The 60594-nt window shown below is 57.5% G+C and overlaps 2 protein-coding genes across 14 annotated transcripts; one reads left to right on the top strand and one right to left on the bottom strand.

The window, feature by feature from the left end:
• Positions 1–295: 295 nt before the first annotated feature.
• On the top strand, positions 296–52309 carry TTLL10 (tubulin tyrosine ligase like 10). Of its 12 annotated transcripts, none has more exons than XM_065935984.1 (14): positions 31958–33175; positions 33689–33754; positions 35749–36176; positions 36686–36766; positions 36846–36978; positions 37084–37202; positions 37282–37411; positions 38571–38656; positions 38996–39167; positions 40102–40273; positions 40763–40903; positions 49120–49236; positions 49584–49677; positions 49942–52309. In XM_065935984.1, the coding sequence occupies exons 3-14, from the start codon at positions 35837–35839 to the stop codon at positions 50373–50375; spliced, it is 2019 nt and encodes a 672-aa protein (XP_065792056.1). In that variant the 5' UTR covers positions 31958–33175; positions 33689–33754; positions 35749–35836; the 3' UTR covers positions 50376–52309. The 12 variants fall into 12 exon arrangements, with proteins under 12 accessions (XP_065792061.1, XP_065792063.1, XP_065792065.1 ...); XM_065935985.1 differs by having other exon boundaries at positions 35725–36176; XM_065935989.1 differs by lacking the exons at positions 31958–33175; positions 33689–33754 and adding an exon at positions 296–384 and having other exon boundaries at positions 35725–36176.
• Positions 52310–55136: 2827 nt separating this feature from the next.
• TNFRSF18 (TNF receptor superfamily member 18) lies at positions 55137–58139 on the bottom strand. Of its 2 annotated transcripts, XM_065936881.1 has the most exons (5): positions 57986–58139; positions 57001–57123; positions 56021–56108; positions 55648–55850; positions 55137–55584 (listed from the first exon to the last, which is right to left on the bottom strand). In XM_065936881.1, exons 1-5 carry the CDS (start codon positions 58137–58139, stop codon positions 55460–55462), a joined length of 693 nt encoding a protein of 230 aa, XP_065792953.1. In that variant the 3' UTR covers positions 55137–55459. The 2 variants fall into 2 exon arrangements, with proteins under 2 accessions (XP_065792953.1, XP_065792952.1); XM_065936880.1 differs by having other exon boundaries at positions 55137–55850.
• Positions 58140–60594: the final 2455 nt, after the last annotated feature.

Genomic DNA, 60594 nt, shown 5'->3' with positions numbered 1-60594 from the left:
GGGGAGGTGGGGGCGGTCACCAACGCAGCTTCATGTCCAAAGAGCAGGATGGGACCGGCCTGCTGCTGCTGCTGACGGCTAGCTGGGTCCCCAGACTCTTTCCTCTTCTGTTCTGCCTCTTCTTATGACGAGGTGGGTTTTTTGTTATTACCGAGGACTCTGCTCCTGTGCGGAAGGCCCTGGCATTCCATGTAGACAGACATGCACACAACCTTGGTTTTCTCTCGAGCAGAAGTTAAAGATTATTCAAGGCAGAATTCCTGGGCTGTGCTGCAGCAGTGGGTTGTACCAGGCAAAGGCTTCCACCGCATCCCCCGGCCAGGCCGCGATAAGGCAGCGGGAGCCGCACCTCGGTGACACTGCCTGCCGCCTCCATGGGACCAGGTAGGATTGAGGCCCACAGCTGGTGCTGGGGAGAGCTTGTCTTGTGGGGGTCTGCGGTCACCCCACAGCCTCTGAACAGAGCTGACTCGAGAACTCCCCTCCCCCGACTTTGAAGCTTTTCTGCCGTCCAGTCCGCGGTCACTGGGTGCTGCCTGGGGTCAAGGGGGCCATTGCAGCTGCGAGCTCAGGGTCCGAGCACTGGGCCAGCATAGAGTCGCCTGCAGGGAAAGTGGGGGTCTTTGGAAGAGCTTGTTTTGGCTGGAGGGCTTTCTCTTTGCTGTTTGTTGGGCAAGGGGGTGGGGATCAGGTCTGTGGCACACCCTGGGGCCTGTGTGGAAACAGCGGGGCAGGCTGGGCTCTTCAGGGGCTGGAGGGGCGTACCGCCCATGTGAGGGGGTTCACGGGCCTCCCTCGGGGACATAGGTGGGTGTTTTCGAGCCTCTGGTGGGCAAGGGTGACTGTTAAGGCCCAAAACTGTTCACGGAGCCTGCCTGTGATGTGGCCACCTCTGAGGATGACAGCCAGAACACAGGCCCCATGGGACGGGCCCCATGGGACGGGAGCAGGCCTGAGACACGTGAATTTGCATGACAGCGGCCACAAGACTCTTGCAAGGAAACCAAATTCACTCCACGTATAGTCATGTGTATCTGTGAGTTCCCCCAGAGGTGTGGAATTCGGGATCGGCTAGAGCAGGACCAGCTTCCTTCACCAAAGCTGAAGTTCTATCCTGCCCAGGATGCCCCAGTAAGGAGAGGGTACAAAAGAAGTAAGACGTGGGTCTAAGACCTGGGACAGCTCTGCCGCAGCACACAATCTACGTGGCCTCGTGGGAAGATGGGCAGGTTGCAGGGAGGCCACGCCTGACCAGGGAGGTGGATGCTGGTTGGGGTGCTGGACCCCACGTGGCCTTGTGATGGGAAAACCCAGAGAAATGGGAGCTGTCCCGGCAGAATCTCAACTGTCAGAGAAGAGGCGGAAGGCATGGCAGAAGCTTTAGGCTAGGTAATCAGAGGCATATCCTGAAAGAGAGCGACAGCAGACAGGTCCTTGTCCCAGTTTGCTTACAGGTCATTCCAGGGTTGTGGACACTGTTCCCAGACCTCAGAGGGTGGGAGGGCACTGACTCAGTTTTAATTTCATTTTTATCAGAGTTACACTTGTATGTGGTTTAAGAGTCAAACATTTCTACAAGGCTCAGACAAACACGCCCCCGCCAGCCACCCATGCTGGCCCCAGAGGCAACTATTTCCCTCTCCCGCATAATTCCTAGGTCCTTTACCAGCATCTGGGTGACAACATGATTGAATAACAGCTTCTCATTGTTTCAGGTTTAGGTATTGTCTATTGAATTCACCCCAGGGAAGCCAGTGTTTATTTCTTCCGCCTTTCCCCTTCCCCCACACACTCCGGTCCCCCTGTTTTTGCAACAGAATGACGTTCTAATTATTAATTAGCTCTGAATTCAGTGGTTAGGTCTCTCTGTGTTCACACCAGGCCTGGGGCAGGCCATGGTTGCTGCTCCAATCTGAACATGTGCAGTTTTCCCCAGAGTTAATCATCGCCTTCCTTTTTTCATGCTTGCTGAGTTTTCTCTGAACTCATGACTAATTCGTCCTCAGACTCTTGCTGTGGCTTCAGTTCAAACACATGGGCATTTCTGAGGCGGCGCCTCTGGGAGCCTCCGCCCTGGCCCCTTGGGGGCTGGTCCTCCTATGTCTACAGGAGGGCTGGCACCCCGAGATCTCTCCTGGCCCTCACCTGGAAGATTTCCTTTGCTTCTCCCTTGGGTTGAAATTTCCTGGACCCCACACCCTCCTCTTTCTGGGTTCACCCAGGTCCTGGTTAAGCACATCCTTCCTGAGAAAGGGCGCCCACAAACATGGGGCTTCCAATGCCTGTCCCTCCCCAACACAGAGGCTTGTTGCTGGGGGTGGCCCTCCAGCCCAGAACCTTGTCCCCCCAAACTGGGACCCCAGCCTCTGATGCTACTGCGGGTGAATTCCATGTCACTTTAACTCCTGATCAGGAGGTCAACTGGCTTGTCAGTTCTTACTGGAAGTTTCAGGGCTCTTTTTGTCGCCATTGTTCTGACGGTTCATGAAAATGGCCTTCGTGTGGGTTCCTTCTCACCCTCTACCACCAGCTCCATGGCTCAGTGAGTCTGGAAATTCTTGCTCATTTCCAGGATATTTTCTTTAATCATTAATTTTAAATTGTTTCCCAGCTCCTGTTTTCTCTATTCCCTCTTTCATGGTAAATATCACTGGGACCTGGGAGCTCATAAATGGGAGCGAGTGACCTGATCTCTTTTTCTGCGTTGTTCAGCTTTAGTTTCCTTTGCTGAGGTTTGTACTTGGTCTCTGAATATTTATTTCTAAAGCACTCTGATCTTTTTCTGTGGTCTCTGTATTTTCTCTGCTCTCTTTGAAGAGATCAATAATAGTTGTTTATTTTTAAGTTTTTTTTCCCTTTGTACAGGCTCTGTCTGCAGAAATGCAATAAACAAATTTTTCCCATAATCACACTTACTATATCAAAGTTAAAACTTAGACATAACAAGATAATCCATAAGTAAGGTCTGCAGACAAATCATCAATTTGAGAAAATATTTTAAAGCATACAAGTGATTACAAGATAAAAATTGTATTAAGAACTTATAAATTGTCAAGAAAAAGATAAGAAACTCCATGGAAAGATGAGTGAGGGCTGTGACTGGCAACCCACTGAGAAATCTGGGAGTTGTCTAATGAGAACGCCTGATTTGCTGGCATCCAGGAAGCCAGAATCCCAGACATCGGATCAGAGTCCAAGAAGCAGAGCCTGGGACAGGGTCCTAGTGTGAGAGGGGACCCGGGAGCACCAACTGGCCCACCTCTGTGTGGGTCACCATCCCAAGGGTGACTTCTCAGGAGGCCACTGAGAGCCCTTTTTGGGCTGGGGTGCCATGCACCTGCCAGAAGGGAGCATGAGTTGGGGCACCTGGCTTCTTTGGAGGTGAGCTGTCACCCAGAATGTGTCACTTGGGAAAAAATGAAAAAGCAGAAACACAGATTGCCAGAGGGGCCAGAGGGAGGGGAGCTCACTCTCGCATGTTGTAGAGGAATTCAGGGCCAGGCCATCTGGTCATATCACATAATTAGAAGCATCTGCAAATCCTGACTCCACCAGGTTGTCTGCAAGGGTGCCAGGCAGGGGTGGTCCTGCAGCATCTCACAGCCCCTCTGGGGGTGGTGGTGCAGAGCGAGTGCGAGGTGTGCGGTTGCCCTGGGGACGCTGTAGCAAAGTGCCACAGATCCAGGGCTTAGAGAGTAAAAGTCAGTTTCCTCCACTCCTGAAGGCAGGAAGTTGGGGGGGTTCTGAGCTCAGGGCTTTTCTGAGGCCACTTCCCCAAGTCCTCCCAAGATCTGTATCTTGATTGCCTCTTTTTTTTTAAGTATGTATTTCTTAAAACAATTTTATTTATTTATTTATGGCTGTACTGGGTCTTTGTTGCTGTGAGGGCTTTCTCTAGTTGTGGCAAGCGGGGCTACTATCTAGTTTCAGTGCACAGACTTCTCACTCTGGGGGCTTCTCTTCTTGTGGAGCATGGGCTCTGCAGTGTGTGGGCTTTAGTACTTGTGGCTCCCAGGCTCTAGAGCACAGGCTCAGTAGTTGTGGCACACAGGCTTAGTTGCTCCATGGCATGTGGGATCCTCCCAAATCAGGGATTGAACCTGTGTCTCCTGCACTGGCAGGCAGATTCTTTACCACTGAGCCACCACGGAACACCCTGATTGCCTCTTCTTACAAGGACACCAGTCAGATTAGATCAGAGCTCACTGGCCCTGTTTTACCTTAATTCCCTCTATAAAGGTCCCATCTCCAAACACAGTCACATTCTGAGTCCTGGGGGCCAGAGTTTCAACATGACTCTGGGAAACCCAGTTCAGCACTTCCAAGGAGGGAAGGCATCCAGATGACTCAGGGGCATCACCACACAGGTGAGGAGTGACACGTCTTGCTTGCAAAGACTCCAGTAAAAACCCATAGTCACAGAAGTGTACCTGCAGATCACATGCGCTTGCGTTCTACGTGTGAGCATCGAGTTTTGTGCACAAGGAGAGCACATGAGAGATGATCCGGGCATGTGTGTCTGTATGAAGAACAAATATATCAAAATGCCTCCTACAGGAAGACAGAGGGCAGATGTATGAGCTCTGAGGGGTGACAAGGGGGTGGCTACATGGGGTCCCAGTGGTGGCTGGTCTATCCTGGGGTCCCATTGGGGGTGGTCTGTCCTGGGGTCCCAGTGGGGGCTGTTCTGTCCCTGGGGGTCCCACTGGGGGCCTATTTCCTGGTTTTGGCCCCTGGTGTATCCTTCCCACGTGGGGTCACTGTGAGGGCAACATTCCCACTGGATGGTGTCATTTGCACCGGGAAGCCGGTGAGGGGCTTGGGGCTGGCCAGTGAGCATGCCTTCCCCACCAGCCCAGGGCCTCAGTGGACCAAGCACCAAGCCAGCTGTCCCTGGTAGAGGAGGCCTTGTGCCAGACATGGTTTCTGTTTCCAGGCAGTGTGGGGAACAGCCGGTGGGACCATTCATGACTCCCTCCCAGCAGGATTAACCCCAGACGGGATCTTTAACAAGAAGTCGACTCCTAACAAGGAGTGGCACTTTCCCTTTGACCCATCAGGTCACTCTGGGATTATCAGGAGCTTCAGGGACTGAAGGGTCACCCAGGGTGTTTTTCCACAAAAAGGTTTAGCAAAGGGTAGATCTGTCCCCAGTCTATTTGGACAAGTGCAGAGTTTCTGGAGTGTGGGCCCTTGGGTGCTGGTCTGGGGAGGGGCCGTGTCCTAGGATGTGGAATTTGTGTTCTGTTTTCCTAAAAAGGAACAATGTGATAAACTGCCAGTCTTGGCTGCTGGCTCACCTTTGAGAAGCAAGGGGTCAGGAGGGCTGACATCTCTCCTACCTCAGACAGAAGCCTGGCGTGATCAGCATGGGGTCAATGCCTCACTGCCCACAGCCCCTTTCCCTTCCAGGCCATAGTGCTCCTCCAATCCACTCAGGCCAGCTCCCCCTCCTCCCTGCCCATTCCACTCTGCCAAAACCTTTTTTCACATTCTATTAATGCCAGTAACACTGGAGGGGCCGCTGGGCCCCCCAAGACATTACAGGTCTCCAGCAAGTGAGGTGCTTCAAGGGAGCAAAGGGTCCCTAAGCTTGGCGATCCACACAGGTGGGCAGGATCCGGGCCACAGGGTCTCACCTTGTCCTGTGGACATGCCCACAGGACCCCGGGTCCCCTGCAGGAGGGGTACCAGTGTGTTCCGCGTCCTGCTGAACAAATGTCCAGAACGTGGCCTCAGAGAGTGCCAAAGGAGGCAGCTACACCAGGGGCCCACGTCAGGACCCACGTTTGCTGGGGCAGAGATGGCCCCCAGGAAATGGCATTTGGAGTAAGGGTGGAGCCCACTGAAGTCATGGCCAGGGAAAGGACTTAAGAACAACAGGAGGGTTCAGTGGAGTAGGCCACTGTCCACCACTTCAACCTCTAGGCCTGAGGTCACTGTCCGCCGACCACTGAGCCCGGGGAAGAGGAAGCGTGGGAGCCATGCCCACCTCCTCATCTAGTTTCCTGTAGGCTGAGGAGGTAGGGGCCAGACTGCCTGCCCTTCCTGGGTTATGACTTCACTCCTGGTCCCCCTACCCCCGACTGGGGTCCCCAGGGCTGTTCCAACCTGGGACCAAACTGTCCACACCAGTGGATTCCCCAGGTTTTAACCTCCACTCCGCGAAGCCCTCCATGCCTGAGAGCCCATCCTGTGATTTCACCTCCCAGGGTCAGCAGCGTTCTCCCTGCAGCAAAGCTAGGCCCCAGGCCACCGCTCCAGCCGCCAGGCCCGGGGCCATTGTCCACTGCTCCAACCACCAGGCCTGAGGCTGCCCAGGGTCATTCAGGTTGCCCTGTCCTTTGGACCTGCAAGAGCCCCGCAGCCCCACACCTAGTCCTGGGCAGGACTGGAGGGTCTGGAATGGGATGGCCCTGGACCACAGTGGGTTGTATGTTACTAATGGCCCCAGGGGCTGGTTGTGGCATTTGCTCATTTCTATGGCGGAGACACCCACCACAGAGCTCAAGGCACTGAGGTGCAGCCAGCAGGCCCTGAGCTGGGGAGCAGTGTGGCGAGCTGAGTGGGGGCTTCCCAGACAGCCTGGGTGAGGAATCCAGGGCTTTCTGAGTCCTTCTCATGGGGGTCCTGGGTGGATCGAGAATCGTCGGAAGCATGGGTGTCCCCAGGTCTAAAAGTGGGGACCTCAGGGCCATGTGGCTGTGGTCCTTGGTCCCAGGGAGACGGAGTAGGCCCCAGTTCCCATTGCCCCCCTACCCCTGTGAACTGGGGCAGGATGGGGGTGGGGCCCATGGTGAAATGGAGGCTGCAAAAGGGATAGCACATGGCCACACACCCTGTGAAGCCGAAAGGACCTGTGTGCTACCCTGCTCTCTGGGTGCCAGTGGGTAGGGGTGGGGGCAGACCCTGTGGCCTTTGACTTGTGGGGAGGGGCCCGCATAGCTCTGAGAAACATGGGAAGGGGACAGAGGAGGTGACCCTGGAGGGCTCTCAGCTGAGTGTTTGGGGGGCAGTGAGTGGAGGACTACAGGACCCCCAGCCCTGGGGATGGGCTGAGGGGTCCACACCAGACAGTCAGGCTATGCTGGTGGGTGTTGAGCGGTTGCAGCCACCTTGTAGACAAGGGTGAGGTCAGCCATGTTCTCACCGGGAAGGCGGCAGGGAGAGGGGATGTCGCAGCCCGTGGGATGGGAGCCAGGGTGGACGGCCAACTCTGGAGCCAGGCTGTCTCCTGTGAGTCCTGAGGACAGTGAAAGCCTCACTGAGAGGAACATCTCCCTGGAGCAGATCTGATCACCCCAAGGACAGAGCACGGGGCAGGTGGTGCTCAGCTCTGGGAATGCAGCTGGACTCCAGGGCTCCTGGCAGTGTGGAGCGGGGAGTCTGCTGGGCAAGCACCCCACCCTGCCCTGAGCCTCTGATGTGAGCAGACAGATGCCTGCCTTCCACTGCAGCAGGGTGTGGGGGCTCTGGTCCTAGTAAGGTCCCCACCTGGTCAAAGCTTGTAGGAAGACAGTGTATGGAGGGGTAATTTTTCTGGTGGGACTCATGCAATCCCGCCTCCCTTTGCCCAGTAGACTTGAGCGCAGGTGCAGGTCTGCAAACAAAGGTGCGGTCGGCCAGGCACTTAACGCTTCCCTGGGGTGGGGCAGCCAGTGGGGGCTGGGGGCCGCTGGGGCCAGCAGTGCTTTGCGCTGGGCACTCAGCCACGTGCCCCTAGGTGGGGATAGTGGATCCTCGCACCTGTCCGCCACCACCCTCTTTGGTCTTGCAGCAAACAATGCAAGCGGGCAGGGGCCCTGAGGTGGCCTCATTGTGGGGGCCACTCCTCCCAGGGTGGGGAGGGCGTGGCTGGGCGAGAGCTGAGCTTTGCATAAGGAAACCTGAGCCAGCCAGGTGCCCAGGTGCAGGGGGCGGGCGCTGGGGGCTCAGGTCTGCATGCAGGAGGGGTGGGAGGGAGGGGCTGAGACTCCATACCCCACCTCCACATCCGGGACCAGGGGGACCATGGAGGACTATGGGGTACTACGGGGGGCTATGGGGGGCTACAGGGGGCTATGGGGGACTACAGGGACTGTAGGTGACCTTGGGTACTATGGGGGGCTATGGGAGACTATGGGGGACTATGGGGGGACTTGGAGCAGGATGCCAGTGTTCGCTCCTCAGGGACCATCCCTGGGCCCACTCACTAAATCAGTATCAGAGATGGTTTCCAGGAAGTCAGACCTTTAGGTTGAAGCGGCCTTGCTGGTGGGGTGTCCTGGCTTCCTTCTGCCACCTTTCATTCCTTCTTCTTCCCTCCCTGTCCCCAGGCCTCTGTGGGATCCTGAGGCCCACAGCCCTGGACTCCCCAGCCCTCTCCAGTGTCCAGAGCTATGGGTCCTCTGGGACCCCGGCCACATGCAGGGTCTTGGGGTACACCAGACACCTGAGCCTGACTGTAGGGGTACTCCCTGGGGGGCCTCGGGAGGGGGTGATTCTTGGAGAGAGGACTCCTCCCGCCCCACCTGGCCCACCCCAGGGGTGTGGCACAGCTTCTGGGTCCACGTTCTAGCCGCTGTGACCCTGGGGGAGGGTTCAGGCTCTAAAAGCTCTCAGGCACAGCCACACCCAGTGGGTCAGAGGTCAAGGGCCTGAACACCTCCACTGTCTGCTCTTCAGGCCCTGCTCCTGTCCCCTCCCCGTGGCTCTGCCTACCTCTTCCTCTGGACTCCTCATGCGCCTGCATCCACACAATCCACACACACGCTTGGTCACACACCCATAGCCCCACATTCCCCAGGCACAGCCTCATGCACACATGCACACATGCATACACACTCAATCACACACCCACAGCCCCACATTCCCCAGGCACAGAGTCGTGCACACACACACATGCAGAGAAGTGTGCACCTGGGGCTGGCGGTCAGGGGACAGCACTGCAGATGCCCCCTGCCCACATCGTGGGTACTCATCTCATTCAGCCCTTGGGATAGGGGCCTGACAGCCCCACAGCAGCCTCCCAGAGAGACAGTCTCAACAGGACAGTGCTGGTCTCACCACGTGGGGCTCTCACTCACTCTTGGCCTGGCAGCCCCTCTCACCCACAAGCTCTGCCTAATTTAAGCCACCAGTTCCTTCCCACCTCCACCTTCTCCAGGAACAGGGCAAGACCCCCATTCCCCTACCTTCTGAAAACCCTCCCCGACTTCTCCCCAAGCTTCCATCACACATTGGACATTCAGCAACCTCGTCCACTCCCAAAGTCAATGAGAAGTGACAGAGCAGAGGACTCGGTGGATGGTGGGAGAGGGAGTAAGCAGGGGAGGGTGGTGCTGGCCCCAGGCCCTCCTCTGCTGGGGATCCTGGGCTGTGCAGCACACCTGAGTTTCCAGGAAGCTGAGTTTACACTACACCCCTTAGAGGCAGCATCCTTGGTCCTGAGACTGCGTCCCCTCCACTTACTGCTGTGAACGCACTGTGTGCTCTGTAAGATATAGGCTGGTAGATGGTGGCATTTGTCAGTGTCCTTTTGGCCATATAAACACATTCCCCAAAGTCCAGGACAGTGGGGCTGGTCTGCACTTTGAGGAGAGGAGCAGAACAGCAGCCAAACCTGGGTTCCGGTGAGATGGACATATGGATGCGGTGCTCTGGAGGTCTGGAGAGTCAAGGGGCGGCCTTGCCTGGGGCCTGGAGGTTGGGAAGCCCAGGCATTGCCCAGCTGACCTCAAGGTGTCTCTGGATTTGGGACAGCACTGTCCTAAGTGTGGGTGGCCATTGGGAGGGTGGTCCTGGGGAAGTTGCATTCAGGAGCCTAGGGGCCCCTGGGTGGTGGCTGCTGGCCTGAAGTCAAGACAGCTCACGCAGCATGATCTAAGAGGGCAGGACCACCAGTTAGAATTGTGCTTTGTCTTTCAGCTGAAATGTGTTTTGCTTCTGTTCACCAACTTGTATGACAACAAAAGGCCTTTGGCCAAACCCAAAGCTCTGGGCTTTCAGGATGTGAACCCTCTTTACTAGGGCTGCTTGTTGCTTCTGGCTCCAGCCCTCTCCCGGGATCAGTTTTTGAAAAGACAAAATGGCAAAGGAAGGGGTACGAGGAGGAGTCAGGGAAGGAAGTTTCAGCAAGGGGGTGGGCAGCAGGGGCCTCAGCACCTCTGGGTCCTGCCTGAAGCAGGGCAGGGGGAGCTGACATCTGTCCTGTCTTCTACACCCCACTATTGCCCACCCCGCCCGAGCTGGCCTTGGGGTCCGTCCTGGGTCCACAGACCCTCCTCCAGGATGCCCCATCTCCACACCACCCTTCCCCACATAGCTCCCAGACCAGGGCGTTCCTGAAGCCCTCAGGGCCCACATCCCCCTAATCCCAGCAGACCCCTGCCCAAGGCCCCAGCACGTGAACTTGTCTTCTCTGGGTCCCCTGAGGAAACATGTCACTTTCCAAACAGGACAGGAATGTGGAGGCTCATACCAGGTGGACCCACCTCTGCTGGGCACCTCTGATGGGCCGAGCTCAAACCCACAACCCCAAACACCAACACCCGCTTCTCCTTTGCCATTCCAGTGCCCCGGGGACACCCCTGCATGCACCTGCCCTCATGTGCCTCACTGAGTTGATGATACACCTGTGTTGCACACGTGTGTGTGAGCCTTGGCCCCACAGCCCGCATCCCAACCCAGAGTTCTGTCAACACAGAGTCTGGGACCCAGACGAGCCCCTCACAGGAGCCCTCTGGGTCCATCCACAGGACTCAGGGCTGGAGTGCATCCTGTGCATGCCCACACCTGGCACACGAAGACCCTGGGGCAGACCAGACACAAGAAGGAGGTCAATTCCCTGAGGGTCTGGAGCAGCAGCCCGGGGTGAGAGCCTGTCCCTCGAGGCAGGACCCCAATGGGGAGGAGGGGACCCTTCCCCAGATGTATAACAACAGGGTGCGGACTGTGTTTGTGGGGCACTGTGCTCCATGGGGAGGGGGCATAGGGATGCAGCCTCCTCCCTCCTGGTGGGGCTCTCTTCTCATGGGGTGCTAGACCCCCTAAAGGCAGGACCCCCCATCTGACCATGAGGAGGGAAAGCCGGAGCAAAGGTAGGGAAAGCCGGAGCAAAGGTGGGTAAAGACCCCACTTAACAAGACAGGTGTGCTGCCCCCAGGACTCCCGCCAGGGCTTGCTCTGGGGTAAGCAGGCTGGACTACGCTTTGAGTCTCCAGTACATGAGCCCGAAGTGGGTGTGGATGTGTTAAAGCACTGAAAACAGGGCAGGTGGTCCCTGTGTTCAGGGCCAGAGCTAAACCCAGGAGGCAGGTCTGGTCCTTGGCTATAGAGACTCAGGCAGCCCTCCCCACACACCCCCACCCATCCTTGCGTCAGCATTTCACTGTGGCAATAGCACTGAGATACCTCAGTGCTTTACTCCCATGGTTCTAGATCAGGTGGGGCCACACTGGGCCCCCAGCACAGGCCAGTGGGCATCCTGCCCCACCTGGCTTTGTTCTCTGCAGCCCAGTTGCCCCTGACTGCGTTAGTTTGGCAACCAGCCCCACCCACCTGTGGCATGAGGTTCCAGGGACGGCCCCCCCACGGGCTGGTAAATAACCAGACCGGGTGAGTGGAGGGTCTTCCAGAGGTTCCTGCACCCTTGGGGCTCTGATCCAGCCCCCGCCTGAATCTGAGGGTGTTGTAACTGTGGCAGAAACGTGGGGTCGCGGATGGCATAAGGAGACACTGGCTTGGGGTGTGAAGGTCTATGTGCCTTGGTCCCTGAAGTGGTGCCAGGAAGGGCCTGCGCTGTCCCCAGACTGTGCCTAGACTGGCGGTTGGGGGGAGGGACCACTGCCAGCGAGGACGTGGGGTGCCACTCAGCCCACCTGTTCCTTCTGGCCAAGCATACAAGTTTACTGCCTTCATCAGAGCAGCCCCGGCTTCTCCCTGCAACTGTACCCCACCCTGAAGACCTCCACTTTCAGAGCTGAGTGCTGGCACGTCGCCTCTCCCAGCCCCTCCCTTCCTGGGGGCCCCACCCATAGATGCCCCCCACTTGCTTCCTCATCCCTTGTCCACATGGTTTTCCTCCCAAACATCTCTTACCTCATCCACTTGCCCTCCACCCATCCCCACCACCCTGGGTCAAGCATCCAACCCTGTCCAAAGGGGCCTTCCCACACCCTCTCACCGCTCATTATGTCCATGGGGGCCTCTCCACTGGCCCTCAGACCCTAGTCCCCCACCCATCCCCAGGCCTGCCCTCCTGGGCTGCAGCCTTTGGGGCCCCCACTGCCCCCTGCTCACTGTCCCTGAGGGTGAGTCTGTGCTGCCCTCCTCCATGGGCTCAGCCTCCAGTGCACAGGCCCCTGACTGTCCCTCAGAGGTCCCCTCCCTGTCATGGCTTCTGTCAGGTTCGCCCCTGGTCCCCGGGCCCCACCTGTGCCCGCTTCTCCAGGCACCACCTCAGCTACCATGGCTGACCAACCATGGCTGCAGGAAACACCCCCTTTGGCAGCCTCCTCTCAACAGGGTCAGTCCCAAGCTATCCCTCCAGGTGAACACCATGCTCCTGTAAGGGGAGCCCCACTGGGCTGTTCGGAGGCCTCCTGGGGACCCTACTCTCCTACCATGTCATTTTTAAACAAAACCTGCCCTGACCCCAGCGGCCCCTCTAGCTCCTGTCCTACTTCCCCCTCCTTCCCCCTCTCCATCCCTCCTCCCTCCTCCCTCCTCTCTCCTCCCTCCTCCTGTCTGGCTCCTCCCTCCTGCTGCTCAGCCCCACTCTCTTCAAGGCCACAGTGACCTCCCTCCTTCTCCTAGCCTGGCCCTGGCTTTGTCCTCCCTCTTGGTGCTGTTCTCAGACGCTGCCAGGGCCCTCTGGCTCCCCCTACTTCTCCACCTGGGCCATCTCTGCCTCCCCCATCCCCCAGTCATGTTGCTGCCTGTTCTGACCAGGTCTCTTCCTTCTGCAGCTCCCACATCCCTGACCCAGGCCCACCAGAGTGCTAGAATCCTGGGATGGATTTCCTGCGTGTCTGGTCCGGCCAGATCCAGACCTAGTGCAGCCAGGCTTCTGTCCCCCGTTGCCCTGGGACCCTGGCCACAGTTCTAAACAGAGTCGCATCCACCAGGGAGGGAGGCTAACCAGACTTGGTCCTTCTCATCAGATGTCTCAGAATCTTTCTTAAAATATCAACTAACAGATTCTTTCCCAATTGCTGTCCTCACCTTGAGGGGTCTCAACTTTCGGTGCCACCCCCGCCCCCGCCCCGTGCCCAGTGATGAGGAGGGTGGGCGCTCTTGTCCAGAGGCACAGACTCCTCAGCAATTAGCTCCGATATCCATGAATCTCATGGTAGCTGATCCTCTGGTCACTGACACCTTGGGGTCAGCCAGAGATCATTGCAGGCCACACCTGGATTCCAGGCGCACCGACCCGCTTCCTGCCCTGGATCCCAGCTGATGTGTCTCACCATCATCTTGCACGTACTTGCCCAAAGGTGGGACCTGGTTCCCCCAACCCTGCCCTCTCCCCTTTCAGTCACTCCAGTTGACCACACCCCCCCAGGGACCCCTCACTCTCCGAGCTCCCTGCTGGCCCAAACATAACCCTTGCCAGCTTATCGCTGCCTCCTTTGCTTCCCGCAGGAGTCAGGGCCCAGACCATAAATAAGCAGTAGGTGACTGGACTCCACATTGCCTGTCATCTGGCTCAAAGGGCAGGCAGGCGGAGATTTCCTGTTGGAACTTTCTGCAGCATGGGGGTGGGGGGACCAAACTGAGCTGTGGGCACGTGGGGGGCCCATTGATGCCCACAGAAAATGTGCTGATGGCGAGTCTGGGACACGGAGGCACAGAGGTGGATCCCAGGCTGGGGGCTACCTGCTGGGTTTTCCTTCAGGGGATGAAGATGTTCTGGAACTAAATACAGGTGGTGGCTGCACAGCATGGCAAATATACAGTGTCACAGAACTGTTGATTCTAAAATGGTTCATTTTACGTGAATTTCACCTCGATTAAGAAAACAAAACTCCCTCGCGAAACACACCCTCACCCAATCCCATTAGAACAGGATCCAGGGGCTGCACGGGTCCCTTCCCACCACACACCCCACAGGGCTGCCCACCACCATTTCTGTTTGGGGGAGCCCTGAGTGAGCCCTGGGCTCAGGAAGGAAACCTTTACCCTGAAATCAGGGAAGCCAGTCTTCCCTCCTGTGCAGCTGACAAACAAACATGCTCAGCGCCAGGTGGGCGGCCCCAGAGCACAATTAGACTCTAGCGAGTGGAAAAACGGGGTGTAATTTTTCTCCGGTCCCATCCCCCGAGGCAGCCCCAGGCATCTTGGTGACACTTCCCTGCCTTTGGAGACCAATTACCCAGGTGGAAGGGATGAACGGCCCAGCGGCCTCATTAACTCACCGCCTCTGAGGGAGGCAGCCCAGCGAGGGCGTCTGGTCCCGTAAGCACAGCTCTGCTGGCCCCAAGGGCCGGGAGGTGCAGAAGGAGCCTGGCTGTACCCGGCCCCCACATGGGCTAGGGGCCCTGCCAGCAGGAGTCACCCCGCCCCCCCCACCAGAGGCCAAGGGCGCCAGCAGTGCCGGGCTGCAGAGCCTCCTCCCTGCTGTGGCAACAGCCCAGCTGCTGCCCGCCTTTCCTGGAGCCTGGTTGCATCAGACAAGGCCACCGCACAAGGCCCCAGCAGCACTGAGGCCAAGATGTGCCCCACCCAGCACACCAGGCCGGAGCTGCCTGGTGTCCAGGGCGATGAGGGCCCCTGACTTGACTTGTGGGCAGGGCTCTGCCTCCTTGGGGTCCCCACAGCGGCCTTCCTGCCTGAGCTGATACATGCCGGGCTTCTGGATGGTTCCCCTTCTGTCCTCTGTGAGGCAGCCGCTCAGACTCAGTTGGGGGCAGGGCCAAGCTACAGGCTGGCTCTGGTACAACTTCCCAAATGGCCATCGGCCCCTTGGAGACCTCTCAAACTTCCTGTGGCAGGACCCAGGGTCCAGGGCCCAGAAGCAAGAAGAACCCAGGGCCTCGCTTCCCGTTACCCCCTCGGAGGCACTGCCCAGAGCCTGACTCTAATGGACCAAGACACTTCCTCTCTGTCCCCATCCAGGCAGAAGGGGCCACAGATGGGCATTTGTGGGCACAGGTGACATGGCCCCGGACCCTCCCCGGCTCAGGGCAGCTGTTCCCCACACAACGCCCAGAAGGCTCAGTTGGGGCTTACCCCACTGCATATCAAGGCTCCATGCCCCCTCTCCCTGGAGGTCACCCCGCCTGACCCCACACCCGTTCCACACTGGCCCCTAACACCCCTGCACCCACGACCACATCTGACTCTGACTCAAGGTACAGGACAAGTGTGCCCTGTTCATCCAGTCTATCCCCTCCCCATGCCCCACTACTCTATCCAGTCTGACTCCTAAGAGGAGACCCTGTAAAACAGGCCCCTGCAGGGAGAACATGGCAAAAGCAGTCAAGGGGCTCCCAGGATCCGGAGTGGGGTGTCCCCAAGGGGGGACCCAGGGACAGGATGGAGGGCGGGGGGCTTCAAAACCCAGAGTGAGCCCCAAGCTGATCCTGCCTGACCTCTTGGCTGACCCCTTCTCACCTCACTGACCTCATCTGATCTTGATGACCCCATCTGACTTTCACACTGACCTCACCTGACCTCCTTCTGACCCCTCCTGACCTCATTTGACCCCCTCTCTGACCCTCTCCTGACTTCACTGACCTCACCTGACCTCCTCCAACCTTCTTCTGACCTTCTCACTGACCTTACCTGACCCCCTCTGACCTCTTGCTGACCTTACCTGACTTCCTGGTCCCCTCCTGACCTTCATGCTGACTTCACCTGACTCCTTTCTGACCCCCTCCTGACCTAATCACTGACCTCATCTGACCTCCTCCTGACCCTGGATTTCTGAGCCCCCACTTCTCACCACGGCTAGGGGTGGGGGGGCTCACAGGGATAGAGAAGGGGACCCTCCCAGAGGAGGGGCAGTGCGTCCAATGGCCAGGAAGGTCCCTAGAAGCCGTGGCTGGGACGGAGCCAAGCCAGCGCTGAGGGTCATGCAGAGCCATATACAGCAGGAGGTGGGACCTGGGCTGTGGGCAGCCACAAGGGCTGAGCCAGGCAAGGACGAGGGCTGGAGGCCGAGGAGGCTGCAGACCCTGTGCCAGCCAGACCCCACTCAGAGCAGTGAGGGGAGCAGTGGACATCCCTGTGGAGCCCACCACCCTCCCCACATCTGGTGGGCTTGGAGCCCACCCTCTGCCCAAATCTGAGTTTCCAGGCAAATTCGATGTCAGCAGTGGCTGCAGCTGATTTGGGACGCAAATCTGAACCAGCTGCACAGACACCGCCTCGCCTGGGTTCAGCCCGCCCAGTGGCAGGTGCAGAGCAGGGTGAGAGGCAGAAGTTGGGGCAGGCTCTGCTCAGCTCAGGGTCCCCAGGAGGCAAAGTCACCGCTCTGGGTGATGGGGCCGCTGAAGTGTGGGCACCAGGAGGGGCGAGCGTCCCTGAGGATCCTGGGACTCCCCTGTGCCCACCCAGTCCCTTCCTGCCTCAGGGGGACTCTGCCTCCTGCCTGCCACCCGCCACCCACCCTGTGGGGCCAGCATCACGCAGCCCTGCCCATGGGAGAGGACGCAGGTCCACTGCCACTGTTAGTAAAGCCAGCGCCGCTGGAAGGTCACCTAGGACATTTTGCTGTTGCTTCACCTTCTCATGGGGAAGCGCCACTGCTACCTTGGCACCTGGTGCCAGCGAGAAGGACACAGAAGCCCACCCTCCCGTCTGGTGTGTTCTGGCCCAAAGCCAGGCCTAGGCAGCTTTGCGTGTCCCCTCACGGTGGTGGGAGTTCTGGTGTCACTCATGCACTCTTTCAGTCAACATCTGCATCCACAGGAGCGGCCATGCCCGGGCCTGGTTTGCCGTGAAGCAGACAAGAGCGTAACTGACAGGCACGTCTGGGTGCGGCAGCTGGGCGCGGCATGGGCGGGGCTTTAGACACAGGTGCCCAGGCTTCACTGAGCGGTCACGTGGGGTAGAGACACCCAGAGTGGGCACGAGAGGCTGTGGGGGAGGGGAGGCCGGTGGAGGACAGGGGCCAGTGGCCTGAAAGGGCAGATATGCAGGGGCGGCGGGGGCCATAGCACTGACCCTGGGCTGATGGCAGTGGTCAGAGATGATGGGTCAGCCCTCCTGGGCCTGGAGCTGCATAGTCCAGGGGGCCAGAGGGCTCCTGGTGGACACAAGGTGGGGTTGTGGCAGGCAGGTCCGGGAAGGTCAATGTTTATTAGACACACGGCGGCAGAGGGCACAGGGTCGGGAGATGGGAACTCCTGGATGCAGAGGCTGTGTGGTGCTTCTAGGGGGACCTTGTTCATAGGACAAAAACGCATGTGACAGGGTGAGGAGTATCCACCGTGAGGTGAAGAGTGTCACTCTTGAATGTCCCGAAGAAAGAAACGGTGTCTGCTATGGGCTGAGTTGTGTCCCCAGATCCTCGGTCGGAAGCCCTGACCTTTGTGGGTTGGTGTCTGCAGCTGGAGCCTCAGGGGTGCTCAGGGTGAGGCGGGGCCCATGAGAGGTGTGGTGCCCTTGTAACAAGAGGAACACAGAGGGATCACCTCCCTGCTCACACACTAAGGCGAGGCCACCTGCAGACCAGGAAGAGCCTCACCAGACTCAGACCTGCCTGGATCTTGGGCCTCCCAGACCCAGTTCTGTGGGAACAGTGTCTTATCTATGCTGCCCTCGGCTGTAGTGATTTGTTACAGCCGCCCCAGTTGACTGATTCATACTGTCCCTGCCACTCTCCTCTAAGTTTGGACTTATTTCAAAAGAAAAAGGGTGAAACTGCCATGGAGGAAAGACTCTGAACAAAACAAGGCCCCAAAGAGTGCCGGGCCCTCCCCAGGCTCAGCAGTGCCTGGGGCAGGAGACAGTGGGGGTGCAGGGGCTCCAAGGTCACTCTTGCTTAGGGAAGGCAGCAGGGCCCGTGGCACAAAGCAAGGAGTGGAGAGGAGGCACTGACACCATCTGAGAACTGAGACCGGTGGCCTTGCAGAGCGTAATGCTGAGTCTGGGCTACAGGTTCCTAGAGATTCAGGGTGGGCGTGACTCAAGGAGGCCCCCAGAAGCCCAAGGGATCGCAGTGGGGGTTGGGGGAGGCCAGGCAGGAGAGGACCTTGAGGGCTAGGGTGCCAGATTGCCCTGAGCATGGGCAGTCAGGCTGGCGGTGGCCAGGGATGTGAGGTGCCATATAAAAGAGTAAAGATGTTGATTTGGGGATGCAGAGGCCCCATGACTGTGACAAGGCATCTGGCATTCCCCCTTTCCAGGTGCAGATAAGGCCTGGGGCCTGGTCTGAGACCACAAAGGGGACCAGTGAGTGCTGGATGGCTGGCAATACAGCTGGGGCTGTGTGAGCTTCCCCTGCCCCCCTCAACCCCTACTGCACCAGCATCCTGCTCCAGGTCCCGCTGAATGGTGGCGAAATGGGGCTCGGTGGATCTGCCCTGAGTGGGGGGACTGTGGCCTTGTTTCAGAGGATTCCTGCCAGGCTGGCCTGTGGATCTGAGGTCCCTGTTGCACCCCCACAGATGGTTTTTATTTCAGTTAGACCCTGGGGAGGGGTTGAGAGGCAACAGCCACCCTCCTTTCTTGAGTGCTGGGTTTGGGGCTGATACCCCTGGAAGCAGGCTCTTGGGGAGATGGAGACCTTGCAAATCTCTAACTTTGGCCAAAGATGGAACAGAGGGGTGGTAGGGCTGAGCGCCTGGTCTCCCAGCACAGGGGTATGACCTCAAGCCAGCACCCCACCTGACAGGCCACCAGTGCAGATCCCTAGATCACTCCAGCCTCAGCACCAAAACCCCAGCTGCCCCCAGGATCTGTGTCTTCCTGAGGGGCTGCCGGGTCACTGGACCTGCTCTGCCCCATGAGTGCTGGACCCCAGGACAAGACAGGCCAAGTGTGGGCCTTATAGGCCAACAGTTCCTGCTGTCGGCCTGAACTCTGGCCTGGGGCTCATGGGGTCCCAAACTGTGGGGCTGTGAGGGAAGTGGAGTAGATGTCCCTTGCCATGTCCTCCACGGGGTTCAGATGAGGCCCCAGCTCTGTGGACAGCTCTCCCAGGACAAAGGGGCCACTGGGACCTGAGGCACTCAGACCCTGAGCCAGTCTTTGCTCAGAGCCTCTGGGCAGGGGGTGCAGGGGAGCCCAGAGGCAGCTGGCCCCATCAGGCCTCAAGTGTCCGGAGTTCCACCAGTAACGTTCAGACCAGACCAGACAAGAGGCCTCAAGGACCCCCGAGCTCTAGGCGCCCCGCCAAGCCCATGCACAGGACAGGGTGTGGGTGGAAGCCAGAGGGACCTGAGACACAGCCTCCCTCGTGGCCTCAGATGGGAGTCAGAGCCAGAGGTCCCCAGCCCTTCCCAAGCTCGCCCCGCCTTGGCTCCACCAATGCCTCTATCCTCAGGTTCCCCTGACGCCTCCACCCACAGCTACCTGCTCTGTCCCCTGCTGCCCCCGGGACATCTGCCAGGGTTATGGTGGGACTCTTGCAGATATACTTAAATGAACTTCTTGTATCTGATAGTTTCGGACTGCAGAGCCACTGCAAATTCCCGGGGGCCCACAGCCAGTTTCCTCTACTGTCTGGCCAGTGATGCCACTACAGCACGTTTCCGTGGGCTCCCGTCCCACCTCGCCCGGTTTCCTCATTTCCTACCCGGGACCCCACATGACATCAGTCGTCACGTATGCCTGGGCTCCTCTGACTGCGACTGGCAGTTGTTTCTGTGACCTTGACCTGTGCAGGAGGTCTGACCAGGTATATGTCCATCATGTGCCCCTCTGCTGGGCTTTGTCTAATGTTTTTCTCACACTTAGACTGGGGCAAGGCCTTGGCAGGAGCCACAGGGCTACTGCCCTGCTCATCACATCGAATTGAGGCACCTGTTCTCACATCACCAGTGGGACCTCTTTAATTTCAAATATTTTTAAACTCCACAGTTCTGGGTCCTCCCCAGCTACAGATCCCGACAGGGTCGACCCCTGAGCCTCCATCCCCACAGCACCAGAACCCAACCCACAGGCTCTCAGAGATGGGCAGGGCCAGGGTACCTTGGTCTCTGGTAGCCCAGTTGGGCAGAGGCTCTGCAAGCAGCGTGACCAGCTGCCAACATGCTGAGCACAGGAGCCCAGAGGGCTGACCACTGGATTTGGCTCCCTAGAGGCCAGTGGGGGCCTCAATGTGTCTAAGAATGATGGACACAGGGTTTCAGACTTCTGGCCCAGTGTTTTCTGGACACCGTGACCAGGTGTGGCCCTCAGGGAGATGGGCTTGAAGCAACACAGGTGCTTCTGGGTCTCAGGCACAGGGTCAAGGTCAAGGCTGAGTCAGGCTGCCGGAACACACTGCGGCACTGGCACAGCCTGTGGGTGTTGCCACCAGGCCCTGCCTAAACAATGGGGTCTGAGAACAACGTGGCCCAGGGCAGGAAGGCGGGGACGAAACAGTCAGGACTCATCTAGGAGGGCCAGAGAGAAGTCCCAGCGCTGGAGTAATCCCAGCCTGTCCATGGGCACCAGCAAGCCTTCAGGGCAGCATGTGGGGCTGTGAGGGACCTGGAGTGATAGTTGCTGAGCTTTCTAGATTGAACCCTTTGGCCCTGAGCTAGGGATAGCCAACAGGTCCTAGGTCCTTGGGTCAAGTGGGAGTAGCTGAGGCCAAAAGGAGTGGAAAGGTAGATCAAAAGGTGGAAGAAAGAGGGTCCCCTCTCAGTGCAGCAGTTGATTACAGCAGGGCCCAGCCTCCTGTGCTCACCTGTCAGCACGGTGGGAGGAAGCGGCCTCTACGGGGAATAACTGGCCCCACGGATCAAGGACAGGAAGCCTCCGGAGAGCAGGTCCAGGGGTGCAGGCACTGCAGTCCCACCCCTGCCCTGGAGCACAGCTCCCCAGCCTGGCCTCCCTGGGACGGGGTCTCCATGCTTCACATAGCTCCAGGTGGGAAGAGGTAGCCGAGCCATGCCCCGCGGGTAGCCCTGTTCCTGGACAGAACCTCCAAGTCCAGATCCCAGACACTAGCACCTGCCCTACTGGACCAACAACTAGACCTTTCTCCCAGTTCCTGGAGCCAAGCTTCCTGTCTTCCAAGGCAGTACCGGTTGCAGCGACTGAAAGCAAAGTTAGCCACAGCCCCTCCCCAATCCAGGTAGGTCAACACCACTGACTTGGTGGAGGGCCAGGGAGGAGTGAGTGACAGAGCTTGCCCCCTCTGTGGGGGTGCTGACCCCAGGGACAGCTGCCCAAGTGGGCCCACAAGGGGCTGCTTGGTGACCCCCAGCATCTACCCACACCTGCCCCAGGTATTTGCTCTGTTGAGGTGAGGAGGTGAGTCAGAGGAGCTTGTAGAGGAGAAACAGCCCGTCCCAACCGGAAATACAGGGACTGGTAAGGCGACTCAGTAAGGTGTCCCCTGGGGAGCCCAGAGCTGGCTAAAAACTGAGAGAGGTCCCATTCCCAAGTCCAAGGCTCAGGGGCTCCAGGTCCCTGCCCTTGCCCCAGCACAGTCGCAGTGGGAAGGCCATCCCTTGGCACCCGAGGTGGGACCCTCTTGGGCCTGGCTTCCAGGCTGAGGCTGAGCCCTGGGGGGCACAGGGAGCCTGCAGCCGTCTGTGGCTGGCCGCCATGCAGGAAGTAGCCGCAGCCACAGCACAATGGCCCTTTGTCCTGCCTGCCCCGCCCCGTGAGGCCTCAGCCCCAGAGAAAGGGCTGTGGGGCTGGGGGCCAGCTCACCACCAGCTCTACCACCAGCCCAATTGTGTCCCCAAGTTGGAAAGGGGTGCTTTTGTCACCCCTCCCAGGTCAGGCTTCCCTGTCCCTGAACAGCCTGTCTTGCTGGCCCCGCCCCCTCCCGCTGCCATGGCAACATCCGCACCCAGCAGGTAGGCTGGGCCAGAACCTTTGTCTGGTGGCCACTGGTTTCTCCAGGGATCCCAGCTGCCCAGTATAGCTGCTGCCCGAGGGCTGGGACAACGTGAGCCTGGTGTGCTATGGGGCAGCACCCCACTGACCCTTCAGGGCCTGGGCACCTGGTTCTCGCTCTCCCCTTGGAGGAGGCCAGAGGCTCTGGGCCCGCCCACCCTTACTTCCTGGATACGCATCCTGGCCGTCTGGGAAGCACTGCCCTAGAGGGATCAGGGCCTCTGCAGAGGGAGGAGCCAACTGCTGCTCCACTAGCAGTGATGACCCCAGCTCAGGCCTTGAGGTGGCCATCAGCAGAGCTCAGAGGTGCCTGGGACCTCCACCTGGGCTGGTTAGGGTTGCCTGCACTGGGAACATCTCAACTGAACTTTTGTTGAAAACCGAGGGATGAAATGCATGCAAACCTGCCAAGACCTCCTCGGTCATCTTGCCAGAACAGGGCCCAGTCTCACTCGGGTCATTTTTCCTTTTCAAGACTTAGGCAGAACAGACAAGGAGAGCACTGAGCGGTCACTGCAAGGTCAAGGGCGGGCAGTCAGCCAGACCAGAATAGCCCTCTTCAAAGTGATGCGCTGGGGGATGTTCCAAGTGGCTTTCACCGTGGGGGGTGGGGGCGGGCCTGGCTCCTGGGCCACAGGAATAGCTGAGCTGCTTTCTGACTTTTCTGACCCTGGGCTAAAAGCAGGCCTCAGTGGCACCACTGTGGCCAGCTAGGGTAGCCTCCATGGTAGGGGGACCCCTTGCCGCAAGGAAGCTGCCCAGTAGAGCAGCCTCGGGAAGCCATGTGTGTGCCCAGATGTCTTTGAGTCTGGAGGAGCCTCTGAGTTGGCAGGAAAGGGTCCCTGCCTGGTGATGACAGGATCAGAGCTGCCAGGCAGGCCAGAAACTAAGAGGAGGTTTACTTCTGCCTCTTCTCAGGCCAAGCAACCAGTCGACCCTTAGATGCTCCCTTCCAGGGGCAGGGGCTCCCCCCATAACTGTCTCCCTTCCTGCACCTAACTCTGTGCTCCTTCCTGGCAGAGCTGAGCAGGCCCTTGGTCCCCACAGCATCCTGGCCCTCAGGGCTTAATGGATAGGCCCTCCCCGCTGGCAGGCAGCACTGGGGAGGGCAGGGTGTGAGACTGAGGAGGAAGTCAGTTCGAACAGCCCTTCTTCCCACTTCTGTCCATTGACAGTGCCTCAGTCTCCTCAAAAGATGGTACTCATGGGATGCCTATGTCCTGCCTCACCCCTACACAAACGCAGACACCTGAGTGGGCATCAGGGCGGGTGGGCATCATGACAATCCCAAGGAGGGGCTGGGGCCCAAGGGTCGAGGATTAGAAGTCACTGATGCTCCCAGGACTGCCTTCCAGACACCCCACACCAGGCCCAGGGGGCCAGACCAGCTCCAGGCCGCTCCCCATCCAGAGTCAGGGAATGGAGCAGCCTGGAGTGTCCAGGTGGCAGTGAACTCAGAACCATGCTTGAGGGGCCCATGGCAGATTTCTGGATCCCCCACCGTGACCCCACGATTGATTCTGGGGGCCGTACCCTCCTCTGCATCCCCCACGTTTGGGCACAGCACCCCTTGGAGTTGTGCAGCTGCCAGGGAGCCCTCTGGGGGTGACTCAGCACTCTGGCCTCATCCATCCCTGGAGGACAGCCTCTGGGCCACAGAGCCCCTCCCGGGGTGGAGTAAGGCCAGGGCTAGCAGCCCAGGGACAGCCCTGTCACATGAGTTTCCAGCACGGTGGCTGGGTTCATTATGGAGAGTAGCTGGGCCTTTGGGATCTGTCTACTGTTGGGCTAATTACTGGAATCACTGTCCTTTCATTACAGGCCCTTCCCTGGGGGCACACAGCAAACATGAAGTCCAGCTGGACTGGAGCCCTGTCTCTCCCACCCTGTGAACCCCAACACAAAACCTTGCACCCCAGTCTAGGGGTCTAAAATGTGGGCCCCGGGGGCTGCCAAGGCCTTAGTCACCAGGCAGACCCCCCACCCTTCTCAGCAGCCTGACTCCCCTAGCATGTGGGCCGGTATGACACGCGCCTGATCCGGGCCACCTGACCATAGCGGTGGGCTGGGGGCAAACAGGAGAAGGGTTCTGAGAGACCCACACAAAGCAGACCCTCCACTTCTGCCACAACAGGGGCTGAGGGCCTGGAACCAAGAGGTCATTTCCAGTCTCTGCCCTTGGTCAGCGGGAGGCCACCGCCCCAAGGGTCAGAGGCATCACCAGAGCCATCTGAGGAAAAGCATGGGTGCGGAGCATGACGCCCCCTCCGCTCCCTCCCTGGTTCGGCAAGGCGGCCCCAGCGCCTGGACAGGAGCTGCTGCCCAGCCGCCCTGGCCACCGGCTCACACACTCCAGTGCAGTCCCTGCTGAAGCTCCTTGCCCTGGTTTTTGTTCAACCTGGCCGGCGGGTGAGTTGGGCGAGGCGGGGGCAGGAATGTGTGCAGGCCCCGCGCCCGCCCGGCCGCTGCGTCACTAGCTGCCTCCCTCCCGGCCTATGGGAGCCCGGGGGACACACCTGTCGGCCGCCGGGAGTGGAGATTGGTCGGCCTGGAGCAGGCACCTGCGTGGGGAGGGGGGGAGGCCCTACATGTAAGGCGAGCCGGGGCCTCGCCGCCTCTTCCCAGCCCTACCCGGCGCCGCCTCCATTGTTCCCAGTCGCTCTCAGAACTTCCCCCAAGGCCCAGCAAGCCATCCACTGCACACGCGTGGACCTCGGGTTCCTTTGTGCGGAGTTTCCACCGAAGGCGGTGGGCCTCGGGTCTGCCCAGGCGACAGGCAGTTCTCTCGGTCGGGCCGAAGCCAGACCTGGGCGCCGGGGCCACGGACCAGGGGCTGACAGGTACTTGGGGAGACTGGCGCCAAGGCGACCCTGGTGTCCACACAGAGGCCTGGTGGGTCCCAGAAACAGGGGCCCAGCTAGGCTCGGGCTGTGGGCAGAGGCGGGAGGGGCTCCTACCCTACTCCTCCAGGCCCAGAACTTGTTGGGGCAGGTTGGTGCGGGAGGTGGAGGAGCTGGAGGCAGCCACCCTGGGCCGAGAGCCTCCCTCGGGGCCCTCACCACCTACCTGGGGAGGATGGTGTGATGGTGGCGACAGCCGGTTGGCCACAGAGTCCAGTGGGGCAAGGACTCGGGGAAGGGTGGCCCTTCCTCTCCGAGGAGAAGGTGGGCCTCGGGGGTCGGGATAGCAGACTGGGGGGCCTGGAGCCACCCCACAGCCCAGGGCAGTCAGCGTACACAGGCCACGTCCATGGGACCAGTACTGGGTGGTGGGGGTCTTCCCTCCCAACCAGAGGGCCACGAGACCTTCAGGAAAGCCCTTTGCTGAGTCGGCCACTGAAGTGCCGATTCTGAGGTGTCTTTTCACCCAGAGCGGGTGCCAGGGAGGCCTGAGACGCCGGCAGCTCTAAGCCGTTTCTGGGTTTCTGGGCTTTTGCTCCTGGGCAGGGCTCAGTTTTGCCACTGGCCACATTGGGCTGGAGCCGGTCTGGCCCGGATTCACTGCTGTTTCCTACCCGCCCCTGTCTGAGGCGCCAGTAGAGCCAGAACCACCTCAGAGGAGGTGCAGGTCGGGTTGCCAGCGACGCATTATGGGGTCAGGTCCAAAGTCTGTCCTAAAGATTCTCTACCTAAACTCAAAGTAGTACCCTCGGCTGCACCCCCACAAACACCCTGTCCAGCAGTGAGGCTGCGGTGCCTCGGCCCCACACACTGGCCCTGAGCAAGCTGGCCTGAGAGCCTCCTTCATAGCCCAGGCATTGGCCTTCATGGGAAGGTTTGAAGTTTAGGAAATGAAACCTTGACGTGACAGAGGTTAACCATCTTCGAGACATAGTATAGAGTTTACTGTTCCTGACGAACGAAACTTCTAGGGCAGAAGCACAGGATGTTTAATTAATCCACTGGGAGAACTTTCGACCCTTTTAGGCTGAGCATCTGTAAAAATAGGTCGGGTTGGTTTCGTTTTCCTTTTTTTCTAGTAACTCAGATGAAATGCTTCAAAGTTAGAGCCATTGGCAGCAAGTTGAAATAGGCAAAAGAAGTGTTGTATTCATGAAAATAGATGCAGTCTGCTGTGCATTTTCAGGCATGTTGATCATCTGCAAATACCTTACTTACAAAATCTGGTGGATTTAGGAGTAGGTAAAATAGCCCACAGAAACTGCAGGCCTCCTGAGGAGCCTGGTCTGTCCTCTGGTGTGGGGAGGGCACCCCAAAGGGCTCGGGGGGATGGCGGCCAGGCCTCAGATGCACAGCTCCGACCATACCTGCGTGCAGATGGGCCAGCTTCGGGCCACCCCCGCCCCAGCCTCCCTGCCCAGCTGGCTGATCCGGCCGCGCAGAGGGGTTGGGTTTCTGTGCTTTGTTCTCTGCTTGGCCTCACCATTGATTAAGGCCCGTCAGGCAGGTTAACCAGCCTGCTGGTTTTTCACGCTGGGCTCGTGTTCCCCACCCCACCCTGTCCTGTGCAGGTGGGACCCGCCAGACCCGGCAGGCTGGGTGCCCCCCAGGTGGGCTATTTGCTCTGCAAACAGGAGATGCTCTGATTCCTAGATGTCCTCAGCCGAGCTGCGTTGGAATGGTGATGGTTAACCAGACCCCGCACCCAGGGACCGCACGCTGGCTTCATTCCTACCAACAACTGGCCAAGAAAGCATCACTGGGGGCACTTGGAAACAGGGAACATTTATTTTCACTTTTCATGTCAACCAGTAAGACTCACCAGCCTACCCCAAGCCAGGTGCATAGCAAGTCAGGCCCTCGGCCCATATGAGAGCCAGACTGAGGTGCAGGCCAGGGTGTCAGTCTTTTCTTGTGGAATTCAGGTTCTGAGTTTAGGAGAAGAGTGAGATTCTGTCCTGGGGCTCAGAAGGGAGCACTCTGCTGCCCACCAGCCCCAGGTCTCTGCCTCCTAGTGAAAATGTAACAGCCACTGTGCTGGTAGGGAGCAGACAATGGGAGTAGCTCATCCATCCTCTTGTAGGTGGGCCGGCCAGGGCCTGTGGGGTCTCCCAGGCCCTCACTGGCCCCCTAGCACAGTTGGCCATGAGTAGCTGAGTGCACTGGAGGTCAGACAAGGGAGGCACCTGGCCCAAGTGATGGCTTCAAGGAGGGATCCTGGGCCCAGTCTCAGCCCCCATGGCCTGACCACTGGGAGTGGAGCCGAAATTTAACTCAGCTCTGAAGGTGAAGTCTAAACAACTTCACTTAGCTCAGAAAAAAGTGAACTGACTTTACAGGTCTGAGGGATGGACAATGAAAGGCAAGGTTGGGGCCAGAAGGTTGAAGGCCTAGATCCCGGCCAAGGGCACCACTCTCTGAGCCTGGACACGGTCACCTGGAGGGTCCAGGAACCTGTGAAGCCCCATCACTGTGTGTGTCCCCCAAACGTAAAAGAAAGGCAAAGCGTTGGTCGCTCAGTTGTGTCCAGCTCTTTGTGACCCCATGGACTGTAGCCTACCAGGCTCCTCTGTCCATGGGATTCTCCAGGCAAGAATACTGGAGTGAGTAGCCATTCCCTTCTCCAGGGGATCTTCCTGACCCAGGGATCAAACTGGGTCTCCTGCATTGCAGGCGGATTCTTTACCGTCTGAGCCACCAGGAAAGCCCCATCTCCCCCAAGACCAGGCCTAAGTCTGGTCAGGCCCTCTGAGAAATGTCAGCCCTTCTGGAGCATGAAGCCAGAGAACCAGGTGAACCCAGTTGAGGCCGGGGACTAGGTGGACACAGTCTTTGTTGTGGTCAGCCCAGGGTGGGGGGATCAGCACAGGGCTCACACCCTCTCCCTGCAAACTCTATGGGTAGAAGGCGCCAGAAAACTTCAGAAGCTGTTCTGGTCAGCTCTCCAGGCCAGTATGCTGCCTGTGTGGTGACAGGAGAGAGGATAGGACCCTTCAGAGCCTCAGAGCAGTGTTCTGGGGGTCTCTCAGTTCCCTGCAGGGGCCCCACATGCAGACTCTGAGCAGGGTGGGACCCCAGAGCTGCCCACTTCCTCACCCCCCACCCTGAACAGACATCCTGGGGTGCCTTCAAAATTGGCTCAGTCCCCGCCATGTACCTGGGGGTTGTTGCCCTGTATTCTGTGTTTGGGGGCTGCTGTTTCACGTGCTCTGGGCACACAAGCCACAGTGACTGCCAGGCAGTTTGGACAGGCTGCCCCTCCTGCACCCCTCCTGCAGTCCCGGCACCATCTCACCCTGGACCTCAGAGCCAGCAGCAGCCAGAACCCCAGGGCTATGCCACAGTAGGGCGCTGGTGACAGGCTGCTCAGTGAATGGAGGGACCCCAGGCCCCGGGAACGGCTCTCGGTGATGGGGCCAGAGGAGGGCCAGGTCTTGGAAGCCACCCTCCATCCTGGCCCCAACCCTCATCTGCGCTCTTGACAAAGGCAGGGGGAGGGGCATGGGAGATTGTGTTTGGGAGCCTCAGACACATGCTCACCCAGGACCCCCAGGGGCTGGGCCTTTCCCTGGGACCACTCGGAAAGAGGGTCCTGCCCTGCTCCTGTCCCCTGAACTCCCACCACCTGTGGGCAGGACACCCTGACCCCCTAAGTTGCCCACCCCATGCCCAGAGCTGGTGGTCCCACCTGGCCTGCCAGAGTTGACTGGGCAGGGAGATCACCCTGTGGTCCTGGCCGCTGGGCGCTTCCAGGCACTGCAGGCCCGCCTTCCCTGAGTGGGGCCCCCACAGAGGGGATTACCTGGTGCTCTGGTCCCAGGGTACACACTTGCTCCAGCCCCGGCCATTCTGGCCCCTCCCCACCTCAGTGCTTTAAGAAACCCTCATACCTCAGGCTGCTGGGTGCCCTTTCATCGAGTCTCCTCTTGATCCCAGCTGGGCGGCCCCAAGACCCAATTCGGGGTGGCCATCGCCATCTTACTGGGCAGCATTGGATGGTGTCTGGTCTCTAATACTGCCTGGTAATGATGACGCTGGGGCCCTGCTCGCAGCGACGGGGCCGCCCTCCCGCAACTTGGCCCGCCCTATCCTCTCTGCCCAAGGCCCCACACTACCACAGCCCCTGACACCCACAGTCAGCTGGCCCACGCAGTCCTGCCCCAGTGGCTTCCAGATGCAGCTCCAAGGCAGAAAGTTGACCTGGGGCAGGGCCCTCCCCCAGGTCCAGACATGTCTGCGCCCCTTCTTGGCCCACAGAATCAAAGGCTTCCTGCAGCCGCACCAGGCCCGCCCCCAGTGATCAGCAGTAGGACAGGCGGGTGTCTGGGCCCTGCCCATGGCACCCAAGCAGGTGCTGCTGCCACCACACCTGACAGGTGTGGGTGGGACAGAGCACAACAAAGGCTTTGGAGGGTGAAGGCCCAGGTGAGCCCAGCTGGGTGGGCCACCTTGCAGACCAACAACATCTCCAGCCTTGGCCCCAGGTCCTCACCCCCACGCCTGGCTCTGGGAAAGTGAGGGGCAGCAGGCAGGCCTCCCTGCCTCCACTGGGCCCTGCCTGCAGGGGGTGCGGCACCCACATCCATCCCACATCCTCGGGCCGAGGCGCACCAGGGCCTCTGTGGACATCTTACCGGACAGTGCTGGATTTCTCGGCTCAACTCTAACACTGTCTGGTAACGATGTTCAAAGGTGACCCACCACCTGCCGGGAAGTGGCCCGAGGACACGTGATCCTGAGCTCCTGGACCCCAGAGCTGGGCCGAGGCCTAGTCAACTGGGGGCAGGCAAACAACCTGTCTCAACTCTGCAGGCCGGCCCAACCAGGGAGACCACTGCCAAGTCCAGGTGCAGGGCCGGTTCTGCCACATTGGGGCCCTCGGGGCTCCCCAAGAAACCCAGGACACCTGGACCTGGGAAGGGCCACCAGCCCGCAGGGGGCCCTGGGGAGTCCTGGCCTCTCGCACACTCACAGGCTGTGGCTGAGCCTAGGTTCTCCTCACAGAGCGGCCAGCAGGCACGTCAACAGCCACACAGGGAAATGGCCTTCTGGCTGGTACAGAGCTGGCAGCCCTCGCCTTCCCTTCCTGGCCTGGCCCATCTACCACACAGAGTCAGATGTTCACTACGGGTGTCCAGGGCCCCCAACACATCGCCACTGTCCAGGCCCTGCCCTCAGAGGTCCCAGGCAGCTGGGGCTGCGGGCAGTGGCCTCTTGCTCCACAAAGGAGGCCACACTCCCTCAGGCCACTGGGGCCGCAGGGAGCACAGGGTGCATCCAGGCGCCCAGTGCAGTGGACATCCCGTGCTGCTCTCCCCCCATCCCCCGCAGCCTCGTAGGTGAGACTGGGAACATTGTCCCAAATCGCTGAAGCCTGGATGGCCCTTTATTTTATCGTTCTGATCTGAAACCAGGACACCCGCCCCAGACCCACTCAGCACAGGCACTGTGGCGGCCCTTCTGCCCTGGACCCCAGTGGCTCTCGCAGGGAGGGGAGGGTCTGCCTGGCCCTGCTGTTACTCATTAACTGGCTGAGAGCCATTCAGGAAGCCGCAGGGTGCCACAGCCACCTTGACCGGGGAAACAGAGCAGGGAAGCCAGACTGCTCCCCAGCTGTGCTCTCAAACATGTGTGCCTGTAGGGCCACTCTGAAGACAGGTCTTCAGGAAAGCTCTCCTCGGGGTGATCCTGGGCTGGGCCACCGGGCCTCCTGGGGCCGCTCCACAGACTAGGAGGCTCCAGGGGTCCTGCCATCCAGCTGAACCCTCCTGCTTTCTCAAGGTGACGCAGGGCCGGTGGTGGGCGAAGCCCAACCCCTCCCGGAAGGGCCACCGGACGAGACTGCCTGCACCAAAGCCGGCCGATGGGCGTCTTACCAGACACGGTTAGATCTGGTCCTTCTGTCTAATACTGTCTGGTAATGCCGTTCATCCCCGGCCTCATCACCGCCACAGGAGGGCCCTCACCGATGCTGGGTGGAGGGGGGCCGGGGTCCGTGGGTCCCAGTAGTGCTACACTCCCGCCCAGGCCCAGGCCACACCTGACGCCCCAGCCCTGGGACTCCCAGAGGGCTTTCTGTCACAGACACAATGAACTGTTGGTGTAATAAAGCATGGGGGCTCCTGTTCAGCTCAGGTGCACTGGCGATAGGCTCGTGCTGTTGGCACTTCCACTGGGCCATGAGAGACCTGGGCTGCAGCAGCCATACCCCTGGAGACCCCAGGAGCCTCTCCAGGGAGGCACCCTAATCGCTATGCCAGGAGTGGTGGGGGATGAGCAGTACAGGATAGAAGCAACCTCAGCTCCCTGTGCCCCCAGAGACACCCCAGGCCGCCCTCTCCCCCACCCCAGGTGGCACCAGGACCCTGAGGGTGCTGGCCTTCCTCCCCTGGGTCCCCATAGACCTGACTTGGCTCTTGGGTGGTCGGGGGCCTCTCCAGGTACCAGGCCATCACACCCCACACCCAGGTACCGCTGGAAGGCCTGGCGGTCCTGCCCCCTCCCCTCTGCTCCACATCCAGACATAGTCTGTCTACAGTGGATGCCAGTCCCACTCACAGCCTCACGGCTGTGACCCCAGAGCCTCTTCCTTCCCTGAGAATTCTAAGCAGGCCCTAGGGTCTCATTCCATGGCTGATGCCTCTGACCCAGGCACTGCGGCCAAAGTCAGGGTATAAGGGCCCCTCTCTCTGTCCCTCCCTCCCTCCTCAGCGCCCACTCTTTGCTGAGTGCCCTCGGAAAGCCGGTGCAGCTCCAGACACACTGGGGATGGGGGGAGAAGTGTCCTGTGGGAAGGAGCCACAGAGAGCGAGAAGGTTGTGGGCAGGACATGTGGTCTGCAGGGCTGCCGGTGCTGCAGCAGCCGGAGAAGTAGAGGGGCTGCAGAGGTGGGTTGGGGGGCAGAAGTGGGGGTGCGGCAGAGGCAGGGGACGGGTGGAGGGGATGCAGGGGTGGGGTGGGGGGTCAGGGGTGGGGATGCAGCAGGGGTCGGGTGGGTGAGGGTGCTCAGGAAGGCCTCTCTGAGCAGAGGGGGCCAGAGGCTGCATGGGGGCCACTAAGGAGGACTTCCAGCCCCGGCAAAGGTGCCAGTTCCCCGTGGGAGGCCGGGAAGACCCTCAACTACCGCTGCAGGAGGGGCACTGGGCCTTTTCCCAGAGAGGGGCTGACTGTCCCCTGCTGTCCTCAGGGTACTCAGCCCTCAGGGTACTCAGCCCAAGCACAGCCAGGTCTGAGGAGAGGGGAGAGGCGTCTGCCCTGCGAGGCTAGCCAGTTCATGCTGGGCTGCCTTGCTCCAGACTGTAGATGTGACCAATGGCCTGTTGTGGGAAAGGCTGCCTCCAGGCTGGCTCCCTCACCAGCTTCAGGTTATAAAGCAGTTTTTGAGTCTGATTTCTCGGTGGTACCACATGGGCAGGGGGCTGCCTCCTGAGAACCCATGGGAAGCCACAAGAGGAATGGGGAGGTGGGCTGGCCCAGAAGTCAGAAGTCCAGGTATGAGCAGAGTCCCTCCTGCCTCTTCTGGCCTCTAGGGCTCCAGGTGTACCTCCACAGGGTTTGTGGCCCTTCGGCCACTGTCCCACCTTCTGCTGGCTTCTCCCCTCTGTGTCTCCTGCTCTCTGCCTCCCTCTCACAAGGACACTGGTCGCTGGATTTAGGGCCCATCAGATAATCACATCTGCCAAGACCATTTCTCCAAGTGAGGTCACATCCCCAGGTTCTGGGCCTTAGGACGTGGATACACACTGCAGGGGGCCACCGTCCACCCTACAGGAAGCAAGCGAAGGCATCCTAAGGGGAGACACCCTGCTGACCCGTGCAAGGCTCTGGAGGGTAGAGGAAGGGGCCGTGCAGGGCAGCCAGAGGCCCTCCCAACGTCCCTGGACTCCCAGACCTGGCTGTCAGCCCCATCTACCCTTGGGGAGGCATGGGTCTGCAGAGCTCCACTTTCCGTTTTGTTAAGTGAGGGCTCCACATGCTGAGGCTGTGGTGAGAGGAGGTGAAGGGTAGCAGCTGAAGCACAGTGGGTCAGGCCCGCGGTCTGGGCATGGACTTAGGGATCTTGAGAAGGCTCAGGAATGACCCTGGAGGATGGAGGATCCGGGTGGGAGTTGTGCATGTAACACCCCTCTTCCAACCTTAGTCATTCCCTGCCCCTGCTCCCAGGCCAGCCTCCAGCCCCTCCCCATCTACCTGCTCGCCTCTGGGCCACTGGGTCGTGGTTGCTGGGAAACAGTTGCCTGGTCACCACTGTTGCTTCCTGGGTAGAGAGCTCACACCACCTTATGGGGCAGGTAAGAAAGACAGGCAGGCCACAGCAGGGTCCTGGCTGGGCATGAAGGCTGGAGCCAGCTGTGCTGTGGTCCTTACCTGGCCCCCCAGCCCCCAGGAGCCTTGTGGGTCCTCTAAGACTCTGTCCAGGAGTATAAGGGAGGGGAGGGGGAGGAGGGGAGGAGGGGCCTGGCTGGGCAGAGCCCCCACTGAAGAGGGCCCAAGCACCCAGGGCCATAGGGTGAGGAGCAGAGACGCCCAGGCCAGGCTGAGCAGGGTAGGCCTCCCGGAGGTTGCAGCCCCTTAGGACCAGCTGCTTTGCTCAAGACCAGGTCTGTCTCCCTGGACTGAACCCCAAAAAGATGGCCTCCTAAAATCCACAGGGATCCACATCCCCCCAAGACAGCTTAACCCTAGCCAGAAAGCGCCACCCGGATGAGCAAAGTCAGTACTCAGCGCCCGTGTGGCCAAGCGTATATCTGGGGATGGGCCCAGTTGGACATGGTGTCATCTCGTTTCTCGGACATCTCCTTCAGCTTCACCAAGGTCTTCCACTCGCCACACCAGGGCGCTGTTTCCTGCCGGTCTTTTTATCTGACCAGGTAAACGGCTTCTTTAAAAATTCATTATAAAGTTGGGTTTCCACTGACGGTCCCTGCTCTGCTGCAGCCCTCTCGGGAGCCCTGATGCCATCCTGCATGTGGGGCCACGGTTGCCCAAGCTGCATCCGCCAGTGATTACATTCCTTGAACATTTTCCAGCAAAAGCTTTCTATTTAGAATGAGTCTGTCAGATCCTGAGAAAGGCGATTGTGGACATCCCCCAGTGGTCCAGCGGTTAAGGTTTCACCTACCAATGCAAGAGTTGTGGGTTTGATCCTTGGTCCAGGAACTAAGATCTCACACGCTGTGGGGTGAGGTCAAAAAAAAAAAAAAAGCAATTGTTCAACAAAGGCTCTGGGAGCTGGAGCTGTGACCCCCCCTGACCCCGCCCACAACCACACCAGCCATGTTCTGCAGGCCAGGGACATCACAGTCATCACACGTGTGCATGTCCAGGGTAGGGGTTCTTCTTAATCTTTGTTCATTTGAATGACAAGAAACTGTAATTCATGGCCTGTTTAATTCTTTGCAGAAGTAATAAAATATACAGGGTGAAGACAGGCCAGAGGCCCAGGCTTACAAGGCTTGTTCTGAAACCCACGCCCTCACGCCCAATTCCAGGGCTCCTGTTTCTGGCAGTGCCCACTGCTGTATCCAGATGACAGGCAGAAGTTAGCCAGTGCTGGGCCGGGAGCTCCCTCCACACCCCCATGGTCATATGATAACCCCGAACAATGCCCCTGGGGGTGGCCACTGCTGGCAGCAGCCTGGCCTTCCCATCCTCACTGTTGTCAGGCCGGCCCTCCTGGAATACGGGTGACGAGGCAAGTGTCTGCACATGTCACATGTAGGAACCGTCTTCACAGCAAACCCCTCGACTCTCTCTCAGGTGGGGAAACTGAGGCACAGAGCAACAGCCCAGAGAGCCCCAGCATCCTGTCCCCAGACCTCCGGCCACACTGGGCTGGCCGCAGAGCGTTACCTCCTGATCTGAGACTTCTCAAGGCTTTTTCCTTGTGTTCTTCTTCCCAACCCATTCCCCTGCCTTGAACTTACCACAAGGCTATACTGCGTTTTTAATTCCTACGAGCTGGTCCACCTTGTCTGTCCCCGTGTGCTAACCGTCCAGCCCTCTTCTCGGGTGAGGATGGCAGTCCTACCCTGGCATGTCTCCAGGGCCACGCCCCTGTGCCTTCTGCCCGCCCTCGCCACCCAGCCACCCTCTCCTCTCCTCTCTGAGCCTGACTGTGCAGCTGCTATCTCTATGTGTCGACCTGCTCACACCTAAGGGGGCCTCTGCCAGGTGTCCGGGAGTGCTGGGGGGTAGCACTGCCTGTCTTCCTCTCGGGGGCCTCCATCCCCAGAAGGTTTGGGTATCAGGCAACGTGGAGACATGAACGCACCCTCCCTGTCCTCAGCAGGCACCACTCCTCACTCCCCATGCTGGGCGGGGCCAGCCCCACTAAGGAGACCTCTCATTCTGGGAGGGGCAGGGCTGGGTAGGGGGCTCAAGGTCATCCACACGGCTTGGCCCACTCTTGGCAGAAGGCTGAGACCCTCCCTGCACCCAGCCACCGCCCAGCCCCCATCACTGGGTTGACAGCTATCTCCAGTTTACCCTCTTCTGTCCTAAATGGGGACAAAGGTCTTGGTCAGCATCTCTAGGGTGACCAGTTGGTTTGTTTGCAAAGCGACTGTCCTCTTTGGAGGAGCCTCTCTGTGCCTGCCCACGCTCCAGGCTGCTGGCCTTTCCACTGTTTGTGGCTCTTCAGTTTCGGAAAACCCTACCCTCCTGAGCAGCCCTCAACCTGGGAAGGACTTGTCAAGGAACAGCTAAAATTCCCTAAAATGTTCCCAACTCAGCCACTCAAGAAAGGTGCCCCAGGGAGGCATCGTTCTAGGGGAAGGGCCCACAGTCCCATTGACCCTGGGAGAGGCCCTCTGAAGGCCGTTCCCCCCCAACCCCACAGGCCTGACAGCAGCCCTCCTTACAGCCGGCCCCACGGCCGAGTACAGAGACACCGACCACCGACAAACCGTCCCTGCAGAGGAGGACTCGCCCCGGACAGAAAGGATGCAGAGATGGCCCTGCCCCCAAGGGGCACCCGGCCCCAAAGTCACCACAGAGACCGGAACCAGACCAGAGTCCAGCACTCCAGGCAGCACCCCTCCCCGCACAGGGCGGGCCCGACCGGGTGCCCAGTTCAAGGGCTAGGACCACAGGTTGCCCGCAGGGTCCGCAGAGGAGTGGGGGCCATGTCTTCCCAGAGGTACCCCTGCCCAGGTACCCCAGTGTCTGTGGCCCGCAGCCACACCCACTTTCTCCACCGCCGAGGACTACCCCCTCGGACCCAAGTCGGCACAAAGAGAGGCAAGCGATCAAGGATGGCAGGGATCCGGCGGGGCCACGCCTGGGCACCAGGTGAATGCAGCCAGGACCTTCCTGGGGACAGGCACCCCACCCCCAAGAAGGCCTTCTCACAGGGGACAACACAGCTCTGTCCTGGGAGAGCAGCTGGGAGGAGGTCAAGTGCGGGGTATGAGATCCAGGCTGGCCCAAGTAGGATAGAGGCCAGCAGAGTCAGGGTCTGAACAGGCATAAACAGGGGTCTACCCTGACTGACATGGGTCACCCATGACATCATGATGGACATTGTGACCCCCACCCTCCTGGCCATGTCTCTGCCTCATGTGTGCCCCCAGCTCCAGCCTCAACCTCAGCCTCTGCCCCCTGCCCTGTTGGTAAGGAGGGACACTGCCCACTCCAGAGCTGGCCCTTGATGATGGTGACTCTCCCCTATTTCCTGGGAGGCCCAGAGGGCCATCTGAGATGGGCAGAGATGGGCCGAGATGGCTGGGGGACGGCCCAAGGGCTCCGGCCAGATTCTGAGTGAACGCCCTCCCCTCCATTTGAACCTACCTTGTTCACAGGCTGGGCCCATGAGAGACCCATGGGGAGCCACGGACAGGAGGGGCTCCTGCATCAACTAAGCCAGCTGGACCAAGATGCAGGTGGGCTCGGGCAGGGCCCATCAGGGAGCAGGAAAGCTGCCGGGTGGGCCAGAGGCTCTGACTTCCCACCTGCCCACAGAGCTGCACGACTCTGAAGCCATCAGGCCCCAGGCCGCCCTCCTAGAGAAGCACTTTCTGGAGGGGGAGAAGCAGCCACCCAGCACAGGGCAAGGCCCCTTCTTCTACATTGGAGGGACCAACGGGGCCTCCATGTGAGTGGGACCTCAATCCGGGCCCTGCCCCACCGCCCCCAGGCCCTACCCAGCTGTGCTCCCCGGCTCCGCGGCCCCCAGGTCAGCACTGCCCTTCCCCTACAGAATCAGCTCCTATTGCAAGAGCAAGGGCTGGCGGCGCATCCAGGATAACCGGCGGGAAGACTACAAGCTCAAGTGGTGTGAGGTCAAGTGCAGAGACACCTACTGCAACTTCCGGGAAGGTAGGGGTGGGGCCGGGCTCAGCGGGCGGCCCTCAAACACAGGGTGCCACCGTGTGCTGCCCGGGCTCTGTTTTGCCAGGCAAGCAGCTGCTGTACCAGCTCCCCAACAACAAGCTCCTCACCACCAAGATTGGGCTGCTCAGCGCCCTGAGGGAGCACTCGAGAGTTCTGAGCAAGACCAGCAAACCAGCCCACTGCGCACAGACCAAGTGAGCCAGCCTGCCCCCCACCCCTGGCACCCACTCACCCAGCTGCACACCCCCAACCGATGGGTCAGTCCCTGGTCCTAACCACCCTCCACTTAGTCCATCTGCCCACCTGCTTTCCCACTGACCCAGCTAATCTGTCTCCTCCCCCAACACCTGCCACCATCCCACCCCCCACCCCACGGCCTCAGCGGTCCTCACACGCCCGCCACAGAGCCACCCACTGGCCTCCTGTACTGTCTTCACTGCCCACCACACCCCTGCTGTCCACCCCACAGCCATTCCTGCCCCTTGGCCTGCCCACGCCATGTGCCCACAACGTCACTCACCTGTCTACTCCACACCCACTCACTGCCCAGCCATTAACACATCTGCCCACTCATCCAAACAACCAGCCACCATCTGGTCGTCCACAAGGCCATCTTTACATCCTCGTGTCCAGCTGTCCACCTCCACCATTTCTGTCAGCAGCCCTGGACCATTGCCCTGTAGGCATCTGTCTATCCATCACACCACACACCATCAGACTACCGTCAAGCCTCCACCCATGCCCCACCTCTCGACATCCCCCATCCATTCTCCACACCCCGAGCAGCCACTCAAGCCAGGTCCTGTGTCCCCCTGGGGTGCAGATCTGGAAAGGACATGATACCCGCCCTGGAACAGCTCCTGTGGATCAGCTCAGGACACTTGGGGCCACAGAGGTAGACGCACTCAGCCACTATGCCCTAAACCGAAGGTCAGCCTGGAGGTCCATGAAAGGACTGAAAGGCACCCCAGGCCAGGGGATCCGTGCCAACCACTCACTGCAAGCTGGTCAGTGTCCTGGCCTGGAGACCCAGGTCTGAACTGACCACCCCTGAAGACCTAAGAGCTGGGAGGTGGGAGGGATCAGAGACAGGTGAGGCAGCCTGCAGAGAAGCCATGTGTGCCTGAGTTGGCTAGGAAACAGAAGGTGCAAAGGTTCTGCAGAGGGAAGAGCTGGGGTGGCAGATATGTGTTAGAGGACTCCAGAGGCTGCAGGGTGCCTAGAGCCCAGCCCCACTGGAAACTCTCCCTCCAACTGCCACCCCCCCACCCAGATCAGGCCCCTGGAATGGTCAGACAAGCTGGGGGGAGGGGACAACCCTCCCAGTGACTTCCCCGCCCCCTGCTTCCCCAGGGTCCTGAAAATGGAAGACTTTTTCCCAGAGACCTACCGTCTGGACATCAGGGACGAGAGAGAGGCTTTCTTCACCCTCTTTGATGGTGAGAAGTCACTGGACTCCAGGCCCACTCTGGGGAGACCAGTGCAGGACTGGACCAAGATGGAGTGTGATTAGGGCAGGGCCAAGGTCCTGGCGAGATTGAGGGAGGGGCATGGTCAGGGAGGGGAAGGGTGGAGCCAGCCTGGGTGAGGACAAGGCTGGTACTAAGGCATGCTAGGGAGGTGTCATGGCTGGACCTTAGTGGAGGTTAAAGCCTGGCAGGCTCCAGGCCATGACTAGGAGGAGTGTGAGCAGGGCTATGACTGGGAGAGCAGTCAGGGCTGGGAGGGGTGGGGCAGGGCAGAATCTAGCCCGCAGGTTCAGATGGCTCTCTCTGCAGAAACTGAAATGTGGATCTGCAAGCCCACAGCCTCCAACCAGGGCAAAGGCATCTTTCTGCTCCGGAACCAGGAGGAAGTCACCACCCTCCAAGCCAAGACCCAAAGCATCGAGGACGACCCCATCTACCGCAAGATGCCATTCCGGGCACCCCAGGCGCGGGTCGTGCAGAGGTTTTGCTCATGGGCCCCATGACGGGCATTGAATGGGTGGGGCTGACCCAAGCCCGCTGGTGCCTGTGAGGGTCCATGGGGGTCGCAGGGCCCAGAGGAGTTCTTCATAGTGGAAGGTTCAGTGCCCCAAGCTGGGCCTCTGTGTAGCTAGGAAGGGGTGGGGTTTCTCCTGCTGTCAGGGCCGGAAGGAGATGTCCTGCACACACCACCTCCCACAACACACACCACAGGCTCCTGGACAGTGTGGGGCAGGGGGCACTCAGTTAGCTGTGCCCTGACCTGGGTCCTGCACACTGACCCGCAGGCAGCCCAGCCTCTCCCCCAGCCTCTCCCCCATCCCCCTTCAGCCAGCTGCAGCCTTCAGGCCCTCAGGCAGAGCTGACCCCCGCTCCTGGGCTCCCTCTGCCTCTGGGTGAGGTCCAGACCCTCAGCCTCAAACCAGAGGCACAGTCCGGCCTCAGAGAGTTCCCTTTGGACTTCCCTCTCCACCAGCGGGACCTCATTCCTGCCACAACTGCTGTCAGTCACCGTAAACAGCTGCTCCCAGCCTCTGGGTCTCCAGACCTCAGTGCTCTCCACTGGGATATCCCTCCTTGTCTCTCCAAAGGCACCCGCCCTTTAAGGCCCAAGGTCATCCCTGCCTCCTCCTCCAGACAATCTTCCCTGACCATGGGGCCAACCAACCGCCCCAACTCCTAACAAGAACTGTGCCCTGGGGTACCCCAGTCATACACCGGCAGGCTGAGCTCTGGGGGCCAAGCCCTCCTCCCCAGTTCCCTGACCTGTTCAGGCTCAGAAATGTCCCCTGATGAGGGGACATTACACTCAACTGGAGTAGGGGACCCAGAGCTCACAGCTGAGGCAGGTGGTAGGGGTGCTGGGGAACTAAGAGGTCCAGGTGGGGGCCTGGGCCAGGCTGACCACACCTCCCCAGGTACATCAAGAACCCGCTGCTGCTGGATGGGAAGAAGTTTGATGTGCGCTCCTACCTGCTCATCGCCTGTGCCATGCCCTACATGGTCTTCTTCGGCCACGGCTATGCTCGCCTCACCCTCGGCCTTTATGATCCCCATTCCAGCGACCTCAGTGGCCATTTAACCAACCAGGTAAATGCGCTGCACAGATGCAGCCGTGGACAAAAATCGCTGTTCAAGAATGTAGACAAGAACCCAGCTGTAGACACGGCCCAGGCCTGGAGGTGGCCCTTCCTGTGGTCAGCAATGCCTCTCACCTTCAGCCACAGCAGGCACCCTATGAAAGGACTGAGAGCCATGCGCCAACCCCCACCCCAGCTTGTCTCCCTCTGGGTGTGGATCAGGCACCTCTGGATGTGGATCAGGCATCACAGGGGTGGGAGCAGAGGATGAGGGTCTTGGTGAGGACCTCAGTGCAGAGATGCTAAGGGCAGATCCCCCCAGGAGAATCTGGAGGGGCTTCTCAAGGGTAGGAGTTGCTGGGGGAGGGTCTCAGGTGGCAGGGCCAGCCCAGGGCATCTAGGAGAAGCAGGCCCCATGGGGGTGTGGCAGCATCAGGGTGATGCTCTCCATTGGGGCCTCCGTGGGGGACGGGCCTCCAGTTGCTGCACTTCCCCCCAGTTCATGCAGAAGAAGAGTCCCCTGTATGTGCTGCTCAAGGAGGACACGGTGTGGAGCATGGAGCACCTCAACCGTTACATCAACGACAAGTTCCACAAGACCAAGGGCCTCCCGCGAGACTGGGTCTTCACCACCTTCACGGTTTGTGTTTGCCCTGCCCACTCGGCGAGGGGAGGGGTTGGGGGTCAGGACTGGGGTGGGGGGTGCTGGGCCACAGGCAGGTCCCTGGGCGGGGCTGCCTCTGGGTGTGCCCCCAGCAGTTGGCTCTAAGAGTCCTCTCCTCTCCCTTTCTCAAACGGATCATTCATGCAAAACAAAGGTCACCCTGTGAAAGTGCACACTTCAGTGATTCTCAGTGGATTCATAGAGTTGAACAATGATCACCACCCTCTGATTCCAGAACACTGTTATCTCCCACTGCCCTCCCCAGCCCCTGGCAATCACTAGTCCACTCTCTGTCCCCATGCATCCCCCTGTTCTGGACATGTCACATCAATGCGATCACACAATATGTGGGATTTCCTGGCTTCTTTCAGTAAGCATAACATTTTCAAGATTCACTTCATTCCTTTTTATGACTGAATAATATTTCATTGTGTAAATGGACCATGATTTGTTTGGATAAACGTCCATCAGTTGATAGACATTTGGGTTGTTTTTACTTTTTGTCAATCATGAGTAATGCTCCTATCAGTATTCACATACACGAACAGGTATTTCAGTTCTCTTGGATACAGGTCTAGGAAAGGAACTGCACGGTCCCATGGTCCCTCTTACGTTGACCTTTTTGAGAAACTGCCAACATTTTCCACAGTGGCTGCAATCGCTCCCACTCCCACCAGGAATGTCTGATGGTTCCAGTTTCTCTGTATCCTTGCCCATACTTACTATCTTTCTGTTTAATAGTTGCCCAGTGGGTATAAAAGAGTATTATCTCATTACGGGTTGATTTGCATTCTTCTAATGATAATGATATTGAGCATCTTTTTATGTACTTAGCCATATCTGTATCTTCTTTAGAAAAATTTCTGTTATCTCCGTTGTCCACTCTTTCTTTGTTAGGTTGTGCATGCATAGCTTGCCTAGTCACTTCAGTCATATCTAACTCTTTGCAACCCTGTGGACTGAGCCCGCCAGGGTCTTCTGTCCATGGTATTCTCCAGGCAAGAATACTGGAGTAGATTGCTGTATCCTCCTCCAAGGGATCTTCCTGATTGAGGGATCAAACCCATATCTTATAGATCTTCTGCATTGGCAGGCAGATTCTTTACCACTAGCACCACCTGGGGAGTCCCTTTTAGGCTGTAGAGCTCTTTATATATTGATTGCTATACCCTTATCGGATTGTGATTTGCAAATATTTTCTCCTGTGAGTTCTCTTTTCACTTTCTTGATAATGTCCTTTTTCGTTTGTTTCACAACTTGCGGGATCTTAGTTCCCAAACCAAGGGTTGAACCTATGCCCTCTGCAATGGAAGTACAGAATCCTAACCACCAGACCACCAGGGGATTCCTGATAAGGTCCTTTTTTGCACAAAAGTTTTAAATTTTTATGACATGCAATTTATCTATTTTTCTTTGGTTATCCATGCTTTGATGTCATATTTAAGAATCCACTGCCAAATCCAAGTTGTAAAGATACATCTGAGGTTTCTTCTAAAAGTCCTATGTTTCAACTCTGAGTTAATTACTGTGCATGGTGTGAGGTAAATGTCCAGCTTCAGTCTCTTGTGTGTAGCTACCCCATTGTCCCAGGACCATCTGTCAGACTGTTCTTGGCAAATTTTTGAAAATCAATTGACCAGATATATATGTGTTTATTTCTAGACTCTTAATTCTATTTTATTGATGTGTGTGTCTGTCTTTAAGCCAGCATCACACTGTTTGAGTTGCTGTAGCTTCATTCTCTTTCTCTTTTTTTGAGGGGGTGGGAGCTGTGCTATGAGGCACATGGGAATCCTACTTCCCTGACAAAGGATCAAACCCATGCCCCCAGCATTGGAAACTTGGGAGTCTTAACCGCTGGACCTCCAGAGAAGTCCCTCATGTGTTAAATGAATCACTCTTGCATTTCTGGGATAGATCGCACTCAGACATAGCATATTGTCCTTTAAATATGCTGTTAATTGGGTTTCTGAGTACTTCGTTTAATATTTGTGTGTACCCTCATAAGCAATGTTGGTCCACAGCATTATTGTCTATTTGGTTTTGAACATGTTCCCTTCTATTCTATATTTGTAGTTTGTGAAATGTGTCGTGTTAGTTGTTCAGTTGTGTCTGACTCTTTGCAATCCCATGGACTGTAGCCCACCAAGATCCTTTGTCCATGGAGTTCTCCAGGCAAGAATACTGGAGTTAGTAGCCATGCTCTTCTCCAGGAGATATTCCTGACCCAGGGATCAAACCCAGGTCTCTTGCTTTACAGGCAGATTCTTTACCATCTGAACCACCAGGGAGCCCTTAAATATTTGGAAGAATTCACGAGTCAAGCCACCTTACTATGGTCTTATTTTGTGGGAAGGATTATTTTTATTATTATTACTAACTCAACCTTTATTTGTTAGAGGTAACTAAGATTATCTATTTCTTCTTGGGTCAAGTTTATCAGTTTGTCTTTATAGGAATTTTTCCATTTCTTCTAAGTTACCTAATTTCTTTGGAATATAGGTTGCTCGTGGTATTTTATGAACAATTATAATCCTTTTCATAATCATTTTCATCTTTATGTAAAGTCTTTCTTTAAAAAAAAATTTTTTTTTACTCTTTTGGCCACACCACCTGGCATATTGTATCTTAGTTCCCTGACATTGAAAGTGAAAGTGTTAGTCACTCACTCATGTCCAACTCTTCCCAACCCCATGGACTGAAGTCCACCAGGCTCCTCTGTCTATGGAATTTTCCAGGCAAGAATACTGGAGTGGGTTGCCATTTCCTTCTCCAGGGGATCTTTCTGAGCCAGGGATCGAACCTGGGTCTCCTGCATTGTGGGCAGACTACCGTCTGAGCCACCAGGGCCAGGTATCAAACCCATGCCCCCTGCACTGGCAGCATAGAGTCTTAACCACTGGACCACCAGGAAAGCCCCCAGGTCTTTCTTTCTGGATTTTAGTAATTTAAATCTTCTTTCCTCTTTTTCTTGGTCAGTTTAGCTAAGGGTTTGTCAGTTTTGTTGATTTTTTTCAAAGAGCCAGCTTTTGGTTTCATTGATTTTCTCTATTGCTTTCTATTCTCTAATTCCACTTGTATTCACTCTAATTTTTATTATTGCCTTCCTTCTACTTGCTTTGGGTTTAGTTTTCTCTCTTTTTTTTCCTTAGGGTTGAAGATTGGCTTATTGATTTGATTTGAGATCTTTCTTCCTGTTTAATATAGGCATTTACAGTCATATATTTCCCTTTGAGCACTGCTTTTACTGCATCCCATAAGATTTCGTGCATTCTGCTTTCATTTGTTGCTTGAGTGTGTTATCTTCCACACATTTGTGAATTTTCTAATTTTCTTTCTCCTATTGATTTCTAATTTCATTCCATTGTGGTCAGAAAACATACTTTGCATGACTTCAACCCTTAAAAAAGTATTGAAAAAAAAAAAAAAGAAAAAAAAAGTATTGAAACTTGTTTCATGTTTTTTGTTTTGGCTGCACTGGGTCTTCGTTGCTGAGTGAAGACTTTCTCTACTTGCAGCGGGTGGGGGCTACTCTTTGTTGTGATGCACAAGCTTCTCATTGTGGTGGCTTCTCTTGTTGCGGAGTACAGGCTCTAGAGCATGGACTCAGTAGCTGTGGTGTATAGATTTAGTTGCCCCTTGGCATGTGGGATCTTCCTGGTCCAGAGATCAAATCCATGTCCTCTGCCTTGGCAGATAGATTCTTAACCACTGGACCACCAGCAAAGTCCCTATTTTATGTTTCAACATACTGTCTATCCTAAAAAATGTTCCATGCACACTGGAGAAGAATGTGTAGTCTGCTGTTGAGTGGAGTGTTCTATAGATATCTTTCAGGTTAGGTGATTTATAGTGTTGTTCAAGTCTTGTATTTACTTATTGATCTTCTGTATAGCTGTTCTATCATTGAAAATGGCATAATGAAGTCCTCAACTATTATTATTGAATTGTCTATTTCTTTCAGTTTTGTCAGTTTTTGCTTCATATATTTTTAGGCTCTGTTGTTAGGTGAATGTATAATTATTACATGTTCTTGATTTATCATTAGAAAATATTCTTTTTTCTTAATGTCATCAATTTTCATCTTAAACTCTATTTTCTCTGATATTTGTACAGATGTTCCAGCTCTCTTTTGTTTACTTTTTGCCTGATAAATCTTTTTTTTTATTCTTTGACTTTCTACCTATCTTCGTCTTTGAATCTAAAGTGAGTCTCATAGAAAGCATGGGGGGTGGGGGGATGCATTCTGCCAATCTTTGTCTTTTATTGGAAAGCTTAATCCATTTACATTTAATATAATTACAGATAAGTTAGGATTTACATCTGATCTTTTGCTATTTTCTATATATCTTATATCTTTTTGTTTGTTTCTCCATTACTACCTACTTTTGTGTTAAATATTTTCTAATGTACCATTTCTAGTATTTCTTTCACTATACGTTTTTGAGTTATTTTCTTATTGCTGCCCTTGGGATTACCATTAACATCTTAATTTAAAACTATCTAGTTTGGATTCAAACCAAGTTAATTTCAATAGTGTGTTTTTTTAATTTTTTCCTATATAGCTCTATCTCTTCATTTATGTTGTTACTGTCCAGCAGCATAGATTCATAGTTATTGTTTTATGCAATTGTCTTTGAAATAAAACAGAAGGAAAAAGACAATTACCAAAAAATGAATGTGTAGTGTCTTTTATATTTAACTATGTAGTTATTTATAAAACAATGGAAACAGTGACAGACTTTATTTTCTTGGGCTCCAAAATCACTGCAGATGGTGACTGCAGCCATGAAATTAAAAGACGCTTACAAAAAAAAAAAAAAAAAGACGCTTGCTCCTTGGAAGAAAAGCTATGACCAAACTAGGCAGTATATTAACGAGCAGAGACATTACTTTGCTGACAAAGGTCCATCTAGTCAAAGCTATGGTTTTTCCAGTAGTCATATATGGATGTGAGAGTTGGACCATAAAGAAAGCTGAGTGCCAAAGAATTGATGCTTTTGAACTGTGGTGTTGGAGAAGACTCTTCAGAGTCTCTTGGACTACAAGGAGATCAAACCAGTCAATCTTAAAGGAAATCAGTCCTTAATATTCATTGGAAGGACTGATGCTGAAGCTGAACCTCCAACACTTTGACCAGTTGATGCGAAGAATAGACTCATCAGAAAAGACACTGATGCTCGGAAAGATTGAAGACAGGAAGAGAAGGGGACAACAGAGGATGAGATGGTTGGAAGGCATCACTGACTTGATGGACATGAGTTTGAGCAAGCTCCAGGAGTTGGTGATGGACAGGGAAGCCTGGCATGCTGCATGCAGTCCATGGAGTTGCAGAGTTGGACACAACTGAGTGACTGAACTGAACTGATATAGTTAATTCAGGGATGCTCTTAATTTCTTAACGTGAATTCAAATTATTGTCTAATGTCCTCTCATTTCAGTCCAAAGGACTATAGACATGTTCTACTACTGATAATCTGTTTTTTAAATTTGGGAATGTCTTAATTTCTTTTTTATTTTTGAAGGATAATTTTGCTGTATATACAATTCTTGGTTGACAGTTTTATTTTTCTTTCAGTATTTTGAATATGTCAACCCACTGCCTTCTGGACTCCATGGTTTTTAATGGGAAATTGGTTGCTGGTCTTATTGAGAAGCCCTTATGATAAGTCACTTCTATTTGCTGATTTCAACATCCTGTTTGTCTTTGTCTTTTAAAAGATTGCTTATAATATGATGGATCTTTTTGAGCTTATCCTACTTGGACCTCATTGGCCTTAAATGTGTAAATTCTTTTTCATCAAATTTGAGAAGTTCCACTACCATTATTTCTTTAAGTATTCTTCCTGCCTCTTCCTTTACTCTCTTTCTAGATCTCCTTCCATAGATCTCTGTAACTTCATTTTTCTTCATTCCTTTGACCTTCTGTTCCTTAGACTGGACAATCTCAACTGATCTATCTTCAAACAACACAAATGTCTTGCTCAATTATTATACTTTTCAACTCCAGAATTTCTGTTTAGCTCTCATTTATAATCTCTGTCTCTTCACCGATATTCTCTATTTGGTAAGACATTGTTCCTGTATTTTCCTTTAGTTCAAATGAGGTCTTCCAAGGAAACATCAGACATTACAACAAATGACTATACTCCTCTGCCAAACAGATTAATCCTGCTATCTCCAGTACCAAGAATGTAGGCTTTTTTCAAGGCATTGAGCTGGGATGCAGGGAATAGTATTAGAGCAGGTTAAACTACTACAAAACTTGCTGTTCCTACCAAGATGCAAGATTCTATTTGAATAAACATTCTTCAGGTGGCTGAACACTTTTGATTAATTTCCAGCATTCTAAGGTTAATTTTGACAAATTTGGCCCATTTTGGCTGTTTTTATGGAATGGCTTATCTCTGGACCCCTTCCTCTGCCCGTTTTGTGATGCTCTCGTCTCTCTTGATCCTGCTCAGCAAGGCTTCTCCCTGTTGTCTCATTGAAATGCTCACCAGAGTGACCTCCATGTTGTCAAACTCAGGGGTCAGTCCTGGTCCTCTTCTCCCTGACCTGTCAGCCAACTTTGGGCATAGCTCCTCACTCCCCATGGCTTCCAGGACCTTGCTCACTTCCTCTTAGCCCCCTGTGGGGCTCCCCACAATGGTTCTCTGGAGTCCAGTGTCCAGCCTGGCTCTACTCTTTATCTGCTTTTATCTACTCTTTGTCTTTATCAGGTATCACTTGACTTTATTTTTTTTAAAACTTCTTATTTTGTATTGGGGTAAAGCCAATTAACAAACAATGCTGTGATAGTTTCTGGTGAATAGCAAAGGAATTCAGCTGAATCTATACATGTATCCATTCTCCCCCAAACTCACCTCCCATCCATGCTGCCACATAATATTGGGCAGAGTTATTTGTGCTATACAGTAGGTCCTTGTTGGTTTTCCATTTTAAATATAACAGAGTGTACATGACCATCCCAAACTCCCTAACTATCCCTTTCCCGCTCCATTCCACCAGCAACCATGTTTGTTCTCTAAGTCTGTGGGTCTCTTTCTGTTTTGTAAATTAGTCTGTATCATTGCTTATATAAGGGATGTCATATGACATTTCTCTTTCTCAGACATCCCCTGACTTTAAATTCCATCTATGTGCTTAAGATTCCATGTTAAACATGGACCCTGACCACTCTCCTGATCTTGAAATAAAGCCTATCAGCACCCCGTCTGCAAGCTCACAGAGGTCTCAGCCTCCAGGGCCTCCTCTCGTCTCGGTTGATGAGGTCTCCACCTACCAAACATCTAGAGATAGCCCTTCATTCTTGTTTCACAGCTCACATCCTTTCATCAGTTGCATTGGCTTTACCCCAAAATAGACCTAGCATCCATCCCACCACCTCGGCTTCTACAAGCCAGCATATTTCTCACCTAGACCCTTGCAACAGGCCCCTTCAGTATCTCTCAGCATAGCAACCTGAGGACCCTGTGAGGGCACAGGTCAGATATGCCCTCCTGTGTACCACCTTCCACAGCTCTGATCTCAGGGTGAAAGACAAGGTCTTCCCACACCCTGAGAAGTGACTGGTGCCACTCTGGTCTCATCTCCTGCTGCTCCCTAGCTTGCTCCAGCCTCAGCAGCATCACCCTGGTCCTCTGACACCTTGGGCATGCTCGAACTTGCAGCTGTTGCTCCCGCCAGGTGTCCCATCCCCATCCCACAGCTTCCCCCTTCCATCTTCACCTGTTACTCACTCTCTTCTCAATGGGGCCCACCTGGATCATACCCCTTTCCCCACCACCCCGAACCCCCCACCTCTCACCCTGTTTAGCTTCCTTTAGCATGTGTGGCTTTAGCATGTGTGGCTTTGTGCACCATACAAAGTGCATAATGATTTACACATCAAGTTTTTTGTCTCTCTCCTACGAGTGAACTGCTCAAGGGCAGAGACTCCTCGGAAGCTCTCTCCACTCTCCTGCCACACCAGTCCAGTACCTGTCACACAATAGGAGGGCCATACATTTGTTGGATGCATAAAATGAGAGTGAAGGAGTTTCTGGCTGTGAGCCTGTGACCCTGAGAATGTGACAGTATGGGCACGGTGGGAGCACAGGTGAGGGATGGGCTGTGGCTGCTCAGGCTTGGAGGGTGTAATCAAGGCCCACAGGTGACGTCCTATCCCCGCCACCCCACCCCACCCACAGAAGCGAATGCAGCAGATCATGGCCCACTGTTTCCTGGCCGTCAAAGCCAAGCTGGAGTGCAAGCTGGGCTACTTTGACCTCATCGGCTGTGACTTCTTGATCGATGAAAACTTTAAGGTGCTGCTGAGGCTTTCCAGGGGGGTGGGCCTGGCAGGCAGGTGCAGGAGGCAGGGGCCCTCTGTGCACACCTGACCACTCAGGCAGGCCCCTGGGGTGGGCAGTCAGGTGCCCTCCCTAGCCCTGGAGGTGGTGTGTCCATAAGGTTTCACTCCTCCTGCAGCTGGGGTGGCTCCTAAGGCCAGACTCTCAGACCCTCAAGAGTCTCAGCCTCTTGGGCAATTGGGGGAGTGAGGTCATGGAAAAGAAGCGACCTGATGGTCACGTGGCTTAATGGGGACCAGGGTCTCAGCTTTCTCCTGGCCAAGTGGTAGGTGGGGAGGGATGCTGAGTAGTGTTGGGCCCAGGTGTGGCTGCTGGAAATGAACTCCAACCCCGCCCTGCACACCAACTGTGAAGTCCTGAAAGAAGTGATTCCCAGCGTGGTCATGGAGACCCTGGGTGAGCCACCCCCCAGGACCCTCAAACTGCCCCCCTCTGCCTGCACACGCTCTCTGCAAATTCAGACGCCCGCAAACCCAGTTCTCCAGCACCCTGAGGGCTGCGAGGCAACCCCAGCCTCTGCTCATGCCCCCACCTCCCCGCCAGCGTGGTGCCATCCCGCCCCTCACCACCCTGTCACCTCCAGACGGGGTTGGGGGTCCCCCCATCCCCCCCACCGCCCTCCCCCGCTCCGCATCCCGCTCACCCCTGACTCCTCCTCAGACCTTGCGCTCGAGACCTTCCAGAAGAGCCTACGCAGCGAAAAGATGCTACCACTGCTGTCCCAGCGCCGCTTCGTGCTCCTGCACAACGGCGAGACAGACCCGTGGCCGTGCCTGGGGGGCTCCCGCAACGTCCCCCGCCTGCCGCTGCCCCCACTTCGGCCTACCTGCGACGCCGCGCCCCTCGAGCCACCCCTGCTCCGCGCCACCGACAGGCCGGGCGCGCGCCGGGGCCTCGGCGGAGGGCCAGGGCGGCCCTCCTCCGCGCAACGGCGCCCCCGGCCTCCCGTCCCCGCCCCCGACGTCGCCCTGAGTGGAGGCCCCGAGGCCCAGGGCGGTGGGCAACCGCGAGTGGGCGACGAAGACCGGGTACGGGAGCTTTCCCTGGGGCCGGCAGAAGAGGAGCGCAAGAACGCGGGCCATCGCGGCTCCTAGTGGGCGGGCTACCAGCTCTCTCCCAGGGACCTATAAAAGCTACTTTGTTACAAGCACGGCCTCTGCCCCGCACACCCGGCCCCAAGACCCCCGCTGGCAGCCTCCTTGAACCCCGCGAGCCGCTACTTCACTGCTGGGACCCGTTCTTGGGGGAACATGGGGGTCGAGAGATGAGCCGCCGAATCTGAACCCCTGACTTTGCCCACATGGGCTCTTTCCATCCGGTGAAGCTCTCCAGTTTCTGGGCCCCCACGCGTCACCTATAGCCGGCCTCCATCCGGACCCTGGGCCCCTGCAGCCTCACAGGTCACCTACCCCCGCTGCCTAGTCTGCGGTCCCTGGGAAAGGCAGCCAGTGACTCCCAGGCAAGGGTCTGAGTCCCCAGGGGCCCCTCCAGATCCCCATAGGAGCACTTTTTCACACCAGGCCCCACCCTGCCCAGGCTCAGCTCCTTTCTGGGACTTCAGAGCACCAGGGCCCTGAGCTCCCCAATGGTGCCACGGTGGGAGCTATACAGCAGGCAGAGCATCGCAGAGGTCCCAAGAACTCAGGCTGTGGGCAACAGGTGCATAGTCGTGCAGGACGCTGCCCTGAGGGGTGTGCCGAGCCAGCATGTCCCTATGTTCCTTGTGGCCCCAACCTCGAGGCTGCTGGAAGAAACCTGCTACCACCAAGCATCCTGGACCAGCCATAATCCCCTCTCCACATCCACCATCCCACACCGACCCCAGTCCAGGCCCACCCCTATGCCTACTGCAGCTGGCACCCCTCCTCCTGCACTGCCTTTCACATATCCTGCCCTCCCCTCTCCCATCAGTCACCACCAAGTCACATGCCCTGCCCCTGTCCTGCCCACCCTCACTCATGACCCCAGTGGGCTCCACCACAGGTGGGAGGGGCTGCTGGGACCCTTGTTCTGCTCTGCATTGGAGTGCGGGTAGGACCTAAGGGGCAAAGGGGCTTGTCTTCCCCTCCCCCATTGCCCCTCCCACTCCTTTCCCAGGGGAGCAAGGGCCAGAGCAAACTAGAGGGCAGCTGAGCCACTGGCCAGTCCATGGAGATGTGCAGTCAGTCAGGGAGTCAGGGAGAGAAGAGCCAAATGAAACCTGGGGCTGAGAGGTAGAGACAGTCCTCCCGGGTCACAGAGCCAGTGAGGGCCCAGGCCAGGACCAAGCTGCCCTGTCACTCACAGCTCACCCATGCATCCCCACCACTGCACTCCCTCCTCGTCCTGCTGCTGTGGCCAGGAGTGTCGGGTCCCCAGGCCAGAAGCACGCTTGTCACCGTGTGACAAGCCCACCCAGCGTGTTGATGGGCTCTCCATGAGGCATCAAGCTCAGCACTGCCACTTCCACAGCCCAGTGGCCAGCTCTGCACCCCGAGGCTGGGGAGGGTGAAAACCAGTCTCCATCAGGGAGAGGTGGTCCCCTGGGTGGGCAGAGCGCACCCACATCAGTGTCTGCAGGGTCTGTACCAGTCCTTCCTTACTGGGGTGAAGGTCACTGCACAGCCATGTCACCTCAGGCTCAGCCCCTGGTCGTCCTGAGGGGCCTCTATACCCCATGTCTCAGCCTCCAGGCCTCTTCTGCCCCTTCCTCACATCCTGCCCACAGGGCCTTCGCCCACGCTGTCCTGGGGCTCATGACTTGACCCATGGTAGAACAGTGCTGCCCCCTGGATGTTCCAGCTCTCCTCCAGCAGGACTGATCCCCAGCCGGTCAAGGCAGTATCTGCAGAGATGACCTGACACTCGAGGGGAAGCTGGCCTGAGGCCTCCACTGTCCCTGGGCCCTGAGTGGGTGCAGTGGCCCCCAGGGACCATGGTGGGGTGAGACATGCATGTCCGTACTGGGCCCCCATCCCCAGGCAACCCCAAACCCTGGACTGTCTGTAGCTCTTGGGCCCCTGGTACCCAGAGAACCTGGGTGACAATAAATGAGGTTATCTTGCTGCTCGTTCATCCCCAGAGGTGATGGCCACACCCTTGCCCCCCATCTGGATCCTCCTGCAGTCCCTGGCAGTCAGGAATATGTTTCCACTAAAGAGCCCACAGGACTCAGAGGACCCCCCTCAAACCCCTCTTCCCTGCAATGTGTCTCCAAATAGAGGGGTTGGAACAGCCATGGCCCAAATCAGTGTCTCTGGAAAGACTCCTCTCCATGGAGCATGGCCACTCCTTATTGGGAAGTGGGGGTTCAGGGCCCTGAAAACCACTGCAGAGCCAGAGCTCAGCCCAGTTGCAGAGGAGAGGCCATGGTGCTGAAACCATGGTGGGGACTGAGGGGAGTGATGGCCCCAATTCCAAGTCAGGGCCCTTGAATGGCCAGACTTAGCACCATGGACCTATCTGATTGGTGAGGGGGCAGGCAGGGGCCACCTGCCCTTGGACAGCCCCCTGAAGCTGCCCTAGGACTGGGGCCGAGGGAGGGCAGACATCCGGTTCTGTCTAGGACAGGTTCCCTCCCTATGCCCACTATGGGTGTGTCTGTTTGCTTGGGAGGATGTCCCACACTGGCTGAGTCCAGATCTCAGGGAAGGAGGGGGTGGGGGGTCAGGGGCCTTTTCAAACAAGATGAGGTGCTGTGGCTGGGTGGGACGCTGCTGTGGCCGGAAGCACTTCTGGGAACAGAGGATGGCCTCTGGGCCCTTATCTGAGGCTGCACACACACCCTGGAGCCTGACCGGGGAGGAGCTAAGCAGCTGGAGAGCCTCCCTGGTTGGGGTTGGGGAGTTCCCGGGGGGGAGCAGCAAGGGGCTGGAGCTGGCCTGGGCAGAATCTAATCTTCGGGTCATTCTTGGGCTTGGTGACCTATACCTGTGCCCATCCCAGCACACTGGGCTGAGCAGGAGGTGGTGGGAGCACCTCAACACACCAGCCCCTTCCGTCCCCCACATATCAGCACTCTTGAGTCTCCTGTGCCTCCCGCTGCCCTGAGCTCTGCATCCCAGGCCCACCCAGGGCCTCCCTCCTCCCAACCTAGACTTGCTCAGGCCTCCCCTGGGCACACCCGGTCCTGGGCAACCCACCTGAGCCTCCTGCTTCCCCTTAACCGAGCCCCTCCACGCCCCTTCTTGCTCTGTAGGATTTCAGCTGGGGCGCCTCAGTTCAACTCAGGTCCAGCTTGCTACCAGCTCCCAGGAGGCTGCCAGGGAGGGACGTGAGTCCAGGAGTGGGGAGAACAGGGAGTGAGCGGAGGGAGCTGGGGTGACCAGTAGTGGGCAGGCCTGGTGGGGCAGAGGCACTCTGTAGGGAGGAGGGGAGCGTGAAGGGTGGGCCCAGTCCAGTGGCAGGGGCTCCCTGAGTCCTCCTCGCCACCCCCCCCCCCCCACCCCGCAAGCCTGGCCTCCCTCTTCCAGGCCCTGCGCTGAGCTGGGCAAATCCCCCTGTCCCCAGCCCGCTGCAGAGCAGGAATCCCCCGCCTGCTCCACATCACCCCACACCTGGCGTCACCTCCCCACCCACAGGCTGACTTTCCGGGCACTCCTCCCACGCCGGATGGCCGCCCCAGAGGACTTTCCGCGCTGAGTCAGCGGAACACGCTCCCGCCCGCCAGGCTGTCTAGGACCTGACTCCTGGCTTCATCAGGGGGCTGAGCCAGGGTGGGGACCCCTTCCCCACAGGTGGGGGGGGGGCAGTCAAGGGACCCACGTGACGGCGATGAGGAGGGCCTTCCTGGAGGTGGGTGGGCGAGGGTTGGTGGGGGACAGGAGATCTGGCTTGAGGGCAGAGGAGGAGCCTATGGGTGTGGCAGCTGGTTGGCTCCCTGGGCCCCCAGAGCTAGGACCCCAGGGGCAGGCAGAGAGAAGTGGCTGAGGGGGTTGTTCTCCCCCTGTGAGTGGTCATGAGCCGGCCACGTCCCTCCTTCCAGGCGTAAGCAGGCTGTGCCCCACAAGGGGTGGAATGCAGGGCGCAGAGCCCCTCTCCCCTCCACTTCCTGCTCTGTGCTGGGCCCACCTGCACCCCTGGAACTAGGTGGGGGTGGGGACCAGTGAATCAAGGGGCTCTTCTGGGCCGCGTGCAGGTGGGTGGGGAGGGCGCGGTGAGCAGGGGGGAGGGGGACAGTGCTAGAACACTTGGGGCCACAGACAGCAGGGGGGCCAGGTGTACTGACACCTGGAGAGGGCCGCTGCCAAGACCGGTCTCCCGCCAGCCACGCCCTGGATGCCATGGAGACCTTATCAGACTCCCCAGGTATCATGTTGTCAAGAGGCTGAAAAACACTGCTTGCCTCCACTGGGCAAGACCCCAGGACAGTGCCCCAAGAGCGAGGGCCCTGTGAGGTGGTGGAGGCCAACAGGAGGCCTTGGGACAGAGGGCTAGAACCAGGCCATTCTGAGGCTGTCCACAACCACCAGGAAGTGTGGGCAGAAACTTACCTTGCCCCAGATTGGGGCCCAATGACCCAAGGGCAGGTACCCCACAGGAACCAGCAGGACGTGCAGCCAGCCTGGAGCCAGAGTCTGGAGCACCCATGGCACAGAGACCCACACACACCAAGGACCCGGCTGCCCGAGCAACTGCCTGGCCAACCACCGGAGAGTGGGTTTGCACAGGGCAGCCAAGAGGCACAGAGGGCAGCGTCCAGCAAAACGTGCCTCCCCTGTGGTCCCAGCTGAGGGCTTGTGCCGAGGACTGTAACCGTCCTGCTTCAGCCACCCCCACTCCCACCTCGGCTAGGAAGGGACTGTGAGCACTGGTGGGGGGAAATCCAGAACCTGTCCATTCTCCCCCAGCACACATCCACTTAGGTCACTGGACAAGCTTTTATTGAGTGCTGCCTGTAGCCAGGTCCTTAGCCTCCTGTCCTGGGAACCAGGGGCCCACAGATGCGGCCCCAGTGGGGCAGCAAGAGAGGGAGGCAGCCACCGTGCATCTGGGTCTTCCACAGGATCCAGCCACAGCTGCTGCCTCTTTGGCATGATCCAGGGCACCGGTCACTGTCACCATCCCCCACCTGCTTCCACCATCGAGGGGAGCAGGACCGGGCCCAGAGCTGGGGCCCCACCGCGGAGCCCAGAGCCCTTGCTCCTGAGGGCCAGCCTAGGCCAGCTCCAGGGAGAGCCTGGCATGGGCCCTCCGCACTTCACACCCACAGGTCCTCCTGGTGGCCTTTGTTTTCTGACAGCCGCTCGCCCCGCTCCTCCTCAGGGAACTGGCAACTGCAGGCATCCTCGGGCGGGGGTGGTGGGGCCTCCAGGAGCTGGGCCTCTGCAGAGGGGCTGCGATCAGCCGGCAGGCAGGGGACCCCCCCCTGCCCAAGGCACAACTGACCTGGGGGCCACACTCTTTGCCTCCTCAGCTGAGAGATGTGCAGGCTCAGCTGGGTAACGGTCAGGGCCAGGATGCAGGCAGCCAGGGCGAGGATGACGATGGTCAGCAGGCTGGGTGGTTCAGTGGGCGGCAGCCCCAGGCGGCACACAGCATTGTGCGTCTTGTTCCCGGGGAACAGGGTGGGAAATCCAAGCTGGACGCAGCTGGGACACACGGACAGAGCCCTCGGTCAGCCCTCGGCAACCAAGCACTCCTCCGCACTGCTGCAATCCTCTGAGCTGTTGGGGGTCACTGCACCAGAAAGGACAGCAGAAGCCCCGCCTTCATGCCTGCCTGGACCTCCCAGCCACCAGAAGGCCCCACCAGCACTCACTCTGCCCAAGGTTTGCAGCGACCCTCATGGCCCCCAGAGAAGGTCCCCACGGCACAGTCAACACACTCAAAGCCGAATTTGAAGTTGCCTGGAGACAGACAAACATACACTGGCTGCAGGGGTGACTGGGGTGGGATCCTGCTGGTGTCCAGTTCCCCAGCAGAAGGACTCCCCTGCCACCTCATCGATTTGACAGGAGCCTCTGGGGCCTGGGATAAATCAGGTCCCCAATGTGCCCCTTTCCAGGGCAGGCTGTGACTCAGGGCTAAGTGGAGGGTCCCTGAAGGGATATGGGGGAGAGGAGGGACCTGCTTGCAAAGGATGGAGCCGGGCGGGGGGGTGGGGGTTGGGTAGAAGCCTGGCAAGAACCAGGCTGGGCCTTCGCTTGCTCCAGGAGGCTGGGAAGCAGGAGGCGGGTGAGGGCCCTGGAGATTGGGGTAAGGCTGTGCCCCAGTCACCCCTAGGCTCCCCTGCCCCAGAAACCTCACACAGTCCCTTGCCGCCCTCACTCCCCCAGCCCCAACATGCTCAGGCAGGCCCCACTTCCCAGGCAAAGAGCCCCCTAAGAGGATGAGAGGCTCCTTCCAGAAAAGGGGCTGAACTCCAGACTGGGCTCCACGTGGAGCATCAGGGTGGGTATAGGACCTGGACATAGTCTGAGCCAGGGCCTAAGAGCCAGACAGTCCTGGACACCCCTCTGTTCCTCACAACTGGCCCTGAGAGCATCATCTCTGGACAAAGACACCTAGGCCAAGAGAGCCACACACACAGTGCGCTGTGCCTCCAGCGAGGGCTGAGATGCCAGAACAAGAGAACTGCCTGCCTGCCAGGGTACCATAGGACCCCACACTGGCGCCCATCTGCCCAGAGGGTGTCCGTACCCCCACTTGCAAGCATTCTTCCACACCAGCTGTTATGAGCTCTGGCTGGGCCCTGTCAATGCCCCTGACCTGCATGGGCCACCCCCACCGACCACTTACCTTCAGGTTGCACTCCCTGGCCAGGAGGACAGGAGTGGTACTTGCAGCTCTTACACTGTGGGTCTCCACAGTGGAACTCGGGTTGGATACACTGACAGTCTGGCTCAGGACAGGTCCCCTCATCTGGGCAGGGAACAAGCAGCTCTCTCAGAAGCTGGGGGGAGCCCCCTCCCCAGGGCACCCCCTCTTAACCCCCAGGGAAGTGGGGGGCAGGGCTGGGCTACCTCAGCTGGGCAGAGTACTGTCTGGGAACCAGGACCCTGGCTTGGTCCAGCTGTGCCCCTCCTTCCTGGGCACCCAGCTCCTTCACCCACCTGGCCTGGATGCATCTCCCATTGCCCTGAAGCTGCTCTCACCCAGGGTGACCATGACTCAATGTGACCCAGAGCTATCCCAATGGACAAGGTAGTCGCCTGGGAGATCTACTCCCTGCCCCCTTTCCATCCTGCATGGCCCTCAGCTGCCAGGACCCTCCAGGCAGCCTGCCCATCCCTCCCTGACTGCTGTCCACAGTGCCCACGACACTGAGACCTGAACTCTAAGAGCCACTTACCACCCCCCAGGTCCTGGCAGGGTGACACCCTGGGTGTTTTCCCCAGGGATATTTGTCCCCAAACTGACCCATTCCACTTTTCTCCCACCCAGATATGCAAGTCCGAGGCAGGGAGCTGGCAGAAAGAGGAGCGCAAACCCAAACTGAGCCTGAGTGATGGCTACGGTCTCACTACCCACTCAGAAGGAACAGGGACACCCCTCCTCCACATTAGGACCCCTGATCTGTCTTGGGGAAGGTTCCCACACTCCCTGCCCCTGCCCCACCTCCCGGTCATCATCCCCCAACCCCCAGTCCCCAATCCCCAAGCCAATTCTGCCTCCGCCGCCGGGTTGCTCTGGGATCAGGGCTTTGGACCCAGAAAGCTTGCCCTGAGCACGGGGAGGCGCGCCGCGCTGCCGCCCTCCGCGCAGGAGCTCCTGCCTGCCTTACCTGGGGAGCAGCGGCAGCAGCGTGCCTGTGTCCCCGTCCCATGCAGAACTTGGCCAGGGCTGCATCTCAGATCGCCGAGGGGGCGCTGGCCCAGGCCCAGTGCGCAGAGCAGCGCGACACTGCACAGGGCCACTCGCGCGCCCCTCGCCCCCATGGCGTCCCCCTGGCCGCGAGCCCCGCCGTTTTAGGAAGCAGGCCCCTCCCAGACACGCCCAGATCCCGCCCCGCGGGCCGCTCCGCCTCGGCCACGCCCCAAAGATGCCAGAGGAACTGTTCCCATGCGTGACCCCCGAGACCCTGCGACTCAAAATCCAAGGCGTGGGTGGAGGTTTGGGGCAATGAGACTGCTCTGGAAACTTAAGCAGCGAGGACGCGTCATCACTCGTTTGACCAGAGCACAGGAGGATCCACTGGACGTGAACTACAGACTCTGGGTTAGGATGAAGTGCCAGTGCAGGTTTGTCTTTTGTAATAAATGCACTGTCCTCAGGGTTATTGAATTTTGCAGTAAGGAGTTCATGATCTGAGCCACAGTCAGCTCCCCCTCTTGAGCTTGCTTCTTGGAAGAAAAGCTATGACAAACCTAGATATTAAAAATCAGAGACATTACTTTGCCAACAAAGGTCCATCTTAGCCCCCAAAGCTATGGTTTTTACAGTAGTCATGTATGGATGTGAGAGCTGGACCATAAAGAAAGCTGAGCACTGAAGAATTGATGCTTTCGAACTGTGGTGTTGGAGAAGACTCCTGAGAGTTCCTTGGACTGCAAGGAGATCAAATCAGTCCATCCTAAAGGAAATCAGTCCTGAATATTCATTGGAAGGACTGATGCTGAAGCTGAAGCTCCAGTACTCTGGCCACCTGATGTGAAGAGCTGATTCATTGGAAAAGACACTGGGAAAGATTCAAGGCAGGAGAAGGGGATAGAGGATGAGATTGTTGGATGGCATCACCAACCATGGACATGAGTTTGAGCAAGCTCCAGGAGTTGGTGATGGACAGGGAAGCCAGGCCTGCTGCAGTCCATAGGGTCACAAAAAGTCAGACACAACTGAGCGACTGAAGAGGGGGTATTGATGGGGGGGGAAGGTTCCCCCTCACTTGCTGAGAACCTAAAACTGCTATAAAAAATACTTTTTAAAAAAAATTCAAGGGATGGGAATTCCCTGAAGTCCAGTTAATAGGACTCAGTGCTTTCACTGCCTTAGGCAGGGTTAGGGTTATGGTTCAATCTCTGATCAGGGAACTATGATCCCACAAGTTGTGTGCAACCAAAAAAAAGAAAAAAACAATTCAAGGGGTCCCAAAGAGACCCCAAGAGAGCAGGTATCATCGTAGGCCACAGAGCAACTGACCACAGAGGACAAGACACCCAGTAGACCCATGTGTGAAGGTGACCTTGGGGGATTCCTAAGTGATCATGCCCTTTGGCCCAGGAATTCTTTTCCGGAAACTAAATGTGACCTAAATGTGTGTGCCTTGTCAGGGGAAACACCACTCGTACCCCCAGCCACATCACAAGGAGGATGGGCGGGGGTGGTCAGAAATATTTTCTGTGTAAAACCTACAGCCACCAGCCCTGAAGGAACTGGAGTGTGGGTTGGCGCCGGATGCGGGGTGGCAGACAGTACCCTGAGTCATCGGGGGTGGGGCACACCCCCAACAAGGACTGCTTCCTCACTGTGCCCCTTGGCTCCTGGCTGACCCCCTCTCCACCTCCAGCTTCCCCAGGGGGGCCCTGTGAGGCCCCTCCAACACCCAGAGCGGGTAGGATGAAATCCCTCATCCTCTGAAGCCTCCAGGCCAGGGATCCCACAACCTCCCAGAAGTCCTGGATTGCCAGTACTGAGCAGCCTCAGAACCTATTCAGGGGCCAGAAGGGTCCCTGCTTTCTGAGGATTAGAAGAAGCCCCCCACTTTGGGAAATTAGGACAAGACTTCCCCACCCCCCACCCCCCCACCTCCCACACCCCACCACCCCCACCTCCCGCCCCTCAGCTTGGCCAAGTGGGCCTGACCAGGCTCCAGACATCACACATACTGGAGGCTACAGCTGTGCTGACACCTGAGAGGAGCCAGCAAGGAGAAACCAGTCACTGGCTGAACCCTGCAGAGGGAGGAAGGGCCACCCAGGCTGCAGCCCTGACAGCCCTGCAGACTTCAACCCAGCTCTCCCCACTGGAATCCCATCAGCCCGTGGGGATGTGCTGGCCCCTGATGGAGCACTTGAGCTCTTGAGGCTGAGAACTCAGCCTCCAGAAACACCAAGTGAACCCTGAAGTCGGGAGGAAGGGCTGTCCAGGCTGCAGCTCGCCACGAGACTGTCCCTTGTCTCTATGAACCTTAATTTCTTCACCTTAGTTTCTGGGGCCCTGCCTCCTTCAGGAAGCCTCCCCAGATTGCTTGGCCCTCCAGTGGAAGCTTGATACAGGGGAAATGGGCAGAGATCCCTGGGAATGCTGTAGGGTGGGCATTGGGGGTCCCAGGAGTGTGATTTTGGTGGCACCCACAGGTATGTTGAAGGCCATGACCTGGTGACCAGGGCAGACCCGTGAAACTTGGTTTGAGAATGACGGGGTTTGTGACTCAAGTCCCAGGATGTGCAAGGC

Source organism: Muntiacus reevesi, chromosome 5 (genome assembly GCF_963930625.1).
Source record: "Muntiacus reevesi chromosome 5, mMunRee1.1, whole genome shotgun sequence".
Lineage (NCBI taxonomy): Eukaryota > Metazoa > Chordata > Mammalia > Artiodactyla > Cervidae > Muntiacus > Muntiacus reevesi.
Note: the sequence above shows the minus strand (reverse complement) of the source record. Positions and strands in the feature narration are given on the sequence as shown.

What these genes read in the sequence shown, in the direction of transcription:
- TTLL10 (XM_065935981.1), top strand. Translation starts at nt 33,588, where the DNA reads ATGAGCAAAGTCAGTACTCAGCGCCCGTGTGGCCAAGCGTATATCTGG. An exon ending in GGGTCTTCACCACCTTCACG is followed by an intron (nt 40,904 to 49,119) that starts GTTTGTGTTTGC and finishes CCCCACCCACAG; the next exon opens with AAGCGAATGCAGCAGATCAT. An exon ending in TGATCGATGAAAACTTTAAG is followed by an intron (nt 49,237 to 49,583) that starts GTGCTGCTGAGG and finishes TGTTGGGCCCAG; the next exon opens with GTGTGGCTGCTGGAAATGAA.
- TNFRSF18 (XM_065936880.1), bottom strand. Translation starts at nt 58,139, where the DNA reads ATGGGGGCGAGGGGCGCGCGAGTGGCCCTGTGCAGTGTCGCGCTGCTC. An exon ending in CTGCTGCCGCTGCTCCCCAG is followed by an intron (nt 57,124 to 57,985) that starts GTAAGGCAGGCA and finishes TTCCCTGCCCAG; the next exon opens with ATGAGGGGACCTGTCCTGAG. An exon ending in CCAGGGAGTGCAACCTGAAG is followed by an intron (nt 56,109 to 57,000) that starts GTAAGTGGTCGG and finishes GTCTGTCTCCAG; the next exon opens with GCAACTTCAAATTCGGCTTT.